Raw genomic sequence first — 70,841 nt, 5'->3', positions numbered from 1 at the left:
TGGTGAAACCCTGTCTCTACTAAAAATACAAAAATTAGCTGGGCATTGTGGTGCACGTGCCTGTAGTCCCAACTACTCGGGAGGCTGAGGCAGAAGAATTTCTTGAACCTGGGAGGTGGAGGTTGCAGTGAGCCAAGATTGCGCCACTGGACTTCAGCCTGGGTGTGACAGAGCAAGGCTCTGTCTCAAAAATTAATAAAAAAAAAGATTCTGATTTTTCAGAGACCATTTTCCAGTCACATCAGAAAGTTGAGTGCCGATCTGATTATTTCACTTAATTGCATAAAATTCAACTCAGTGACATCCCTGGACAGTGAGCAATCCACAGCTCCTCAGTTGAAAAGTCTTCCCCCACAAAAGGCATATACATTGTTTAACTTAAAAGCTGCATGTTGGCTGGGCGCGGTGCCTCACTCCTGTAATCCCAGCACTTTGGGAGGCTGAGGTGGGTGGATCACGAGGTCAGGAGTTTGAGACCAGCTGGGCCAACATGGTGAAACCCTGTCTCTACTAAAAATACAAAAATTAGCTGGGCATGGTGGCAGGCGCCTGTAATCCCAGCTACTCGGGAAGCTGAGGCAGGAGAATCGCTTGAACCCAGGAGGCGGAGGTTGCAGTGAGCTGAGATTGTGCCATTGCACTCCAGCCTGGGGGACAAGAGCAAGACTTCGTCTCAAAAAAAAAAACAAAAAAAAAACTGCATGTTTTTCTTCATACTTATGTCTAATCATCATAATTAGACAATGTCGTAAGAGGAATGGTTAAAGGACTATTCTGGCCAAGGGTCTTTTGGCCAGAAAAAAGGCTGGCGGTAGAGGGCTGGGGGAGAGGACACAAGACAGCTGTCTTGTTCTTACGAAGGGTGGACCTTACATTCCTGTGTGCAGATCTGGAAGTCCGACAAGGACTCATGGTTTGAAATCAGGACTCCAGGCGGTATGTCCATATAGCCTCTCTTCTCTCTTTCAGCCACTTCTCCCGGGACCTTGGGTCCTCCTGCTGGCTCCCCTCCCTCCTATGGAGATGTGCTCTGGGAGAAAGGCCATGAGGAAGAAGCTGGTGTTAAGGACAGAGTGGCCGACCCAAAGTGGAGCTGGTCAGGATGCTGGCCAGGGCACTGCCCACCGGTGTGGCTTGAGGACCCATCGCCACACCTGCCTGAGTCTCAGTCTCCCCAGCTGTAAAATGGGGACAATGATAGTTGCTCTTAGTTGGCAGGCACTAAATGAGATGGTAAATGGGAAAGTATTTGTGGTACAAGGTCACAAGGATCAAAAACTCACTCACACTCAGGTATAGGTGACTATAATCCTTCAAGTATAGCTTTTCGGAGTAGGCTAAGCCATGTAAATATAAATAACTATTTCTTTTTTTCTTTTTCTTTTCTTTTTTTTTGAGACAGAGTCTTGCTCTGTTGCCAGGCTGGAGTGCAGTGGTGAGATCTCAGCTCACTGCAACCTCCACCTCCCAGTTTCAAGCAATTCCCCTGCCTCAGCCTCCCCAGTAGCTGGGACTACAGGTGTGCGCCACCATGCCTGGCTTCACCATGTTGGCCAGGATGGTCTCAATCTCCTGACCTCGTGATCCGCCCGCCTTGGCCTCCCAAAATGTTGGGATTACAGGCAAGAGCCATCACACCCAGCCAGAAATAACTATTTCTATGTAAATTGGGGATCAAGTCTAGGTCAAATGACCGACTTTCTTTTCCAGTGGTGAACTCCCCCTTCCCTTCACGTGGATGGGAGAAATAGCACAGGTTCAGAATCAAACACTGCTGGGATTAAATCCTGGCTCCCCCATGCCCTACACCTGGCCTTAAGCAAGATGGTTCCACTTATTTGAGACTCACTTTATCATCTGTTAAGTGGGGATAATAATAGGACGCACCCCCAGTGCTGTTGTGAAGATTAGATAAAATCCTCTGTGAAGAGCACTCAGCACAGAGGTATGGGAACAAACACCTCAAAAATGTTTATTAGGCCACGTGTGGTGGTTCACACCTGTAATCCCAACAGTTTGAGAGGCCGAGGCGGGAGGATTGCTTGAGCCCAGGAGTTTGAAACTGGCCTAGGCAACTCCATCTCTACAAAAAGTAAAAAAATTAGCCAGGTGCGGTGGTGCATGCCTATAGTCCCAGCTACTCAGGAGGCTGAGGTAGGAGGATTGCTTGAGCCCAGGAGGTTGAGGCCACAGTGACCTGTGATTGCACCAACTACACCCCAGCCTGGGTGACAGAGCAAGACCCTGTCTCAAAACAGCAAAAAAGCTTATCTATATATATGATCATGATTATTCAGGATCCAAATCCTACTGAGTGAGTGAATGGGCCATGAGTAATTACGGTGGGCTGGGCTGCGCCAAGGGCTACTGTAGTAAGGGGGCTGCAGGTAGATGGAACCCCCTCCAAACCCTTCCCCCACCACAGGGCTTCCTCCTGAGAGGGAAGACACTGCCCCACAAGCCCTTTTGTGTCAGGCCTTAGAGTGTGTGTACTCGACCTCTATGATGGCCTCCTCTTCTGGAGCTGACCCCAGACCGCAGGGTCAGCTGGCAAGAGCCTTGGCAGGGATTTGTGACCTCTTTCAGTCCCTTGGGCCCAAGAAGTTCACCGACTGCCAGGCCTGATGCTCAGCTGCATGGAACTGGCCCCCTTGGCCAGGCCTGGAGGCCCAGGAGGGAGGGCCCCAGAGTACAGCTGCCTCCTCAGAGAACCCCAGAGTCTCCCTCCTGTCAAATGGCTCCTCAGACAATGAGCAAGGCTGAAACTGAGCCGGAGAGAGGAGAATAGGAGCCGGGACCTAAAACAAGGAGTGAAAACTGAGAGAGGAAGGGCACCCACACAGGTCAAGTGGGGGAGCTTCAAGACCTCCTCAGAGCTGACTCCAGGGGCTGCAGCTCACACTTCTGAGGCCTGCCTTTCCTCCTTCACACACACACACACACACATACACCACACACACCAGGGCCCAGAGCTGCAAGACCCCTAGAGCCAGTGGTCCCCAACCTTTTTGGCACCAGGGACCAGGTTTGTGGAAAACACTTTTCCATGGACCTGGGGATTGGGGGTGGGGGACAGTTTCATCAGGTATTCGATTCTCATAAGGAGTGCACAACCTAGATCCCTCACAAGCAGAGTTCACAATAGGGTTCTCTCTCCTATGAGAATCTAACGCGGTTGCTGATTTGAGAGGAGGCGGAGCTCAGGCGACAGTGATCGCTAGCTGGACACTCACCTCCTGCCCTGCAACCTAGGGTTTGGGAACCTCTGCCCTAGGGGGACCAGATAGAAGGGGTCACCTCAGGAATCACCTTGTGTTTGCAAACCAACGTGGCCAGAGGCCACTATTTACTGCCGCTGACCAAGGGTCTTCCAGTACTGTTTCTAAAGTTTCAGCTATTCATGCATCACTTTCCAGATTTTTGCTATTTAAACTATTATCCATTTAATATTTTCCTTTAAATCAAGTCCTTTTAAAACTTAGCCTAGTCGGCCGGGCGCGGTGGCTCAAGCCTGTAATCCCAGCACTTTGGGAGGCCGAGACGGGCGGATCACGAGGTCAGGAGATCGAGACCATCCTGACTAACACGGTGAAACCCCGTCTCTACTAAAAATACAAAAACTAGCCGGGTGAGATGGCGGGCGCCTGTAGTCCCAGCTACTGGGGAGGCTGAGGCAGGAGAATGGCGTAAACCCGGGAGGCGGAGCTTGCAGTGAGCTGAGATCTGGCCACTGCACTCCAGCCTGGGCGACAGAGCGAGACTCCGCCTCAAAAAAAAAAAAAAAAAAAAAAAAAAAAACTTAGCCTAGTGGCATCCAGACATGGTAGCTGACATCTGTAATCCCAGCACTTTGGGAGGCCGAGGTGGGTGGATTGCTTGAGTTCAGGAGTTTGAGACCAACCTGGGCAACATGGCAAAACCCGGTCTCTACCAAAAATACAAAAATTAACTGGGTGTGGTGGTGCATGCCTGTGGTCCTAGCTACTTGGGAGGCTGAAGTAGGAGGATCACTGGAGCCTGGGAAGTTGAGGCTGCCATGAGCTGTGACTGCACCATTACACTCCAGCTTAAGTAATAGAACAAGACCCTGTCTCAAAAAAAAAAAAAAAAAATTAAAAAATTAAAAAACAAACAGGGCCGGGTGCGGTGGCTCAAGCCTGTAATCCCGGCACTTTGGGAGGTGGAGACGGGCGAATCACGAGGTCAGGAGATTGAGACCATCCTGGCTAACACGGTGAAACCCCGTCTCTACTAAAAAATACAAAAAAACTAGCCGGGCGAGGTGGCGGGCGCCTGTAGTCCCAGCTACTCGGGAGGCTGAGGCAGGAGAATGGCGTAAACCTGGGAGGCGGAGCTTGCAGTGAGCTGAGATCCAACCACTGCACTCCAGCCTGGGCGACAGAGCGGGACTCCATCTCAAAAAAAAAAAAAAGAAAAAAAAAAAAATCAGGCCAGGTGTGGTGTCTCATGCCCATAATCTCAGTTCTTTGGGAGGCCAAGGCGGGTGGATCACTTGAGGTCAGGAGTTTGAGACCTGCCTGGCTAGCATGGCAAAACCCCGGCTCTACTAAAAATACAAAAATTAGCCAGGCATGGTGGCAGGCGCCTGTAATTCCAGCTAGTTAGGAGGTTGAGGCAGGAGAATTGCTTGAACCCAGAGGTTGCAGTGAGCCAAGATCATGCCACTGCACTTCAGCCTGGGTGACAAAGCAAGTCTCTGTCTCAAAAAATAAAAATAATATAAATAAAAAACAAAAAACTTAGCCTAGTCACAGGGCATAATTTCTGTGAAATCATGAATTTGATGAGTTATTTTGTCCTGACTTATATTTGGATCAATATATTGTCAAAGTAATGATAATAATTTTATTTTTTAAATTTTATGTATTTATTTATTTTAGAGACAGGATCTCTCTGTTGCCTGGGCTGGTGTGCAGTGGCGCAATCATAGCTCACTACAGCCTTGAACTCCTGGGCTCAAGCAATCCTCTCACCTCAGCCTCTCAAGTAGCTGGAACTACAGGCATGCCCCACCACACCTGGCTAATTTTTAAGATACTTTTGTAGCCGGGCGCGGTGGCTCACGCCTGTAATTCCAGCACTTTGGGAGGCTGAGGTGGGTGGATCACGAGGTCAGGAGTTCAAGACCAGCCTGGCCAAGATGGTGAAACCCCGTCTCTACTTAAAAATACAAAAAAATTAGCCAGGCATGGTGGCACGCACCTGTAATCCCAGCTACTCCGGAGGCTGAGGCAGAGAATTGCTTAAAAACCTGCAGGGGCGGAAGTTGCAGTGAGCCGAGATCGCGTCACTGCACTTCAGCCTGGGCGACAGAGCAAGATTCCATCTCAAAAAAAAAAAAAAAAAAAGACCTTTAGAAGTTCATTTGACAGCACAGTGGGACATGAACTTGGAGTCTCGGATGTGCAGTCCTGACCTTGCTCTCAACACTGCTCAGGAAAGACATTATTCCTGCTCTGCCTTCCCACCTCTCCTCCCAGGCTCCTGTGATCCTCACAGGGAGAGCTAGAGCTTCTATAAAAAATGCTCTAATTGATTCTTAACAGGAAGTGAGGGCTTTTTCACTCTGAATTGACAACCACAGTGGCTACACACACACACACACACACACACACACACACATACAGTTAAGGTTTAAATATCTGTCCCCTCTGAAACTCATGTTGAAACTTAATCCCCAATATGGCAGTAGAAAATCGGGACCTTCAAGAGGTGATTGGGCCAGAGGACTCTGCCCTCATGAACAGATTCATTCATTCATGGATTAATGGATTAATGGGTTCATGGATTAATGGGTTATCACGGGAATGGGACTGTTGGCTTTATAATAAGAGGAAGAGAGATCTGAGCTAAGATGCTCAACCCCCTCATCATGTGATGCCCTGCAGGGCCTCAGGACTCTGCAGAGTCCCCATCACCAAGAAGGACCTCACAGGGTGCGGCCCTTCAGCCTTGGACTTCTCAGCCTCCACCACTGTAAGAAAGAATTCCTTTTCTTTATAAATTACCCAGTTTCAGGTATTCTGTTACAAATAACAGAAAGCAGACTAAGATACACACACCCCAAATTTGTACACAACCATGTGCACACACACAGTCACCTGCCCGTACTCCTACGCATTCAGGCACCCAGCTGGGAACACAGTGTGCCTTTCTTCCTAGTGCCATGAGATACCCATTTGGAGGCTTCCAGCTTGTGCCCTCTGACCTGCCTTACATTTTGATAACAGAGAGTGGGTTTGAGGGGGAAGAGCAGAGACCACAAGACCAGGCAGGTGTCTCCTCAGTGACTTCACTGCAGGGATTCAGTGGGAAGCAAGGGCCCCCACACCCTAGGCTGGGCTTCATGGCTGAGACTCATCAGTCTCAGGCCTGGAGAGGCTGCTCTCGGTCTAGCAGGCCTGACTGACAGGGAAACCATTTGTCATTGGGCTCCAATCCCGAGTAGCTGGGATTACAGGCGTGCACCACCACGCCCGGCTAATTTGTTTTGTATTTTTAGTAGAGATGGGGTTTCACCATGTTGGCCAGACTGGTCTCGAATTCCTGACTTCAGGTGATCTGCCCGCCTTGGTCTCCCAAAGTGCTGGGATTACAGCCCTGAGCCACCTCACCCGGCCAGACAAATGTTGGTTGCATGAACGTCTTGCCCCTCACATCTGTGCTCCGTTCAACCTTCCTCGCCTCTCCTTTTTCTTGCTGCCCTGGCTGTGGCCACAGTACTTTCCTAGGAGGAGGCCGATGCTGGCGCGGAAGGAACTCGGTGCTGGCGCGGAAGGAACTCGGTGAAGGAGTCAGGAACCCTCAACTCGGCTCTCGCGAGTTTGCTGTGTGACCTCAGACCTGTCACCTCCCCTCTCCTGGCCTGGGTTTCCACACCTGTACAATGGGTACAGCAACCTCAGCTGCCTGGCATCTCTGAGGCGAGGGCCAAATGAGAAAAGGTGAGAAGCTGGTCGCAAAGCAGTAAAAAAAGCCTTCAGCGCTGAAGCCGGGGAGGAAGCCGCTGATGAAGCTATTGCTGAGAAGTGTGAAGACCCCACCCCAGAGGATCCGCTTTTTAAGAGGGTCCCGGGGGATGCGTAGGGGGAAACTGCCTTCCTCTTCCTTCAGTGGAAAAGCCTGTGCTCATGTCGCTGTGAAACGAAGCTATTTTTATGTAGTACAACTGCGATTATGACAGGGCCTCTTCCTGAAGGGGAAGAGTGGGGAGGAGACCTGAGTCATCAGTGGGGCGGTCGGCCCCACAGGCTGACACAGGGAGCGTGTGGAAACCAGGGCCCCGGCCCTGCTTTCCGCAGGTAGAGGCCCCAGAGAGGGGAAGGGGCCGACCACCTGCTCCCGAGCCTTTCTCGGGCTCGGCCAGCCACTGGGCTGGGAACCTGTCAATCCTGGTTGATCTTCCAATGAGCTGTGAGCTGCTCCTCCGGGAGGAACTAGAGGAGGCTGGAAAAGGGGCCTGGCGCGTGCTTCCCTCTCAGTGGGGCTGAGTGGCTGGTGGACTCGCCCGGCTCTACTGTGCGCCCCACGCTGTGTTTAGATGCCCGACGTGTCCCATTGAACTCGTCCTGCCCCCTAAGTAGGGACGATTTACCTCCATTTTCTAGATAAGGCACCGGGGGCTCCGCGAGGGGATGTGGCGAACTGGAGTCTCGCTGCACTCCTGACGGGACTGAGTGCGGGACTGAAGGAGGGAACAGGAAGAATGAGTATTTTCTTTACTGGAAGGGCAGGAAAAGGTTTCCCTCAGAAGGTGACATCTGAGCTGGGCCCTAAACAATGAGCAGGATTTAGCTGTCTTGAGGAGCGGGAGAGGGAAGGGCATGTGACCCGGAAAGGACACAGCCTGGGCAAAGGCAGGGAAGTCTGCATGGCTTGTTTGGGGGTGTCTAGCAGGTCGGGGGGCTGGGTGGGGAGTGGCCGGGGGGCGTAGGTAGGGGAGGGCCTGGCATGACAGGCTAAGGGGTGTGGGCTCCTTGGGGGTTCCCTCAGCGCTTTGCAGGCCCTGGGCATCCTCCCAGAGGTGTGGCCCTGCAGAGAGAGGGGAGGAAGCCCACTGCGGGAGGCAAGCGGAAGGAGTGGCCTGCCAGGTGGGTTTCCTGCCCTGGAGCTGAGCTCAGGCAGTGGCTGCTGTGCCCCGCCGCCACTCTCCTCTGCCGCCTCCTCCACGCCAGCACTTTTGCATACAGTACTCCCTTCAGTCGTCACAACCACCTGCAAGGTGAATATTACCACCTCCATTTCATGGGGGAGGTAACAGGTTTAGAGAGGTTAGACGAGCCGCCCCAGGTCACACAGCCCCTCTTGATATTCTTCAACAAAAGAATCCTCTCTGAGCCCTGCTGTCAGTCAAGGGAACAACCAACAACCTCCTTCATTCAGAAGGACCCTGAGACTGCAACCCAAATGTAATCATCTGCCTCCAAGCACCGTCTGCACAGACTCAGCTGTTAAATATAGATGGCCCCTTAGAGATCCTTTTGTTCTCTTTACATATTACAGATGGGGAAACTGAGGCCTAGAAAGGAGGAGACTTGCTTGGGGCCCCACAAATGGACCTAGAGGTGACTGGTGAGCCTCTTTTGAGCTGGGGTTCTAGCCCAGCTGGGAAGTTGAGCAAAGAGGAATAAGTGGGTTACAGCTCAAGTACTGGGGGTGCTTTGGGGCTTCTAGGAGATCAGAGCGGAAAGGCATTCAGCCCTTTAATCCCACTCCAGAGCTTCAGACTGCTCCTTCTGAAGACACTTTACTGCCATCTGTCTGAAAAGTGTGCTAATAAATATGCAAATTTTGGTGACTTGAGGGTCCTCTAGAGTTGCACAGGGCACAATTTGCAGATTTGTGAGTGATCACCCAGCCCCGAAGATGGAGTGTGGTCTCTGGCAACTCCCTTTCTCCCTCCCTTCTCTATCCCTCTCTTCTTCTTTGTCCCTTTCAGACTGGGACTGGGGGTGGGGACTGGGGGTAGGGACGAGGGGGGTGGATTTCCTACCAGGGTGGGAGAAAGAAGGGTGAAGGAAGTAGGGTAGGAGGAGGGGGAGGGTAGAACTTATTTCTGCTCTCAGAAACCGAAACCAAAAGTCCTGGCAGGAGTTAATGTGAGAGGGAGGTCTGTAGCAAGAGGCTGAGAAGCAAAGCCTTCACATCTGAGGACAGCAGCCCAGTCAGAGACGTCCTGGCTGCAACCTCGGCGTCACTTAGACCAGGCCTTGCCTCTCATGCTGACAAGAAGCATGCAAAAACAGTCTCTTTTCTCCGGGGATACCAGAGGCCCCTCCAGACCTTACAGTGCCCAGCACTGATGTTAGGATCATTGCTGTAAAGGGGAGGGGGGCACTAACTCAAGTCACCAAGTAATCTAGTAGCCCAAGAGTGGGTAACCCTTTGTCTTGGCTGACATTAGTCTGTGTGGACGTGCCATGTCCATGAGGCTGAGGCTGGGGGCAGCTGGCATCTGTGTGTCTAGCATAATGGGGATCCTCTTTCCCCAAGTCAAGCTTAGGATGTTTGGTATAACATAGATTTTTGTGATCCACCTGGCTGTGAGAGGTCATTTAGGTGCCACAATAATGGATTCTTTGGGGGCACTTCATACTCTTATAACAATGGGACAAAATATTTGCAACCTGGACTTGTCTTTTAAAATTCATATTGTGTGGTCACTATTTCTTGTGAACTTTTTGATTCAACGAGCCAATTGTGTACTGGGAATCCAGATGCTGCCCCTCCCTTGAGGCTTGCTGGGTCCTCTGTGTAGGGATAGACTCTGTTCCCAGCGCCGTGGCTCCCAGTTCCAGACTGGCAGCCCTTTGAGCGGCTGAAACTGTTTAATTCATCTTTGTATCTCCCATGATGATAGGAGCCTCCTGTCTCCTCAGGGGTTCTCAGAGTGTAAGTTTCTGGCTTCTCCCTTCATCCCTCTGAGGCTGACATACCTGTGCTGGCCTCACAGAGGCAGAGAAGAATGGGGAGTATGCAGGGGGAGGTGGACTGATGGATCAGGGCACAGGGGAACCTGGCTCCACCATTTCCCAGCCCCGAGGCCTTGGACAAGTTACATTTCTGAGTCTCGGTTTCTTCATCTGTAAATGGGAATAATTTAAATAGTTGACTTTTACTGAGCACGTTCTCTGGGTCAGGCACTGCGTTAAGCATATTGCATGCAGACTTATTCAGAAAGCATTTATGAGGGCCTCCAATGTGTAAGGAACACCGCAGTGTCAGAAGGAGAGGCTTGAAGAAGATAGGTGACTGGCCAAGGTCAGATGCAAGTGAAGGAGTGGCAGAACTTGTACCCCAGAGCCCACTCTTATAACGAGCCCTCTGTATTGGATGGCCCTAGCAGACCTGAGAGGACAGGCCAGTGGAGAGCTCAGCACGGAGTCAGCTGGGGGAGACTGCTGTGTGGTGTGGTCCTGTTTTCTCAGTGGAGGCCAGGCCCAGCTGTCCTGGAAGGAGCTAGAAGCCTGAATTCAGGTTGTGGAGCAGTGAGAGTCCAGCCCCACACAGGATGCCATGGGAGGCGGCCCTTCAAACTGGGATTCTGAAATAACACATCCAATAGGAGGGGCAAGGGCTGCCGAGGGCCTTGAGGAAGGGGCGTGGGCTACACCCGAGCAGGCCCTTCACTTGTGGCCTTAGCTGCCCCTACAGAAGGCTGGAGCCTGAGAGGAAGCCAGCCAAGTGAGCAGTGGAGGAGGAAGCTGGTCACATTCAGGTCTGTCTGACTCACGGGATCTAGGCTGAAGGACATAGGTCTGGGAGTGCCCCAGAAAATATCTCTCTGATATGGGAACAGTCCTAATTTACTGCACTGCCTCTGGGGAGTAGGTGTAGCCTCCTTTCCCTGCACCCCAGGGGGTGAATCCACTTCCCCACCCCTACCAGTGACCTCAGGCAGATGAGCCCAAGTAGAGAAAACTGTGATTTGGTCAAAGACTCCTCTTGGCAGAAGCTGGCAGACTTCTAGGCCAGCCAGAGGAGATGGGCCTGCAGTGCACAGCCCCAGGGACTGGACACGTGTACACATAGCATCCAGAGGGACAGGATGTGAGGGCCAGGCTGGGCAGATGCAGGGAAGACTTGAAGCCACCCTTGCTCTTCTCCCCTACACCTAAAGTCCTCAGTCAACCCTGTTGGCTCCAGCTCCACAGCACTAGCCTCTTCTGGTTCCTTTCCCACTGTCTTTTGAGCCTCCCCCTTACCAGCCTTCCTGCTTCTACCCTTGATCCATAGTCTGTTCTCAACACTGCAGCCAGAGTGATAGTGTTAAAGATCTTCTGGGTTCAAAGCCTTCCAGTGCACCCTCATCCATCCCAACTTCACCAAGAGCAAATGCCAAGCCCCCACCTCCCCAAACATACCTCTTAGATACTATTTCCTACTCCTCTCCCCATTCCTCACTCTGCATCAGCCACTCTGGCTTTCTTGCTTTTCTTCAAATAGCTCAGGCACACCCTCCCACCTCCAGGCCTTTGCACTGGCAGTTCCCTCTGCCCTGAACACTCTTCTCTTAGACATTTGCATGGCATACCACCTTACTGCCTTCCAGCCTGCTCAAATATCACTGTATTTCTCAGCACTCAAATTAGCATTATTTCAGGACTATTTTCAAAGGTGTGGACTGGCTGTAAGGAATCTCTAAGGGAGAGTGCAGTGCCCAGGTCTAGTAGCATGGGGTATCTTTGCTACTCCCAGGCCTGGCAGAAGGGCGAGGGGGAGGGAAAGACATGGTTGGTGGAAGGAAGGACAGAACTGTGGGAGAGGGCCACCTGACCAGAGCTGTGACCCACAAGGAGGGAGCCAGTGGGATAAACACCTCCCCTGCCTGTCTCAGCTCTCCTGCGAGGCTCATTGGCTGAATCCAGCCAGAGCCAGGATGCAGTCCTTCAGGTCAGCTTTTCCTGGGGATGTGGAGGGCAAATGGAAGTTCCCTAGCACAGTTGCTTTCTTGGGAAATGTGACTGCTCCCAACACCCAACTCCCAAGTCCTCTTACCTTGCCCTATTTTTCTTCCCCATGGCACTTTTCTTCTAACATTTACATATTATTATGATTATTTTTATTGTCTGTTAGCTCCAGGAGGGTAAGAATTTCAGTCTCTTTTATTTTTTGTTGTACCCCAAGTTTCTAGAACACTGACTGGCACATTGTTAACAATCAATAATTATTGAATAAACAAATGCCTACTCAATCTCTCTGGGCACTTTGGGGAAAGCCTTTGGTGCCCAACTGGGCCCCTGCCTGGGGAAGGAGTGGGTTGATGCTGTAGACTGGGGTTCCAGGATTGGAGAGAAGCCAGCAGAGCCCCAGCTGGGAAGGAAGGAGAGCCTGCAGAGCTGTGCCCACAGCAGCCTGCCATTCCTGTGGCTCCCACAGCAGATCCCTGCTCCAAGGCTGTGACTTTGAGACCAGTAGGATTTTCCTTGGCAAATGCATCACTCTGCCCGGTCTCTCCAACAAGGCACCACTATGTGAAATCTCCTACCACATGAATTAGCTCTTTGAAGGCACATCTGGTGCCTTTCCTGGGCCTCTAAGGAATGTTTTCTTCAAGGAGTCCTGGACTCACCCTGCAATGGAAAGTCCAGGAGTTGTAGTGTTGGGGGCTGTGTTCTGAGTCTCCCTGACAAGGCCTTGGGTTCCCAGGTACAGAGCATTGTGGGGCTTGTCTGGCCCCAGGGCTGCCCTTGGTTTACTCTTGGGCTCCTTCCCTCAAAGGTGCCCAGGAATGCTGAGGACTTCCTGAGATGGCACCATCATCCCCTCACTAAGACTTGATGTCCTATGGGAGTGAAGACTCAAAACAATGCAAGGCCCAGCCTTGTACTCCAATTGTAAGGTTGTGCATTTTCTTTAATGGATCTATAAACTGAAAGTGATTTAAATAAAAACAATAGAATTTGAGGAGGGTGCCTTGGAAAATAATATTAATTTTAATCTGGAAAAATAAACATTCAAGACTAGCAGGAAAATTCTGAAAAACAACAGGAACACACTACATAAAATCTGGAGTCTCACTCTGTCACCAGGTTGGAGTACAGTGGTGTGATCTCCACTCACTGCAACATCCACCTCCTGGGTCTAAGCGATTCTCGTGCCTCAGCCTCCTGAGTAGCTGGGATTACAGGCATGCGCCACCACACCCAGCTAAACTTTGTATTTTTAGTAGAGACGGGGTTTCACCATGTTGGCCAGAATGGTCTTGATCTCCTTACCTTGTTATCCACCCGCCTTGGCCTCCCAAAGTGCTTTGATTACAGGCGTGAGCCACTGTGCCCAGACAAAATCCAGAAATCTTAAAGTAAAAGGTTGATAATTTGAACCTGTAAAAATTTAAAACCTGGCCGGGCGCGGTGGCTCAAGCCTGTAATCCCAGCACTTTGGGAGGCCGAGACGGGTGGATCACGAGGTCAGGAGATCGAGACCATCCTGGCTAACACGGTGAAACCCCGTCTCTACTAAAAAAATACAAAAAATTAGCCGGGCGAGATGGCGGGCGCCTGTAGTCCCAGCTACTCGGGAGGCTGAGGCGAGAGAATGGCATAAACCCGGGAGGCGGAGCTTGCAGTGAGCTGAGATTCGGCCACTGCACTCCAGCCTGGGCGACAGAGCGAGACTCCGTCTCAACAACAACAACAACAACAACAACAAAAAATTTAAAACCTAAACTGAGAAAACTATCAAAAAACAAAGTCAAAAGGCCACACACTGTGGAAAACTATTTGTAACATAATATCAGATAAAAGCTACTCAGGAGGCTGAGGCAGGGGAATTGCTTGAACCCGGGAGGCAGAGGTTATGGTGAGCCGAGATCGCGCCACTACACTCCAGCCTGGCAACAGAGCAAGACCCTGTTGCCAAAAAAAAAAAAAAAACAAAAAAAAAACAGGCTACTCTTTTTAATATGTACATTTTATAAATCAATATAAAAAAGTCCAACCAAATTTCAAAATGGGTAAAATATATAGACAGATAATTCACAAGAAAAAATAAAATTTAATGAACAGTGAATACATGAAAAGATACTTACCTTCACTCATAATTAAAGAAATGCATGAAAAAATAGCAATGAAATACAGTACCATTTTCAGCTGCTAGATCAGCATGAATTGAAGTGTTTTACAATGTATGGTGTTGGTGAGGGTGTGGGGAAAGACAATCTAGTGCATCATTGGTGGGAATGTAAATTGACCAATATTTTGGAGGGCAATTTGGAAATAACTATTATGGTAGAGTGAAAGTGGTCACAAGTTCTCTGATGTGCCTTCCATGGAGAGTTGGGGTCTGTGTCCCCTTTTCTTGAATTTCGGTTGGACTGTGAATTCCCTGGTCAATAAAATACAGCAAGTGATACTGTCCCAGTTGCAAGTGTATCCCTTAGATTGTCCAGCAGGTTCCATATCCTCCCTCTTGGAAGCCAACTACCTGGTTACCTGACCTGCATTATCTGATGTTCACATGCTGTGAAAAGCCCAAACCATGTGAGGAATCCCTAGAGGATATGACACTACATGTTTAAAGAGCAGTCAAGGAGCACTGAGGCCCCAGTGATGTGAGCAATGAAGCCACCTTGGAAGAGAATCACAGATGAGCCATCGGCTGAGCCTTTCCCAAATCCCTGACCCACAAAATCATGAACAATATAAAATGTTTTTTTTTTTGAGACCGAGTCTCACTCTGTTGCCCAAGCTGGAGTGCAGTGGTGCAGTCTCTGCTCACTGCAACCTACGGCTCCCTGGTTCAAGCAATTCTCCTGCCTCAGCCTTCTGAGTAGCTGGGATTACAGGTGTACACCACCACACCCAGCCAATTTTTGTATTTTTAGTAGATATGGGGTTTCACCATGTTGGCCAGGATGGTCTTGATCTCCTGACCTCGTGTTCTGCCCGCCTTGGCCTCCTGAAGTGCTGGGATTACAGGCTTGAGCCACCATACATGGCCAAAATGGTTGTTTTTGAGCACTACATTTTGAGATAGTTAGTTATATAGCAATAGATATCTGGAACACCTATTCAAATTTAAATTTACCCATTGATCCAGCAATTGCACTCTTATGAATCTAAATTACTGAAATAGTTGTACAGGTGCACAAAAACACACACACAAAGTTCATTGCAGCACTGTTTATAATAGCACAAGACTGGAAATAATCTCTATGTCTATCATTAGGGTGATGGCTAAATGAATTCTCGTATATTTAGCTAATGATACACAGTATGCCAGCTGAAATTCTGAGATAAGGAAAAGTTTCGTTTGAGGTCCTGTGAGCCTAGGGTGATATAACACAGTGGTTACAGGGAGAGAACCTGGCTTTGCCATTTACTATCTGTGTGACTTTGGGAAAATCACCTGTCTATACCACAATTTCCTCATCTGTAAGATGTGGAGGATAATCATAGTACCTACTTCAGAGGGCTGTGGTGAAAAATATGACAATATGATATATATCTGTGCTGTATGTATTTTGAAGTTTTTTGTTTTTTTTTTTTTGAGATGGAGTCTTGCTTTGTCAGGCTGGAGAGCAGTGGTGCAATCTCAGCTCACTGCAACCTCCTCTTCCTGGGTTCAAGCCATTCTCCTGCATCAGCCTCCCCAGTAGCTGAGATTACAGGCACACACCACCACGCCCAGCTAATTTTTGTGTTTTTAGTAGAGATGGGGTTTCACCATGTTGGCCAGGCTGGTCTCGAACTCCTGACCTCGTGATCCACCCACCTTGGCCTCCCAAAGTGCTGGGATTACAGGTGTGAGCCACCGCGTCTGGCCGCATTTTGCAGATTTGAATTTGTAGATTGGAATTTTAAATTGAGCTGGACCAGACTTTTAATATCCTAAAATGATCGTAAAGCACAGTATCTGCCAGATTGTCATCTGGGGACAGGAAGGGAAATTTGACTGATAAAGATGTGAAGAAAGGCCATGTGCGGTGGCTCACGCATGTAATTCCAGCACTTTGGGAGGCCAAGGCAGGCGGATCACTTGAGGTCGGGAGTTTGAGACTAGCCTAACCAAAGTGGAGAAACCCCATCTCTACTAAAAATACAAAATTATCTGGGTGTGCTGGCACATGTCTATAATCCCAGGTACTTAGGAGACTGAGGCAGGAGAATAGCTTGAACCTGGGAGGTGGAGGTTGCGGTGAGCCAAGATCATGCCATTGCACTCCAGCCTGGGCAACAAGAGCGAAAATCCAGCTCAAAAAAAAAAAAAAAAAGGTGACAATAGTGGCAGGAGAATGTTTTTAAAGAAATGGACTCATACTATACTTCCTGTTCTGACTGTTGCTGTCTCTTAGAGATTCTTCCTACCTCAGCAAATACAGACCCACTCATTTCTTTTTAACAGCTGCTCAACATTGCATTGTATGATTTTATAATCATGCATCAAAATTTATTTTGTCATCCCCTATTGATGCGCCCTTGGGTTGTTTCCACTTGTTTGCTATAGTTATGAGAGATTGCAGTAGACATCCTTGCATCTTTATAATTACTGCAATTATTTCTATGGTGTAGATTCTTAGAAATTGAGTTGTTGGTATGAAAGGTATGTACATTTAAAAAATTCTGATAGCCATTGTCAAATTGTTTCAATATCTGGTCCCATCTTTCCCTCCACTGCTCTTTGTTTTCATAACATTGCTGTCTATTTTTACTGTTGTTGTTGTTTTAAGATAAACTTTAGTATCATTTTGCCAAGTCTTATCAGGTTGTAGTTTTGAATGAGTACAAGGATTAATTAGCTACCACATCTGCCTTGGAAAGTTCACAGTTGGCCAGGTGCTGTGACTCACGCCTGTAACCCCAACATTTTGGGAGGCTGAGGTGAGAGGATTGTTTGAGCCCAGGAGTTCAAGACCAGCCTGGGCAACATAGGGAAACCTCATTTCTGGAAAAAAAAAAAAAATTAGCTGTGTGTGTTGGCACATGCCTGTGGTTCCAGCTACCTGGGAGCCTGAGGTGAGAGGATCGCTTGAGCCCTGGAGACAAGGCTGTGATAAGCCATGATCTTGCCACTGTACTGCATTCCAGCCTGGGTGACACAGTGAGACCTTGTCTCAAAAATAAATAAATAAATAAATAAATAAATAAGTTCCCAGTCTGGGAGGGATTGGGGTCGGGAGGGTGCTTTAGTGGGAGCTGGAGGAGGGGGTGACAGCTGCAAAACAGTTACTTGCATCCAGGCCAGGGATACCATGGAAGACTTGACCATGGGTTCTGGGAACCCTCAAGAAAGGGGCATTTTGAGTTTGGAGCAATCTGGGAGCCCTCTACAGAGGAGGTGTCATGCCTAGCCTTTGTAATGGTTACAGAGCACTTTCTGGAACAACAACTGATCGAATTCTCACAATAACCCTTTGCATTTAGGTAGTGTTATTATCTTCACCTTCCAGATGAAGAAACAAGTCTGGAGGATGAAGGTCTCGCCCGACTCCAGCCTCCCAGCTCTTACGTGCCTTTTCCTTTTCTCTCTTCCTTGCTTCCCAAGCATCTCTCCCTGACCCCCAACCTCCTGTCCCCCAACCTGAGCTTCACTGGCTGGGCTGGCAGAGCCCTGGGCAGAGGGCATGCTCAAGGACACTGCACATGGCTGTGCTGCCTTCTTACAGAGGGCACACATCCAGTGCATTGGGCTTTCACAACAGGCTGGACCCTGTCCCTGCTCTGGGACCCAGATCACAGAAGCTGCCTCACCCCTCAACCCAACAACGCCAGGTCATCTCATCCTTTCTCCAGGCAAACACCTCTCTCCCTTCTGCCTGTTAACCTAAAAAAATCATGGGACCAGAAAACCAAATACTGCATGTTCTCACTTATAAGTGGAAGCTAAATGATGATAACTTATGGACACAAAGAAGGGAACAATAGACACTGGGGCCTACTAGAGGGTGGAGGATGGGAGGAGGGAGAGAATCAGGAAATATCAGTACTGGGTATTTGGCTTAGTACCTGGGTGAGGAAATAATCTGTACAACAAACCCCCATGACACAAGTTTACCTGTGTAACAAACCTGCACATATAGCCCTGAACTTAAAACAAAAGTTAAAAAAATAAGTGCTGGGAGGCCAAGGTGGGCGGATCACGAGGTCAGGAGATTGAGACCATCCTGGCTAACATGGTGAAACCCCATCTCTACTAAAAATACAAAAAGAAATTAGCCGGGCGTGGTGGCGGGCGCCTGTAGACATCCGGTAGTAGTCCCAGCTACTCGGGAGGCTGGGGCAGGAGAATGGCGTGAACCCGGGAGGCGGAGCTTGCAGTGAGCCAAGATCGCGCCATTGCACTCCAGCCTGGGCGACAGAGCAAGACTCCGTCTAAAAAAAAAAAAAAAAAAGACCTTTTCAAGTTCATTTGGGTTAAATATTGCCCCCTTCCTGCAGCTTTTTTTTTTTTTTTTTTTTTTTTTTTGAGGCGGAGTCTCGCTCTGTCGCCCAGACTGGAGTGCAGTGGCCAGATCTCGGCTCACTGCAAGCTCCGCCTCCCGGTTTACGCCATTCTCCTGCCTCAGCCTCCCGAGTAGCTGGGACTACAGGCGCCCGCCACCTCGCCCGGCTAGTTTTTGTATTTTTAGTAGAGACGGGGTTTCACTGTGTTAGCCAGGATGGTCTCGATGTCCTGACCTCGTGATCCGCCCGTCTCGGCCTCCCAAAGTGCTGGGATTACAGGCTTGAGCCACCGCGCCCGGCCTCCAGCAGCTTTTTAAAATGCGCATTCCTCTAACGGGAATCCATAGTAATTCCCTACTTTCTTTGCGAAGGTTGTTGCATCTTTTCCCTCTTTAGAAAGGCCCGAGGCTATCTGGGAATTAAACTGCCACTTAACCCCACATTTACTTACATCTTTACCACCGCGTCTCTTCCTCTCTCACCCCGTCCCCATGGCCCAAGTCTTTAGCCTGGCATTCACGTACCCTTACTGGCAATCTTCGGGGAAGCCTCAGAAAATAGTATAGCAGAAAGCACAGCGTGGAGGAGCCAGTTGGGAAACTCAGCATGTGGGTACTCTGCTTGTCTGCGCGGAGCCTCCCCTGTCATCGGCGGATCCAGCCCATCTCAGGTTAGACTACAGTCTGTAACCCCTAGCCTCTAACTCCTCGCGCCCCTCTGGCCTCCATCACTGTCGTGCCCGTCGTGGGGACAGATGGGAGGGAATTACGGTACTTACGGCTGCTCTTCGCCGGCTCTTGCTCCCCCGCGTGTCGATAAGCGAAACTGCAGCGAGGCCCAGAGTCCTCTGCCCACTCCCCTCGGAGTTCGGGAGAACGCTAAGGGCGACAAGCCAGGCTCAGGGAAACCGGGCGCCCATACGCTCCTAGTCCCTCTCACCTGGATCTTCTGCGTCAGGTTACATGCTTGCGCTAGTTTTTCTTTTGTTTCTTTAATTTTTTTTTGTAGAGACAGTGGGGGTGTTTGGGGGGGGGAGGAGTGGAGGGTGGGGCTCACCATTTTGCCCAGGCTGGTCTGGAACTCCTGGGCTCAAGCGATCCACCTGCCTTGGCCTTCCCAAGTGCTGGGACTACAGGAGTGAGCCACCACGCCCAGCCTGTTTGCGCTGTTTTCTGAGGCTTTCCGCCAAATTGCTTTCTTTCCTGGCGAGAAAGTCACCCTCTAGAATTGGGTGTCCCAGCGGACTGGCCGGGTGGTTGGACTGAAGGATGTCCTCCAACCTCACCTTCAGCCGTCGCCTGGCTGGGGACCCAGCACGTGGTTCAATGCCATGGGAATCACCCGTTTCTCCTTTGGAGACAGTCACACTTGGAGAGGCCATTCTCAACTCTCCACAGCTTGCTGTGTGTCACTGAGTGAAGTATTAACCTCTCTGAACCTCACGTGCCTCCTCTGTAAAGTGGAGCTTCCATATTCTAGCATTTGCCTCATAGAGTTGTCAGTATGATTACATGTCAGTATGATTACATGGGCTAGTACAGGCTAGTACAGGTGGAGAGCTGGAGGATAATCACCACCACCACACTAGGGCACTCACTGTGTGCCTAGGCCTAGGCATTTTGAAATAACCCTATTAAAAAAGGATCGGCCGGGCGCGGTGGCTCAAGCCTGTAATCCCAGCACTTTGGGAGGCCGAGACGGGTGGATCACGAGGTCAGGAGATCGAGACCATCCTGGCTAACATGGTGAAACCCCGTCTCTACTAAAAATACAAAAACTAGCCGGGCGAGGTGGCGGGCGCCTGTAGTCCCAGCTACTAGGGAGGCTGAGGCAGGAGAATGGCGTAAACCCAGGAGGCGGAGCTTGCAGTGAGCTGAGATCTGGCCACTGCACTCCAGTCCGGGCGACAGAGCGAGACTCCGCCTCAAAAAAAAAAAAAAAAAGGATCATTCGGCCGGGTGCGTTGGCTCGTGCCTGTAATCCCAGCACTTTGGGAGGCCGAGGCGGGTGGATCACGAGGTCAGGAGATTGAGACCACCCTGGCTAACACGGTAAAACCCCGTCTCTACTAAAAATACAAAAAAATTGGCCAGGTGTGGTGGCGGGCACCTGTAGTCCCAGCTTCTTGGGAGGCTGAGGCAGGAGAATGGCATGAACCCGGGAGGCAGCGGAGCTTGCAGTGAGCCAAGATTGCACCACTGCACTCCAGCCTGGGCCACAGAGCGAGACTCTGTCTCAAAATAAATAAATAAAGGATCATCCACAGATAAATAAATTGAAGGTCAGAGAGATTTAGTGATTGCATGGGGTCACACAGCAGAGCTAGGACTGGACTCAGAAAGACATGGATACACAAGTGCTGGGAGATGTGGGTGGAGTCTAAGGTCTGTGAGTTTACAGCAGGGGTCCCCAACCCAGTTGTGGGACCAGTGCGGGTTTGTGGCCTGTTAGGAACGGGGCTGCACAGCAGGAGGTGAGCAGCAGGCATTACCATCTGAGCTCTGCCTCTTGTCAGATCAGCAGAGGCATTAGATTCTCATAGGAGCGTGAACCCTATTGTCCCCACATGCAATAGATTGCTGCACTCCTTATGAGAATCTAATGCCTGATGAACTGAGGTGGAACAGTCTCATCCTGAAACCATTCCAGTGGCCCCACTCCAACCCATGGAAGAATTGTCTTCCAGGAAACCGGTCCATGGTGCTAAAAAGATTGGAAACTGCTGGTTTAGAGGGTACCCAGGGGCCTGAAAAATAACCTGGCCCTGCCTCCCTTTGGTTAATGCTTTCTTCCTCTAATGGATTATTCATCACCTCTCAATCCAATGCTTGAGGGGCCAGGGACCTAAAAGAACATCCAGGCCTATTTCCTTATGGAGAGAGGGAAGGGACTTGTCCACTTCCACAGCTGGGCAGCACAGATCTGGATTGGAGCTCAGGTCTCCTAGTCCTGTGCTCCTGCTGCTCCTTCCCCCACTGGGTAAGCAGTTCTGCAGGGGGCTGCCACTCCTATCCACAATCAAACTGCCCACTCAGTTGGAGCACCTCTCCAAGAGCTGCCCACTGGCTACCCCTGACCCCACTTGGCTGGGGACTTCTGCTACCCCCTCCCTCCTCTCAAGCAGCTGATTGGTCTAAGCAGAGAGGAAACCAGTGCCATTCTGGCTCCCAAGTGCTGATGCAAGACCAGCAAATATTTACCACTCTTGTGTGTGTGTGGTGTGTGTGTGTATATTTTTTTCTTTTGTTAGAAAAGGGCTAGCGCAGTATATAACAAGTGATTCATGGTGGCGTCTTCCAGTAGATTGATTGAATTTTGTTCCTTCTTTGTATTTATTTATTTATTTATTTTTGAGATGGAGTCTCACTCTGTCACCCAGGCTGGAATGCAATGGCCCCATCTTGGCTCACTGCAAGCTCCGCCTCCCGGATTCACGCTATTCTCCTGTCTCAGCCTACTGAGTAGCTGGGACTACATGCTCCCTCCACCACACCCGGCTAATTTTATATATATATATTTTTTAGTAGAGACGGGGTTTCTTTTTTTTTTTTTTTTTTTTTTTGAGGCGGAGTCTCGCTCTGTCGCCCGGACTGGAGTGCAGTGGCCGGATCTCAGCTCACTGCAAGCTCCGCCTCCCGGTTTACACCATTCTCCTGCCTCAGCCTCCTGAGTAGCTGGGACTACAGGCGCCCGCCACCTCACCCGGCTAGTTTTTGTATTTTTAGTAGAGACGGAGTTTCACCGTGTTAGCCAGGATGGTCTCGATCTCCTGACCTCGTGATCCACCCGGAGACGGGGTTTCACCATGTTAGCCAGGATGGTCTCGATCTCCTGACCTCGTGATCCACCCGCCTTGGCCTCCCAAAGTGCTGGGATTACAGGCGTGAACCACTGGGCCTGGCCCCTTCTTTATATTTTAAAATTTCTTTAGTAATGAACAAACATTAATAAGACAAGAAATAAAAAGCTGTTTTAAAATTTCTCTTAAGCAAAAGGCCAACAATCATTTTAAAAATGAGCGGGATAAGAACAGATTGTTCTCAGGAAAAAAATAAATAAATAAAATGACTCTTAAACCTAGAAACAGATAACTAACTTTGCTTGTAATGATAGAAATGCAAACTAAGATTATATGAATTACTATTTCTTATCAGATTGGGAAAAATCCAAGTTTTACAGCATGTTCTCCTTGGAAACAGGCACCCTCATACATTGGTAATGGAAATGCAAAATATTTCTGGACCTTATGGAGGAGAATTTGGCAACAGCTAGCAAAGTTACATGTGCATTTACCCTTTGACCAAGCAATCCCATTTATAAGAATAGATCCCATAAATGCACTGGTCAAAATACCAATTGATGCATGCATAAGGTTGGTCATTGTAATTCTATTGTAATAATAAAAGTCTGGAAACAGGGCCAATGTCCATCAACAGGGAGTGGTTGAATAAGCCACCCAATGGAGGACTCTGAGGCTGTACAAAGGACGCAGGAAGATCTTGACAGTCTACTGCGGAGAGATCTCTGTAGCAGATTGTTCCCAGAATGAAAGCCAGAAGAATGTTCAGAACAGGCAAATCTATGGAGAAAGAAAGTAGATTTGTGGTTGCCTAGGGCTGTGTGTGGAGGGTTGGGGAGGGGAAACTGCATGGGGGGTGATAGCTAAAGGGTTGGGCTTTCTTTTCTGGGGTGATGAAAATATTAAAATTTAGTGGTGATAGTTATACAACTCTGAACAATACTGTACTAAAACCTATTATACACTTAAATAGGTGAATTTTAAGGGAGAGGGCAAAGTGAGAAGATGGTATATAGTATGCTACTGCAGTAAAGAGAGAACATATGATTAAATTAAACAATATAAGGGTAAGCATCAACAACACAAATGTTATTTTGTTAGTCAGGATGCAGTGAGGGAAGCAGAATCGTGTTGAAGTTGTGGTTTAGGGCATTGGTCCCCAACATTTTGGCACTAGGGTCCAGTTTTGTGGCAGACAATTTTTCTACAGGACTGGGAGGTGAGGGGATGGTTTGGGATAAAACTGTTCCCCCTCAGATGATCAGGCATTAGTTAGATTCTCATAAGAAGCATGCAACCTAGGTCAGGCATGGTGGCTCATGCCTGTAATCCCAGGACTTTGGGAGGCTGAGGCGGGAGGATCACTTGAGGTCAGGAGTTTGAGACCAGCCTGACTAACATGGTGAAACCCCATCTTTATTAAAAAAATACAAAATTAGCCAGGTATGGTAGCACATACCTATAATCCTAGCTACATGGGAGGCTGAGGCAGGAGAATTGCTTGAACCTGGGAGGCAGAAATTGCAGTGTGCCATTGCACTCCAGCCTGGGCAACAAGAGCGAAACTCCATCTCAAAAAAAAAAAAAAAAAAGAAGTGTGCAACCTAGATCCTTCACATGCACAGTTCACAATAGGGTTTGACCTTCTGTGAGAGTCTAATGTCACCACTGATCTTTCAGGATGCGGAGCTCAGGTGGTAATGCTCGCTCTCCTGCTGTGTGGTCCAGTTCCTAACAGGCCACGGACCAGTACTGGTCGGAAGCCTGGGAGTTGGGGACCCCTGGGATAGGGGATCTGTGATAGTAATTTGCCTTACACAGTTGTGGAAGGACCAGAAGGGGAGTTGGGGATCACAGGAGTCCTTAGCCAGTCATCTGAGAAACCAAGTGTGTCCAGCTGCTGAAAAGGAACCACAAGGATATGCTCCTGGGGAGGTCTATGGGTGATACTAACGCCCTGGGTCTGCAGCCAAGTCTGTGATGGCCTGGGGCCACTGTTGGTCAGCAGGCTCAGCAGCTGGGAAGAAAAACTGGATATGGAGTGAAGGAGAGTGACAGCAGACTGGAAGCCAGTGGTCCCCTCTTCATCCATCACCACAGCTGACTATGACAACCTTCAGAGACTTAACTTTGAAACATACAAATATTTTACATAATTGTAAAGCAAAATTAACATTTAAAAATACCTAAAAAACAAAAGCAAAACAAAATAAACCATTCATGTTGAGTTGGTGGCATAACCACATAGAGAACTATTCCAAGTGACTAAAACTGTAACGTGACACTGTGCCCCTAGAGGGATGTACACATGACAAAAGCTTTACAAAAAACATTTAAACTGTTTTCAGGAATATTATCTTTGGCTAGGCGTGGTGGCTCACGGCTGTAATCCAGCACTTTGGGAGACCTAGGTGGATGGATCACTTGAGGTCAGGAGTTCAAGTACAGCCTGGCCAACACGGTGAAACCCCGTCTCTACTAAAAATACAAAACTTAGCCGCATGTGCACACCTGTAGTCCCAGCTACTTGGAAGGCTGAGGCATAAAAATCGCTTGAACCTGGGAGGCAGCGTTTGCAGTGAGCCGAGATTACGCTACTGCACTCTAGCTTGGGCAACACAGTAAGACTATGTCTTAAAAAAAAAAAAAAAGGGCCGGGCGCGGTGGCTCAAGCCTGAAATCCCAGCACTTTGGGAGGCCGAGACGGGCGGATCACGAGGTCAGGAGATCGAGACCATCCTGGCTAACACAGTGAAACCCCGTCTCTACTAAAAATACAAAAAACTAGCCGGGCGTGGTGGCGGGCGCCTGTAGTCCAGCTACTCGGGAGGCTGAGGCGAGAGAATGGCGTAAACCCGGAGGCGGAGCTTGCAGTGAGCTGAGATCCGGCCACTGCACTCCAGCCTGGGCAACAGAGCGAGACTCCGTCTCAAAAAAAAAAAAAAAAAAAAAAGAAAGAAAGAAAAAAAAGGGGGAGGGGGGTGGCGCAGTGGCTCACACCTGTAACCCCAACACTTTGGGAGGCTGAGGTGGGTGGATGACCCAAGGTCAGGAGTTCAATACCAGCCTGACCAACATGGTGAAACCCCATCTCTACTAAAAATACAAAATTAGCCAGATGTGGGGGTGAGCACCTGTAATCGCAGCTACTGGGGAGGCTGAGGCAGAAGAACTGCTTGAACCCGGGAGGCGGAGGTTGCAGTGAGCCGAGATCATGCCACTGCACTCTAGCCTGGAAGAAAGAGTGAGACTGTCTCAGGAAAAAAAAAAAAAAAGGAATCATATCTTTGATTATTATATTGGAATTGTTATTTTGAGACCGTTTTAAGGGGTTGGCTCAGGGCTCATTAATTGCTAGCTGTTATCATCATGTTATTTTTCAAAGGCCATTCCAAATACTTCCTTCTTTAGGAAGGCTTCCTGAACGATATCTTAAGGACTAATGACTGAAAGATGCTCTTCCTCCTTTGATCCCCAAAGTAGTAACTACACCTATCATGGCTTTTCTGGCTTCTTGCCTTGGGATAGAGATGCCTGAGACCCCATTATCCCTAAATTCAAAGAAGCTGTAAATGCCTTTAAGGCAAAAAGGACATGGACATCCCCCAAGGGTCTGAAGTGCAACCCATTCTGGTGTATTTAATGGGTATCTTTTTGTTTCTATGTGTCTTTGCAAGTCTGTGTTGTTTGATGTAAATGCATTTGTAATATTTTTATTGATATTGTCTTCTAGTTCTTATTTGGTTTGGTTTACTTTTTCTGCCTAGCACTAGGTGTTTAAATCCATGTTGCCACGAATACACCGGGTCCCTTGTTTTGAGTGCGTCACATTTTATCCACCCGCTCTCATAAGAAAGGGCGCTTAGATTGTCTCCAACTCTTAGCAACCACAGCAACACAGCAACCAACATCCTCCTACATGTCCCTTTATGGGCCTGCAAGAGAATTTCAGAGATCTATATCAAGGAGCTGGATTTTAGGGTTCTCCCATAATTTCCCTCATTACTGCCAGACTGTTTTCCAGATTGACAGCCACAGGCTACTCACGCCAGGTCGACAGCTCCATATTCTCCGCTGACATTTGGCATTATTCAGCTTTCTAATTTTTGCCAGTCTTAATGGATGTAAGTGATATCTCATTGTCATCTTTCTGAACACTGAAAAATCCGACCATCTCTTCATATGCTTGCAGAGCTGCTGAGGTTGTGGTTCCTTAAACGCCAGCTCACATCCTTGGGGTTTGACTTTCTGCGCCTGAGGCGGCGGGCCCAAGGCTCATCCCTCCGCCATGAGAGGCGCGAGGAAGGTGAGCCTGCTAGATGCCTTGTGCGCATCTATCTCCAGGGCCGGGGAGGCTGGGCGAACTCCTGGGGAGGAGACTGGGTCAGGGGCACCTGCGGAACTCGGCGTGGCCCCGACCCGCCGGCTTCGGGCGCGGAGCGGTGGGCAGGTTAAGAGAGCAGGAGGAGGGACCTGCATCCTGGTCCGGGACTGGGGTGGCCGCTGCATCTGCGCTCCTAGAAGGCGGGGCGTGGGATCTGGAGGAGCGACCGCCCCTTCCTCTCGGCTCTCCGGGCCCCGCCCCAGCGGACGCACACCTCGCACCCGGGCGCCGGCGCGCGCAGGGGCTGCGTAACGGCGGGATGCAGGAGGAGCTGGCGTGGGAGACCGACGGCCGTGAGTTTGCCTGGCTGGGGGACTGCGGGGGGGGGGGGGGCCGAGGCCGAGAGGACCCCCGCATCCGTTTGGGGAGTGTCAGGGGTGACGTTGTTGCCCTCCGAACGGCCACCTCTGACTTGGGTGTCTGTGTGGCTCCGAGCGGAATGGTTACCGGTCAGCGCACCGGGCCAAGGGAACCTTGCCCGTGCGTCTGGGACTCGGGGGCGCCACCCGCCAGGTGAGCGGGGAGCAGCGGCTGAGAGGTTAGCTACAAATAATAAAGGTCATAGCGATACTTGACTGCGTGCTGTACTTTGTGTGCCAGGCCTTGACCCAGGAGAGGCACGGCCTTTGATCTTCGCTTCGGCCATTTGGGTAGGACATTACGTTATCTTCATTTGGCAGATGAGAAACTGAGGCACAGGGTGTTCAGATGAGTTGTTCAAGGTCACGCAGCCATTGGGTGGTAGAAGTGCTGAAAGCCCCAGCTCACCCGGAATGCTGGGGCTGGATAGCGAGTGGAGACCCCATTGGATGGGGCACGCACTCAGAGGGGAGGAGCCTGACTGGCCACAGGTGGGATAAGGGCAACTCTAAGCCTCCCTCAGGGAGTGCACCCAGTGCCAGGGCCTCTAGGCCGGGCAGCAGCGTCTGTGTGGGCATCAGCTGGCCTGGGGCAGCTTTGGCTGCACTGTCTGGGAGAGGGGAGAGAAGGATTGTGTCGGTGTCTGCACTGTGAGTCCTTGATCCTGCAGCCCTGGCGGAACCCCGACAGCTGAATCCCGGGGCTCTCCCTCAAATGCTCATAGTGCAGCTCACTGGATTCCTTTGAGACCTATAGTGTCCAAAATGCTGGCACACTGCATCTATTCAGCTGAGGGATGTGTTGGGGGTGGGAATGCTCAATCAAGATGCTAATTATTTCAGAGTAGGTACATGATTCTGTCTGGGGTGGAGGATCACTTGAGGGGGCCTGCGAAGAATGTGTAGCAATGGAGTATTGGTGTGTGTGGCAGAGAATTCTGGACAGAGGACCCAGCATGGGCAAAGGCTCAGACAGCTCAGTGGGTATTGGATGTGGGAGGTGGATGGAAGAGATGAGACTGAACTTGATTTCATTCTAACTTAACGTTCTCTGGCCTGGCTCTAGGTAGTGTCTGCTGGCTTCCCACTGGGACTCCTGGCTGTTTGCAAATACAAACCAGGCCAATCCCCCTAAGCTGCAGATAAGACACAGGGTGCCAGACAGGAAGGGAACTATACAGATCTCTTTCTTCACCCTCCCCCAATTTTACAATGGAAGAAACAGACCTACAAGGGGGATATGGCTAGCCCAGGATCCTGCTGCTAGAAAGTGGCAGGGCAGGTACTAGAACCCAGGCCGCTGTAAGCTCACACTGAAGAGGCAGCTCTCTTTGGCTACCAGAATTTGACCCTTCACCTTGGAGGAATAATAGTGATGATAGTGATGGTGGCGGTGGTATGGTCATTATATGCCAGATACTGTGCCAGGGGCTTTCATATCTCGATTCTAATCATTATATTAATCTTGTAAGGAAGCTCACACTACCATTTTGCAGATGAGGAAACTGCCTAACACAGCTAGGAAGTGGTTCACCCAGAGTTGAACCCAGGACTGTGTGATTGCCCCCTGGGGTAGCGACTCTGAGGTCCACAGGTTGTATTCATGAGGCCCCAGAAAGCTCAAGATCCTCTCACATCTGGAGAAGTCTTTGTGGAATTTATCTAGAAAAGCAAACTGCATGGCAGGCCTGTCTCTCACCTCAGTGAATCTTAGCCTTCCCTACCAAGACACTCATCACCTGTCCCTGGATACACAAAGGGGCTGGGTTCAGACATTCATACTGGACCAAACATGAAGGCTGTGGGGTCACTTGCCCTGCAGTAACTATGCAAAGGGCCAGCAAATATTTGTCTGTGTTAGTATGTGTGAGCACTTTGGGAGAGGGGACAGGCATCTATTCGTATGGGGATTGTTGGTATCACTCATACAAGCAGATTTTTTTTTTGTTTCTGTTTTCTTTTTTCTTTTTTGTTTTTTTTTGAGACAGAGTCTCGCTCTGTGGCCCAGGCTGGAGTGCAGTGGTACGATCTCTGCTTACTGCAAGCTCTGCCTCCCGGGTTCACGCCATTCTCCTGCCTCAGCCTCCCGAGTAGCTGGGACTACAGGCACCCGCCACCACTCCTGGCTAATTTTTTTGTGTTTTTAGTAGAGACGGGGTTTCACTGTATTAGCCAGGATGGTCTCCATCTCCTGACCTCGTGATCCGCCCCCCTCAGCCTCCCAAAGTGCTGGGATTACAGGCGTGAGCCACTGCACCCGGCCTCTGTTTTCTTTTTTTTTTTTCTGAGACGGAGTCTCGCTCTGTCACCAGGCCGGAGTGCAGTGGCATGATCTCAGCTCACTGCAACCTCTACCTCCCAGGTTGAAGCAATTCTCCTGCCTCAGCCTCCCGAGTAGCTGGGACTACAGGTGTGTGCCACCATGCCCAACTAATTTTTGTATTTTTAGTAGAGACTGGGTTTCACCATGTTGGCCAGGATGGTCTTGATCTGCTGACCTCATGACCCATCCACCTCAGCCTCCCAAAGAGCTGGGATTACAGGTGTGAGCCACCACGCCCGGCCTGTTTTTGTTTTCTTTTTAGAGACAGGGTCTCACTCTGTTGCCCAGGCTGGAGTGCAGAGGTGCAATTATAGTTCATTGGCAGCCTCAAATTCCCGGGCTCAAGCAATCCTCTTGCCTTAGCCTCCTGAATAGCTGGGACTACAGGCATGTGCCGCCACACCTGGCTAATTTTTTAAAAAACTTTTTTGTAGAGATGGGGGTTTTGCTTTGTAGCCCAGGCTGGTCTCGAACTCCTGGCTTCAAGCCATCCTCCTGCCTTGACCTCCCAAACTGCTGGGATTGCATGCATGAGCCACCATGCCTGGCTCAGAAGCAGAGTTTTCTGGGTTCCTCCTGTGCCCACCTTTGGGCCTGCTGTGAGCTGTGGGTGGATCAGGAAGGGTCAAGTGTGTCCAGAGCCTCCGAAATGCTTGGAGTCTAGCCATGGAGACTAGACATCCTCACAATCAAGAGCCGTCAGGTTGACGGCAGCATGGGGCTCCGGCAGGGATCATCTGGCCCTGGGTCCTCCTGGCTCAGACACTAACCTGCAGTCTGACCCTGAGCTCACAGCTGTGTGTGACAGGGGTGGGCAGGGGGAGCTCTGAGGTTCCCTTTAATCTGAGACTCTGTGCTAAAGGTGCAGCGATGAGGGTGAGAGGAGCAGAGAGAAGAGAGAGACCACAGAGAAGGAAAATTGAGGTGGCCTCAGCATGGGCAGGTGAAAGCTGGTTAGGATATGGGCAAGAGGGGTTGGAAGAGGCTGGGTGCTGTGGCTCACACCCGTAATCCCAGCACTTTGGGAGGCCGAGGCAGGCGGATCACTTGAGGTCAGGAGTTGGGGACCAGCCTGGCCAACCTGGTGAAACCCTGTCTCTACCAAATATACAAAAATTAACCAGGTGTGGTAGCACACACTTGTAATCTCAGCTACTGAGGAGGCTGAGGTGGGAGAATCGCTTGAACCTGGGAGGCGGAGGTTGCAGTGAGACAAGATCATGCCACTGCACTTCAGTCTGGGCAACAGAGGGATTGGAATAAGGGGTGGAGGAGCAAGGAGATGGAAGGTACAGAAGTAGGGTAAACGTGCTTCTGGCCTCACCCGGCACTGGCACGAAATAGGTGGCTCAGTAAATCCTGGCTGTTTTCTACACTAGACTGAAAAGGTGGTTACTGACTCCAGAGGGAGTTAATTTCATTTCCTTCCCCAAGAGCAGCTCTTGGGAGGGTATGTGAAACTTGGATAATGGGGCACACATTTAGGCTGCTGCAAATGGCTTTGCCCTGCTCTTCCGTCTTCGGGGTTTCACCACGTCCTGGTTGCGTGGCTGTGGGATGAGTTAATGAAGAAGAGCAGCCTGTCTGGGGAGGACCCTGACCTTGAGAGGGAGGAGGGCTGTGCTACTCTGCCCCCATTCCTAGCTGAAAGACCCCTGCCCCAGCAATGTCCAGGAGTGGGAACAGGCTGTTTACCTCTGCTGTCTGCAGTGTGGGGGATCCTCCCCCTCATCCTGCACCCCATTTTGTCCCCATAGTGCTTCCTCTGGAGAGGCAGCTCCATGAGGCCGCCCGCCAGAACAACGTCAGCAGGATGCAGGAGCTGATTGGGAGGAGGGTTAACACCAGGGCCAGAAACCACGTGCGTAATGGGCTTCTCTGAATCGGGGCACCTGGGATAGTATCATGATAATGCCAGTACACAGGGGGAACAGTTCATCTGAGCTAGAGGCAGGTGCATTTGCATGTGTTAACTTGGAGGGAGGCTCAGGCTCTGTCCTCATGGCCTGCGTTGTCTCGAGGAATCTAAGGAATCTAAGGCTTAGAGTGGTTGGACCCCCACCCAAGGTCAGGGTCAGGATTCCAAGCCAGGCTTGGCAATTCCAGAAGTCAAACTCTTAACTTCTGGGACCCATCTGAGAAGTTAGAGCCAGGAGGGCTAGGCTCAAAGGTCAGCAGCCAGAAGCTGGGAGATGGGCAAAAGAGGACAGAGATTACACAAAGCATCCCACAAACAATTCATTCTCTCTGTGATAAGTTGTCATAACAGCGTGTGCAGGAGGGTCGGGAAAAGCCTCCCAAGGAGGTGGCTTTTTAAATATTTTCTTTGAGACAGGACCTCACATCACCCAGGCTGGAGGGCAGTGGAACAATCACAGCTCCCTGCAGCCTTGACCTTCCTGGGCTCAGTTGATCCTCCCACCTCAGCCTCCTGAGTAGCTGAGACTACAGGCACGCACCACCATGCCAGGCTAATTTTGTATTTTTTCTAGAGATGGGGTCTTGCTATGTTGCCCAGGCTGGTCTCAAACTCCTGGACTCAAGCTATCCTCCCACCACAGCCTCCCAAAGTGCTGGGATTACAGGCGTGGGCCGCCTCACCCTCCCGGCCGTGGCATTTTTGAGGAGCTAGGTGAAGGACAGTATTCTAGGCAGAGAGAACAGTATGGGCAGAAACTCTGAGGAAGGAAGGAGCAGCTGGGCTCCAGAGAGGGGATGTGGCTTGCCTGAGACCACGCAGAAAACCAGTGCTTCCTTTCATTGTCCCCTCATAAGCTGAAAACTACAGAGGGGAGAAGTGGGCACAGGGGCCACAGGCCAACTTCCCCCAGGCCTGCTTGGATGGCATTTTGAACTGCCAGGGTGGTCTGAGAATGAGGTGGTACATCAGGCCCCTTCAGCCCCATTCTGAGAGAAGGAAGGGGACAGAACCCAGGGACTCCAGTGCCTCTCAGGGACTTGGAGGGTAATCCTTGGCCACATGGGCTTTCCAGCAGGGGCAACAGCAGGAAAAGGCCTAGAGGTGGGAAGTTGCTTGGCATTTCTGAGAAGCAGGGGTGGGCAACGCCAGACCATGCAGCGCCTCATCATCTCCAGGGTTAGGAGTTTATTCTGAGAGCCATGGGAAACTGAAGAATTTTAGATGGGGACAGATGGGGACAGATGGGTCCAGTCATTTTACTATGTTGGCTTTGGTTGCCATGCAGGAGAGGAGCATGCGGCAGAATGGGGCTGGGTGCCCAGCCAGCTGGGGACCAGAGCCAGCAAAGACCCTTCCAGCCTGCAGACCAGCTGTCCTGGGGGAGGGTGTGGGAGGTGGTCCAGGCAGCCAGGTGGCAGCAGCACCTGACAAGTGTCATCTCCCTCCGGGCAGGTGGGCAGGGTGGCCCTGCACTGGGCTGCAGGTGCAGGGCATGAGCAGGCTGTGCGTCTGCTTCTGGAGCACGAGGCTGCTGTGGACGAGGAGGATGCGGTAGGGGCCCTCACAGAGGCACGTCTGTGTGTGCGTGTCTGTCTGTCTGTCTGTCTCAGGGTGGTGGGGGGCACTGGAGATCTCTCTGGGTCTATGAGCCGGTTGCTGAGATTGCTGCTAATATGCAGACATTCAGGTGCAGAGTGGCAGGGAGTCAAAGGCTTCAGGTGCCAGGGGCACTGCACTGGTTCCATGTTCCTCCTATACAGTAATGAAGAGCTCTCCACTTTCAAGGGTCTTTCAGTTCTCAGAGAGCCTTTTCAGTCCCTCATGAAAGCATGTGAACAGGGAGAGGGCTGTAGAACAGATAATTGGGTGGATTGATAGAGGCCTGATTAGCAAAAGCACCAGGAGGAAGGTCTCTCATGATATGCCACAGGGCTCTGCCCTGGCTAACACTTCAAAGTCTTGGATAAAGACTAACAGTCTTAGTTAAACAATTGGCAGGCAGTGTGTTGCTGAGAGAGAGCACTGATGAGTAACGGGGTCTGTAAAATTATCTCTACAGGTTTGGGGAAAAGGCTGAATCTAATAATGACATTTGAAAGGGATACACTTATGGCTTTGTCTACATTTAAATTTTAAAAAGTGCCTGGGCACAATGGCTCACGCCTGTAATCTCGGTACTTTGGGAGGCCAAGTGGGTAGATCACTTGAGCCCAGGAGTTTGAGACGAGCCTGGGCAACATGGCGAAACTCCGTCTCTACCAAAAAATACAAAAATTAGCCAGTCTTATAAACTGGTGTCTAAATAAATAAATAGGTAAAAATTTTAAAATAAAAAATAAAACCATAAACTTCCCTGCAGCGACTTAGTTGTCCATGAAAACAATTTTCTTTGTTCCGGCTTCTCTCTGCTCCCAGGCCGCGCTGTGTGGGGGTTGGTTACTAGTTGGGGTTGAAGTGAGGCAGCAACCCTTACCTCCCCATTCCCCAATCCTGTCTCTTCCCTGTACCTGCTTAGGCCTCATTTAGGGATGCCTTTAGGAGCAGAACGTCTAGGATCCTTCGTCTGAGCTCCCTGGTGAAACACTAGAGCCTCTTGCATCAACTCTCTCTACTCACAAAGACCCCCACTATCACCACTATGCTGTTACTTCTTCCTTCGGAGGTTTAGTGAAAAAAGAAGCTATGAGGGAGAACAGTAAGAGGGGGCCCTTTTAGAAATCCTCCCTGTTGGCTGGGCGCGGTGGCTCACACCAGTAATCCCAGCACTTTGGGAGGCCGAGGCGGGAGCATCACCTGAGATCAGAAGTTCGAGACCAGCCTGGCCAACATGGTGAAACCCTGTCTCTACTAAAAGTACAAAAATTAGCCAGGTATGGTAGTTCACGCCTGTGATGCCAGCTACTGGTGAGGCTGAGGCAGGAGAATCGCTTGAACCTGGGAGACGGAGGTTGCCGTAAACCTAGATTACAGCACTGCACTCCAACCTGGGTGACAGAGTAAGACTCCGTCACAAACAAACAAACAAACAAAAACCTCTCTGTTTCTTTTGCAAATGGCAATACGTAACATTTTGAAAAATAAGACAGCATGGTGGACTTGCCTGCTGTAGTAATGTGGTTCAGGAGATACTGGAGAAAGGAAATCCTGTTGCTGGAGGAAGATCTCTAGTGATATGCCACAGGACTCTGGCCTGGATAGTTCCTAGGAACTATGTATGTGGGGAAAGCTGGTTTAGGACTGTGACATATCCAGGGGGTCCCCACTGTCAGGAGGCTCTGGCTCCCATGGCTCTCGCTCCCCCAGTCCTGAGCCTTTACCCTTTTTATTCCTGAGCGCCTGTGGACTTCTTCCTCTGGACTCTGCTGGTGCTTGTTCTTTTTCCTCCCTCCTGCAGCCAGCCCACAGTTGCTGATATTCTACCAGGCGCTGAGCTCTGAGCCAGTGCTGGGTCTCCTGGCCTCTTCAGCTCTAGTTAAGGCCAGATGTAAACCCTCATTTTTTTTTTTTTTTTAATTTTAAAAAATGTGCCCCAATCTTGGATGATAGACCCTCATTTGAGGCTCTTTGCTGGGTCCAACACCTTCCCTAGGATTTCAGGAGGAAGAATTTAAATGCTTGTGGTCCCTACTGTCTCTTACTTTTGGTCAACTTTTGGCATCCTCTTGAAATTTTGCAAATAGTCCTTTGATTCCACCCTGGCGTCATCCCAAACATGGTGCCTCTCCCTGGGACTCCATTCACAGAAGGCTTGTAGTGTGGGATGGCTTTCCAAACTGGGATATAGAGGGGACCTATATCACACACAAAAGCAATGTAAAAATCCTAAAACCCCCTCTTTGACATTCTGTTCTTTAAAGGCCCTTGGTTCTTTCCTTGCCTTAGGCCCAGCCTCTGCTCCCCTCCCTCTCTCCAGTGCTGTCCTTGTCTGCACCGCCCCCTTCCTGCCTCCAAATTCCCGCCTGTTTCTAAAGCAGAGCAGAGCAACTCTCTTTGGATGTTCGGGAGCCTGCTGATTAGTGAGTTCCCTCTGAGTTTCATCTTTTGCCTCAACCCTTTGTCAAGGCTTTTACCCAAACACAGTTCCCTCCCTAAGAGGAATTCTGGTGCCAGCCGCTAAGACCCCTTTTCTTGGTACCCCTCACAAAGGCTCCTGGTGGAGCCACACCCAAGAAGGCACTGCAAAAAACTATTCCCAGGATCTGGCTGGCTCTTGATGTATCCCCAGAGCTGAGTTTGGAGGCCTGGGGTTGCTCTTCACAGAGAAGAAAAGACTCCAGGGAGGTGGGGGAAGTGCAGAACCCTACTGCAGTGGAGATCACTGAAGGGGCTCTGGGGACCCTGGAGCACGGTGCAGATGTGGAGGAAGAGCACCCTGCAAACAGGCCCGGGGCTGCCCTGAGTGGAGCCACAGACATATTTTCAGTTGCTCCAGAGAGTTGATGAGATGGAAATTGCAGGAATGCAGATTTCAACAGAGCTCGAGGAGGCATTTCTTCCTTTTCTTTTTTCATTTTTTTTTTTTTTTTTTTTTTGAGACGGAGTCTTGCTCTGTCGCCCTCCAAGCTCTGCCTGGAGGAGGCATTTCTAAGAGAAGCCAGTGTTTGACTGTGCAAGGATGTCTCGTGAGGTGTGTGGTGCTGCAGACTTAAGCTATCTGCTTTGAAGATATTCTGTGGGATTTTTTTTTTTTTTTTTTGAGACAGGCTCTCACTCCGTCACCCAGGCTGGAGTGCAGCGGTGCAATTTTGGCTCACCGTAACCTTTGCCTCCTGGGTTCAAATGATCCTCTTACCTCAGTCTCTCAGGTAGCTGGGACTACAGGCATGCACCACCATGCCCAGCTAATTAATTTTTTTGTAGAGACAGGTCTCACTATGTTGCCCAGGCTGGTCTTGAACTCCTGGCTCAAGCGATCCTCCCACCTTGGTCCCTCCCAAAATGTTAAGGTTACAGGCATGAGCCACCATGCCCAGCCTCTATGGGAGATTTAAACAGTCCATTCTTAAACACCGGTCCAGGATAAGGTCTTCACCAGTCATAGCAAATCAGAAAACAGGGACAATATATTTTTCATGAAGCTACATTTGTTTTTTGTCTTTGTTTGTTGGTTTTTGAGACAGGGTTTCGCTCTGTCACCAAGGCTGGAGTGCAGTGGTGTGATCACAGCTCATTGCAGCCTCTATCTGCTGGGCTCAAGTGATCCTCCCACCTCAGCCTCCCAAGTAGCTGGGACCACAGGAGTGTGCCTCCACGCCTGGCTTATTTTTAAAAAATGTCTGTAGAGATGGGGGTCCCCCTATTTTGCCCAGTCTGGTTTCAAACTCCTGGGCTCAAGTGATCCTCATCTCACAGTGTTGGGATTACAGGCGTGAACCACCATGCCCAGTTATGAAACTTTATTTGCCAAGAATATATTCTAAGATTGGTTCCTTACAAATTTTTTCTTCTAAAATGGTCTTTCTTTATGAAATGATGATGAGAGTAAATGGCAGCCTTTTTGTTTGTTTGTTTGTTTTGAGACGAAGTCTCACTCTGACGCTCAGGCTAGAATGCAGTGGCGGATCTCAGCTCACTGCAACCTCCACCTCCTGGGTTCAAGTGATTCTCCTGCCTCAACCTCCCAAGTAGCTGAGATTACAAGTGCCCACCACCATGCCCGGCTAATTTTTGTATTTTTGCTAGAGACGGGGTTCCACCATGTTGGCCAGGCTGGTCTTGAACTCCTGACCTCATGTGATCCTCCTGTCTTAGCCTCCCAAAGTGCCGGGATAACAGGCATGAGCCACCGAGCCTGGCCAGCAGCTGTTTTATTTTTAAGTTTCATTTAGCAAAAAATAAATTTAAAAAGTTTGCAACAGTACATCAGCCTCTATTTAAAAACCAAAAAATCTTGGTATTTAAATTTCTAAAGCTTGGAGCTCCCTGCACTGAGTGGCACTTATAGTTCCTTCTGGTTGTTTGGTTTAATCATAAGGCACAGGGCCTGGCTGGCACGGCCACGCCTTCCCACATTCTTCTCACCTCCTCTATGTCCTCTCCCCCAGTTTGGGATGAACGCGCTTCTCCTGTCTGCCTGGTTCGGCCACTTACGAATCCTCCAGATCCTGGTAAACTCGGGGGCCAAGATCCACTGTAAGAGCAAGGTAAGGCCTCAGCTGGTAGCCCTCTGTCCCCTCAGCTCCCCTGGCCCTGGATGCAAAGGTCTCCCCCAACCTCTGCCCCCCACCTCCGCTTGCCCCTCCAGTCCCCCACCTGCCTTTGCCTGTCCCTCTTTCTTCTGATCTCCCCCACCTCTCTGTCCTATTCGGTGAGCTGGGACAGTCCCCAGCCCTCTGGCTGGCCTCCGTGTTTGTAGGAGAGAAATCAAAGTAACTCCCTCAGACGGTAGTTAGGAAAATTAAATGAGAAGGAGGTGAGGTCTCCTCCACCCTCCTGCCAGGCCCCGTACCCCTTGTGCTCAGTGTGGTGGGGTGAAAGGAGCAAAGCATCATTTACCAAGTGTGGTATGGTGGGTGAGTTACTCTATCAGCCTGCACCGTGGTTTGAGGGAGCAGGGCCTCAGCAAGTGAGAGTGCCTGGAATCCCTCCGCTGGTGGCTCACCTTTTAGGGTGTCAAGTCGCCCATAGGAAAATGCAAACATTTCTGGGCCAAATCCCTCAACCAGGAGTTCTCACATGGGTTCTTGGAGAAAATTCAGAGGACCTATGAACTTGGATTGGAAAAAAGTGCGTATTTATTTTGGCTAACTTCTTGAAAATTTAGCATTTTTTTCTTTCTTTCTTTTTTTTTTTTTGAGATGGAGTCTTGCTCGGTCACCCAAGCTGGAGTGCAGTGGTGCGATCTCAGCTCATTGCAACCTCCGTCTCCTGGGTTCAAGCAATTCTCCTGCCTCAGCCTCTAGAGTAGCTGGGACTATAGGCACGTGCCACCACGCCCGACTAATTAGCATTTTTTTCAACGATGAATGTAGGTAATATTAGTACTTGTGACTTTGTCACTAATAGCAAATGTAGCTGTTTTCGTATCACATGAAAGTTTTTGCAGTTATCTTAAAATACTCCTTACATTTATCATTACATTGAAATTATGGCAGTGGTTAGACCCTCCAGTAGATCTTGTTGTTTAACAGGTCAGTAAGGAAGCACATATGTTACTAGATTGAAAACTTGGTTTGTAATATTTTGATAACTTAATTTCAATATAATTGGTTTCCTTTTATGGTAGGCAGAATAATGTCACTTCAAAGATGTCCATATCCTAATTCCTAGAACCTCTGAACCCCCGGAAACTAACACGCCAATAGGAATTTGTTGGGTGTGATGTGATGTGTGTGAGGTGTGATGAAGGAGGCAGGGGTGGAGCGATGCGAGCCACTAGCCAAGGAATTTGGTCAGCTTCTAGAAGCTGGAAAAGGACAGGAAATGGGTTTTCCCTTAGAGCTTCCAGAAGAAACACAGCATTGCCAACCCAATTTAGACTTCTGACCTTCAGTATTGTAAAATAATAAATTTGTGCTGTTTTACGCCTTGAAGCTATGGTAATTTGTTATAGCAGCAATAGAAAATGAATACGCCATTGTAAGCCTGTTTATTTGATTAAATTTTTTTCCTGTATAATTTTTTTTTTGCATTTAAGTAAATGTTATTCTGAGAAGGGGTCTATAGGCTTCACCAGATGTAAAAGGGTCGTGGCACGTAAGAGGTGTGTCTCATGCCATTGTTAGGATCCTGTTGGCAGTGGTGGGAGTGCCTGAAAGCATTTGGGTTGGAAAATCCATCCCAGAGAACCATGTCCCTATGTGGTGGGTCACAAGATCTGAGCCGGAGTGTGGGAGGGAGGGGCCAGCAGGAGGGTACCCTGTGAATACACCCAAGTTCAAGCTCAGGGTTCTGCTGTCTGGTCTTGCTGGCCTGGCCTGGCTTGGCCTTGGAAGGGCTCAGTGGCCCTGGGGAATCCAGTGTTGTCTTGATGTAGTATACTGTAAACAGAGTTGTGAATGAGCCTCCATGTTCTAGAATGAGGAAGGCAGGGTCTTGGGTGTATATGGAGGGTGAGGTTCTGAGTCATGGACTCTTCTAGTTAAGCAGATCCCCTCTATATTCATTTTCTGTTTTTGGCAACAAATCACTCTAAAATTTAAAAGTAATGAATCTGAAAGTAACGATATATTATTTTCCACAATTCTGTGGTTGGCAGGCAGTTCCTGTGGCTTTGCCTGGGATCACCTACAAGGCTGCAGTCAGCAGGTGGGTGGGCTGGGGGCTGGCTGGCCCTGGAGGGTCTCACTCACATGTCTGGAGCCTCTGCAGGAAGGGTTGGAACGTCTGGGATGGTGCGGCTAGTTTCTCCAGGTGGCCACTGATCCTTAGGGAGTCCAGCATAGACTTCCTTACGTGTCTGCCTCAGGGCAGCAAAAGATCCAGAGCAGAACTGGCAAGGGCTCTAGAGGCTAAGGCTGGAAAGCCACGTGGTATCACCTCCATTGCATTCAAAAGCCCGTCACAGGACCAGTGTAGATTCTCAGTGAGAAGAGTGGCACGATCCTGGGGTGTGCTTCCAAGGGCAGGGGGAATAGATGCAGCCAGCTTTGCAAATGATAGACCCCACTATTCCTTTCAATCTCTCGTTCAAAGTCTTCCCCAAAGGGATTCATCCCACCTGTAGATGCCATAGGCCCAGTCCTGCTTCTGCCCTGAAGCTTTCTCCTTTCCCTGCTGTTTACGTAGCTCTGCTGGTGATAGTTACAGTTTTACTAAGCTATAGACTATAATACGATTTCAGCAGTTTTTCCATTAATATTCTACAATGCTTTAGTCATTTTGTCTTCTTAGTCTCTTCGAATCTTGTGATGATTTCTTAGTTTTTCCTTGTTTTCCATGACCTTAACCCTTTTGGAGAGTAGTAGTCAAGTATTTTGTGGAATGCCCTTCAATTTGGGTTTGTCTCATGTTTTTCTTATGAAAATCATCAGTCCAGGGCTATGGAATTTGGGAAGAACACAAGAGGGAAGTGCCCTTCTCATCCCTTCATATCCAGGGGTCCGTGATACCAACATGAAATACACACACTGGGCCGGGCATGGTGGCTCACGCCTGTAATCCCAACACTTTGGGAGGCCGAAGTGGGCGGATTGCCTGAGTTCAGGAGTTCGAAACCAGCCTAGGCAACATGGCGAAACCCCATATCTACTAAAAATACAAAAAATTAGCCGGGCGTGCTGGAGGGTGCCTGTAATCCCAGCTCCTCAGGAGGCTGAGGCAGGAGAATTGCTTGAACCCAGGAGGCAGTGAACCAAGATTGTGCCACTGCACTCTAACCTGGGAGAGAGGGCGAGACTCTGACTCAAAAAAAAAAAAAAAAAAAAAGAAATACACACATTGCAAGTTTATACTCACTGAGATTTGACCACTGTCAAGATGTAAAACACTGTTCCACTGATTTTTATGACTCACTGATGGTTGCAAACAGGACTTCAAATAATCTGACCTTAATGCAAGGCAGAAGTAGAAGCCCTGGGGCATAAACATAGTATTTGCAAGCCTCCCTCCTTTTGCTTCTAGGCCCCAGAGACCTTCTTCCTGTCCACCCTCAACCCAGGCCACTTCCCTCTACTCCCTGCAGACCACATCTGCTCTTAATCTGCCCTAGAAGGTGAGGAGGTCACTTCCTAGTGACATACACTGGTCACTTGGTCACCTGCATCTTCAATAGCAGCTGTATCAAGGAAGGCAGATGCTTAGAACCTTCTTAATTATTCTGGAGGCTACTAGTGCTATACAACCTCATCATACATGTTTGAATTAATTTTTAGTTGATAAAATACTTTTCCTGTAGGTCCAGTCCTCTCAACCACCCACTGAGGTGGTCAGGGATTATGATGCTAGTTTGTCCTATGTGAAAATGGAGGCTCAAAGAGGTGGAGGTAACTGGCCCAAGACTCTGGAGCTGAGGGGTGCTGAGCTGGGATTTGAACTTTGGCATCCTGACTCCTGCCAACCCCTCTGAGGCTGAGTGGGCAGCAGAGTGGGTTATCCCTGGGGTCCATTCATCATTTACAGTGTTGTGTCCATGGGGAGGCTGTGTTCTGGGTCCCAAACACTTGCTGTTTGGGAGACTGGCAGCATGTGAAAAGGGCCTCCTTTCGCAGACTGCAGGGACCTTCCTGCACTTGTTTCCAGGATGGCCTGACCTTACTGCACTGCGCAGCCCAAAAAGGCCACGTGCCTGTGCTGGCGTTCATAATGGAGGACCTGGAGGATATGGCCCTGGACCACGTAGACAAGGTGAGAGTGCCTCAGGGCTACTCATCATTCCCATTGGACGGGGGGCTCCTGGGGCCACTCTTGCCCACTGAGCTTACCACATTCCTTGGGTGCATCCTTTGATCTGTGGGCGTATTACACCTGGCCTGGGGAGCCGCTGGTTGGGAAGAGGTGTTGGGGCACAAACGAGCAAAATACAAGCAGAACACAGTCAGTTGCCACAGAGAGGCCCTGATCAAGGACTAGGTGGGTTAGAAAAGCAAGCCATTGCTTCTGCTTCCTGGAGGAGGTGGCATTTGGTAAATAAACTGGATTTGTGGGTAAGATTGGAAATCAGGGGTTGGAAGGGGCACCAAATGGAAGAGCGAGGCTTGTGGGAGCTTTAGGGACAGGAAAGGGCTCTAGTGTGAGTTCTGAGGGACTGGAATCTTAGGAGGGAAGTTCCGATGGGTGGTTGGAAGTCCCTCTGGAGATCTTAACTCCCATCCTCAAGAATCTATTTATTCATTAGGCAGCAAGGAGCCACCTAAGGACTTCAGCCAGGGAGGGACCCCAGCAAGTGGCTCTTGTTGGGAAGTTGGGTCTGGGCTTTCCAGGCAGGGTCGGGGGAGGCAAGGGGAGAGGACAGTGTCTGGGGCAGGAGAGGCCACTGCAAAGCCAGAGTGGTTGGGGAACAGAGGCCAGGTGGGCAGAGGCAGGTATGCCCACTGACAGAGTGAGGAGGGCTCACACCACTTCTCCTCCTGGCCAGCTGGGGAGGACGGCGTTTCACAGGGCAGCTGAGCACGGGCAGCTGGATGCTCTGGATTTCCTCGTGGGCTCTGGCTGTGACCACAGTGTCAAAGACAAGGTACTGTGTCCGTGAGGCTCTGGGATCCTGACCAGGGTGCAAAACTTGCCAGCTTCCAGGCTCTGGCTCCTCACCTGTGTCCACGTCTGACTCCCATTGTGCTGGAGGGCCATGTGGCCCAAAGACGAGAGCGTATTTAGTGTCCATCCAGCAGGCCCTTCACTAGCATGCGTTATGGGCCAGCCCTATGCTACAGGTTGGTGGCAAAAAGATGCCCAAGACACCGTTTCTTACTCAAGGAACTCAGTGCCACAGTCATAGTAAGGATTTCTGATCTGACGTGGCTGGCCAGGGTGGCAGATCTGGGTGGTTGGTAGTGCTGCCTGGAGTGCATTCAGTAGGGTTGTAATCTACTGGGGTTGTCTGCTGTTGGCAGACGTGGGGAAGTGTTAGGGGGTGGTAGCCACACAACTGCTCTGCTATGGTTATGGCAGGAATAGGATGGGAGCATAGAGGAGGGAGCATATCATTCAGGGCTTATGAGCAGGATTTCACCAATCTGAGAAGGGGCAAGTGATGGGGACTGGAGGGTCTACCCTATAAATGACTCTTATCATTGGACCCTTGCGAATCATTAGGGAAAACATGTTACAGCAAATTCTTTTTTTTTTTTTTTTTTTGAGATGGAGTCTCACTCTGTCGCCCAGGCTAGAGTGCAGTGGTGAATCTCGGCTCACTGCAACTTCCGCCTCCCGGGTTCACGCCATTCTCCTACCTCAGCCTCCCTAGTAGCTGGGACTATAGGCGTCCGCCACCATGTCCGGCTAATTTTTTTGTATTTTCAGTAGAGATGGGGTTTCACCGTGTTGGCCAGGATGGTCTTGATCTCCTGACCTCATGACCCGCCCACCTTGGCCTCCCAAAGTGCTGGGATTACAGGCGTGAGCCACCATGCCCGGCCTGTTACAGCAAACTCTAAATGATGCCTCCAACAAATAGATGAACTCCATTATTAATCTTCTGGTTAATGTGCTTGGCCAGGATAGAGGGAGTTCTGTGTATACCGAAGTGATAGCGAGCTCACACACAAATCCACTGCCGGGTCTTGTAACTGGAAGGCATCTGAATTCAGCCTTCTCGTTTTACAGCTGTGGAAACTGACGCCCAGAGAGGGAGATGCCTTAGCCAAGGTCACACAGCGAGACACAGGTAGAGCTGGATTTGGAAGCAGCATCCTAATGCATAAAGCTGTGCTCCTCCCCTTACCAGGCTGCCTCCAGGGTTGGACCCCCTTGGGTTCTGCACTGAGTCCATCCACACTCATCCTTTTGGGCTGAGCAGGTGGTTGAGCAAGACACTGGGCCAGGAACTGGGCATACAGAGAATGGGGAGGGCAGCACCTGCCAGGACTGGCTAACCCAAGAGGCAAAATGATCACACCTCAGGGCCCCAGGAGAGCATGAGCATCAAGAACAGAGAAAGAGAAAATACAGCTTTGATGAACTTCTCCAGAATCTTGCAATCATAAATTCTGCAAAGAAGCTTTTAAAATTGCATACCCCTGTTAAGTTTTGTGTTTTCAGAATAGGAGTGTTTTCATTTTCAGTTTCATCTGGGGAGAGGGCATAGTAAGTTTTTCTTTTTTTTCTTTTTTTTTTTTGAGAGGGAGTCTCGCTCTGTCGCCCAGGCTGGAGTGCAGTGGCGCGATCTCGGCTCACTGCAAGCTCCGCCTCCCGGGTTCAGGCCATTCTCCTGCCTCCACCTCCCGAGTAGCTGGGACTACAGGCACCCGCCACCGCGCCCGGCTAATTTTTTGTATTTTTAGTAGAGACGGGGTTTCACCGTGGTCTCGATCTCCTGACCTTGTGATCCGCCCGCCTCAGCCTCCCAAAGTGCTGGGATTACAGGCGTGAGCCACCGCGCCCGGCCATGGTAAGTTTTTCAATGCCTGCTAAGGGGATAGACCTCAGAGTCAATGACAACACAGGTCGCTCCACATGTGCTCTAGAATGCTAGGGAGGCTTTGAGAGCCCAGAGAGAGCGACTGACTCCACTTGGAAGGGTGAGGTGTTGCTGTCAAGGCCTCACAGAGGCGGAGATGCTGGACGTCCCCACGTGGAGGGGAGAGGACCCCGGGCCCACGCCAAGGCTGCCTTCTGCCCAGCTCTCCTGCCTCTGAGCCCCCTGCCCTGCCCAGGAAAGTGTGAGCACCTGTCAGCCATCCATGTGTGCCACCTGCAGCTTCAAATGCCAGAACATGGATATTTATAACCCAGAAGGAAGAAGAAAGCCCCACCATTGCCTCTACACCCTGTTAACTGGGGGCATATGTTGGCCTTTCATGGTTCACCTACTTCCTGCGTGTCTCTGAACACAGAGATTTCACACTGTGACTGCATTTCTCACTGCTTGTCCTGGCTTGCAGCAGCCAGCCGATAGGCTACAGGCTGTAGAGAAGCTGGCAAGGAGAGAAAAACAAAGCTGTTGAGGGCTTTTTAAAATTACTTAAAAAATTTATTATTTTTAGCTGAATTCTTTTTTTTTTTTTTTTTTTTTTGAGACAATATCTTACTCTGTTGCCCAGGCTGGAGTGTAGTGGCATAGTCATAGCTCATTGCAGCCTCAACTTCCCATGCTCAAGCAATCCTCCTGCCTCAGTCTCTCCAGTATCTGGCACTACAGGCATGCACCACCACATCTGGCTAATTTTTGTATTTTTTATAGAGATGGAGTCTCACTATATTGCCCAGACTGGAATTCCTGGGCTCAAGCTCTCTGCCCACCTCAGCCTCCCAAAGTGCTGGGATTACAGGTGTGAGGCACCATGCCCGGCAGGGAGATCCCTTTAAAGGACAACCCCAAGCAGGCAGACCTCAGCAGGGGCCACTTCTAATACAAAGTACGTTGCACCCTCTGCCCTGCCCAGTGCAGCTGCTTCTCTTGGCTATGTCACTGTCACCTTTAGACTTTCCAAGTGCAAAGCAACTACCAGTCCTCTGGCCTTCAAGTTCCAGGGACACATGTCAGGCTCTCCACATGATCCCCTGAAGACCCTCTTATATCATTGACTCATTGAACAAACATCTACTGAGTGTTGGCCATGTGCCCCAGGCCCTATTCTAAGCACTTAAGGAAACTTCAGAAGACAAAATAGATGCCCCTGTGGTGCTTATGTTCCAGCAACAAGGGTCAGACACATGGAACCAATCCAAATGCCCATCAGTGATAGACTGGATAAAGAAAATGTGGCACATGTACACCATGGAATACTATGGAGCCATAAAAAGGAATGAGATCATGTCCTTTGCAGGGACATGGATGAAGCTGGAAACCATCATTCTCAGCAAACTATCACAGGAGCAGAAAACCAAACACTGCATGTTCTCACTCATAAGTAGGGGCTGAACAATGAGAACCACATGGACACAGGGAGGGGGACAACACACACCGGGGCCTGGTTTGTGGGGGCGAGGGGAGGAAGAGCAGCAGGATACATAGCTAATGCATGTGGGGCTTAATATCGAGGTGACGGGTTGACAGGTGCAGCAAACCACCATGGCACACATTTACCCATGTAACAAATCTGCACATTCTGCACATTATCCCAGAACTTAAAGTAAAATAATAAAGAAAAAAAGAGTCAGACGATACACTAAGCACACAGCCACTGACAGAGTGTGTTGGCAAGGCGATCTGTGCAGTGGGGAGAGGAAAAGCAGGGCAGGAAAATAGGCTGAGGACGACAGAGGTGGGGTTTGCAGTTTCAGAGTGTGGCCCACGCAGGCCATGCTACTCAATGAGAAACTAACATCTCACGCAGAGACTTGAGGGAGGCAGGTGACGGAACCAAGCAGCTGCCTGGAACAGCCTGAGCTCAGGGGAGAGTTGCTGGGGCCTTGAGCAGTGAGAGGAGATGGATTTGGGGGACCCGAGGAGGGACTGGCTTCAGATGGGCACGTGGAAAGTAGAATTGGTTTTAATTTTTAAGCAGTGTGCCTGCCTTGAAGTATAAGGAAAGAAAGACCAGGGTTTGGCCCTGCAATCTGCCCCTGGTTGTAGTTTTTGGCACAGTTGTCAGGAGCAGGGTGGCACTGACCCAGTGTGCATGGCCGCAGCTCATCACAGGTCTGTGGTTCTGGGGCTCTGGTCTGCTGGCATCTCAGGAGCCCTTTTTCCTGCAGGAGGGGAACACAGCCCTTCATCTGGCTGCTGGTCAGGGCCATATGGCTGTGGTGCAGCGACTTGTGGACATTGGGCTGGACCTGGAGGAGCAGAATGCGGTGAGTCACCACCTGGAGGATGGTGAGATGCATGACACTTGCTTGCTGTCTGCCTTTGAGGAACCCCCACCAATCCATGGTGCAGTCTAAAGCCAGGAGGCTGAGGGCATGATCTCAAACTGAGAGCCCACCAGGGAAAGACAAGCAGCAGCACTGAACTCCAGGCTTAATGGTAGCACTTGGCATGATGGATCACCAAATAAGTGAGACACAGAGTGTGTGTTCAAAGAAGGGAGACGTCGCCATGGACAGGATGGTGAGGGAGGGCTTGCTGGAGTAGGAGGAAACAGACAGAGGGGGAGGGGCAGAACGTGAGCAGAGATACGGAGCCAGGAGTGACTATGCCATGTGTGTGCTCCACAAAGTGAGGACTTCAGGGGTGGGGCTCATGGGATCACAAACAAGAAAGCTCATTTTTCCCAGGGGCAGGGCAGTGCAGAGCCCAAGGGTCCCTGGGGCCAAGGCACATGGGGCGTCCTCTCACGGTGGGATTGGGGGTCACTTGGGTGGGCCTCCCCACCATCCTCATTGCTCTCCTTGTGTGTTGCAGGAAGGTCTGACTGCCCTGCATGCGGCTGCTGGAGGGACCCACCCTGACTGTGTGCGGCTCCTCCTCAGGGCTGGGAGCACCGTGAATGCCCTCACCCAGGTAGCCAGGTCCTCCCAAGACTGCGGTCTGCTCTTGTCTGCTGAGCCATAGCCGTGTCGGCAGTGATGGCCACAATGATTCCTGAACCCTGAGTGAATAGAGGCTTCGAGGCAGCAGGCCAGGTTCTGATCTTGGGTTCTCCACTGCTGAGCCCTGTGACCCGGAGCAAGTTACTTAACCTCTCTGAGCCTTGTTTCCCAATTATAAAGTGGGATGACATTTACTTTTTTACATTATTGTGAGGATTAAATATCTAACACAGTGCCCAGGACATAATAGCGCCCAACACCTCAACACCTGTTAGTGTTTTTTGGTTTTTCTTTTGAGATGGGTCTTACTCTGTCGCCCAGGCTGGAGTGCAATGATGCGATCGTGGCTCACTACAACCTCCGCCTCCTGGGTTCAAGCAGTTTTCCTGCCTCAGCCTCCCAAGTAGCTGGGACTACAGGTGTGTACCACCACGCCTGGCTAATTTTTGTATTTTTTTGGTAGAGACGGGGTTTCACCATGTTGGCCAGGCTGGTCTTGAACTCCTGACCTCAAGTGATCCACCCACCTCAGCCTTCCAAAGTGCTGGGATTATAGGCGGGAGCCATTGCACCTGGCCCTGTTAGTGTCTTCTGTTTGTTGAGCTCTTGATAGTTCACAAAGCCCCTTCATAACTGTTACCTCAGAAAAATTCCACCCATTTTGCAGATGAGAAAACTGGAGCTTTGAGGGCACTTTCGCAGGGTCACAAGCTAGTACGAGGCAAAGTTGAGTCTCAAAAGCCTGTTCCCCTGACTCCAGAGCTCCCACCCACTGACGAAGCTTTCCCCTGACAGAGCTGGGGCTTGGGGTGTGGCCCTGGATGAACCTCTTCTCTTTCTCCCCATTGTACTCATCAATTCTGCCAGTAGAAATTCTCCTCTATGACCTGGAAAGCGGGGTTGTGACCTTTCTTTAGGTAGTGAGTTGGTGTTTTTGCTTTGCTTTTTATTTTTGTATCAGTGACAAATAACCTTTTTGTCTGGTTGAATGGCTTCAGGTTCTGGAATTCTTGCTTTGTTCTAAATGTCAATAGTATAGCAAAAATATTAATAATAAATAATACAACATAAATAATAGCAAAAATACACAGGCAGTTCAAAAACAGAGAATTAAAATGTTATGCTAAAAAATATTTATTTCCCCACTGCTTAATTTGAGTGGCTTTGAAAAAAAAAAGGCTGGGCAAGGTGACTGATGCTTGTAACGCAGCACTCTGGGAGGCCAAAGCTGGAAGATTGCTTGAGCCTGGGAGTTTGAGGCTGCAGTGAGCTATGATTGCACCACTGTACTCCAACCTGGGCGACAGAGTGAGACCCTGTCTCAAGAAAAAAAAAAAAAAGAGAGAGAGACTGGGAAGGTTGCACCCAGCTGGGTAGCCATTGGGTGGGGGGCTGGAGCTGCTCATCATGCCAGGACTCGGGCTTCAGCCTCAGCTTGTGGTTTCTGGCAGAGGCCACATTCCATTTCAACACTCCCACCCCTCCCAGAATGTCATGCTGTAGGATCTCGGAGGAGGTGCCAAGCCCATGGTGACTGCATTTCCCACTGGGAGATGGACTGAATCCCACACACCCCAGGTACTCACTCAGTTGGGACTTTAGCAGGGTGGCTAGCTAGTCCTGGTTTGCCCCATACTGTCCTAATTTTAAAGTGGAAAGTCCCACATCTCAAGAACTCCTCAATCCTGGGCAAACTGAGACAGTGGGTCACCCTAGTGGGGCCTGTCTGGTGTGTGCCTTGTGCAAGGTAATCATTGGGCTGGGCTGGGCTCTGACTGAAAGAGAGCACTTTGAGGCCCACGAGACCAAGCCTCCATTCTGGCCCTGCCAGGATCCTGTTTGGATGCGCCAAGACCAGCTTGTGTTGGGCAGTGCATGCTGGGTGGAATTTGCTCTGTGTTGGCAAATCTTACTTGTCTTCCTCTTTAAAAACCACCTCCTGGCCAGGCATGGTGGCTCACGCCTGTAATCCCAGCACTCTGGGAGGCCGAGACCGGTGAATCACAAGATCAGGAGTTCAAGACCAGCCTGGCTAACATGGTGAAACCCCGTCTTCACTAAAAATACAAAAATTAGCTGGGCATGGTGGCGGATGCCTGTAATCCCAGCTACTCAGGAGGCTGAGGCAGAAGAATCACTTGAACCCGGGAAGCAGAGGTTGCAGTGAGCCGAGATTGTGCCACTGTATTCCAGCCTGGGTGACAGAGTGAGACTCTGTCTCAGGAAAAAAAAAGAAAACCACCTCCTTAGAGTCAATCGACTGCAGCCATAGACTTGGGCAGGCTTTGGTCTACATTCTTGCATTTGTGATAGAAGGTGAGGAAAAGACTGAGACCATAGTGAGTTCCTTTTACTGGTCACCAGGCCTGGGAAAGTCATTGATTTTTCCAGCCTCAGTTTAATGGGGATAATACTCCCAGTGGTGTTGTGACACTCAGATGGAAAAATGAATCTAAGAGCTTTGCAAACCTCAGTAGGAGGAGTCCTTGTGATATTGCACTGATGCCTGTTTCCTTCCAGAAAAACCTGAGCTGCCTTCACTATGCAGCTCTCAGTGGCTCGGAGGATGTGTCTCGGGTCCTCATCCACGCAGGAGGCTGCACCAACGTGGCTGATCATGTAAGCGTGGGTGTGAGGGTTGAAGGGGGTCTCCATTGCAAAGCCTTCCATGAGCACACTAATGAAGCACAAGGAGAAATGGGAACATCGGACCCTTGGGGTTGGGGTGCAGACCAGGAGTAGGGGAGCCGGCAGCACTTAGGAGAGTGAAATACTGTTGTAGCTGTAACAGGATTAGAAACCAAGCTTGCAATTCCTCTGAACTGAACTATCAGCTCCTGTTCTCTGCTCATTTATGCATTGGGGCTTTTTTTTTTTTTTTAACGGAGTCTTGCTCTGTTGCCCTGGCTGGAGTGCAGTGGTGCAATCTCGGCTCGCTGCAGCCTCTGCCTCCCAGGTTCAAGCAATTCTCCTGCCTCAGCCTCCTGAATAGCAGCTGGAACTAGAGGCACACACCACCATGCCTGGCTAATTTTTTTTGTATTTTTGGTAGAAAAATACATGGGGTTTCACCATGTTGGCCAGGCTGGTCATGAACTCCTGACTCAAGTGATTCTCCTGCCTCAGCCTCCCAAAGTGCTGGGATTACAGGCATGAGTCACTGTGCCAAACCTAGGCATTGGGTTTTACTATTAATCTTTTATGTTGCCTATCTGTTCACTTACTTGTTAATCTTTTTCCTGTTATACATTTGGTCCACACACAGGAACCATATAATCTGTTGGTTAAAACACAGACTTTGGGAGTGCAGTGCTTCACACCTGTAATCCCAGCACTATGGGAGGCTGAGGCTAGAGTATTGCTTGAGCTCAGGACTTCAAGACCAGCCTGGGTAATCTAGGGAGATCCCATCTCTACAAAATTTTTTTTGAAAAACAGGCTGGTCGTGGTGGTGTACACATGTAGTCCTAGCTACTCGGGAGGCTGAGGCAAGAGGACTGCTTGAGCCCAGGAGGTTGAGGCCACAGTGGGCCATGATCACACCACTGCACTCCAGCCTGGGCAACAGAGTGAGATTCTGTCTTAAAAAAAAAAAAAAGGCCAGGCGCGGTGGCTCAAGCCTGTAATCCCAGCACTTTGGGAGGCCGAGACGGGCGGATCACGAGGTCAGGAGATCGAGACCATCCTGGCTAACGTTGTGAAACCCCGTCTCTACTAAAAAATACAAAAAACTAGCCGGGCGAGGTGGCGGGCGCCTGTAGTCCCAGCTACTCGGGAGGCTGAGGCAGGAGAATGGCATGAACCCGGGAGGCGAAGCTTGCAGTGAGCTGAGATCTGGCCACCGCACTCCAGCCCCGGCGACAGAGTGAGACTCTGTCTCAAAAAAAAAAAAAAAATTGTATTTTTAAGTAGAGACAGGGTTTCACCGTATTAGCCAGGATGGTCTTGATCTCCTGACCTCGTGATCCGCCCGTCTCGGCCTCCAGCTACTCGGGAGGCTGAGGCAGGAGAATGGCGTAAACCTGGGAGGCGGAGCTTGCAGTGAGCTGAGATCCGGCCACTGCACTCCAGCCTGGGTGGCAGAGCAAGACTCCGTCTCAAAAAAAAAAAAAAATTGGCTGGGCATGGTGGCGTGAGCCTGTAATCCCAGCACTTTGGGAGGCCAAGGTGAGCAGATTGCTTGAGGCTGGGAGTTCGAGACCAGCCTGGACAACATGGCGAAACCCCATCTCTACAAAAAATATAGAAAATTAGCCAGGTGTGGCTGGGTGTGGTGGCTCACACCTGTAATCCCAGCACTTTTGGAGGCCAAGGCTGGCGGATCATGAGGTAAGTAGATCAAGACCATCCTGGCTAACACAGTGAAACCCTGTTTCTACTAAAAATACAAAAAAATTAGCCAGGCGTGGTGGCAGGCACCTGTAGTCCCAGCTACTCGGGAGGCTGAGGCAGGAGAATCACTTGAACCCAGGAGGCAGAGCTTGCAGTGAGCCGAGATCACACCACTGCACTCCAGCCTGGGCGACAGAGTGAGACTCCGTCTTAAAAAAAAAAAAAAAAAACACAAACAACAAACAAAAGGCCAGGTGTGATGGCTCATGCCTGTAATCCCAGCAGTTTGGGAGGCCGAGGCGGGTGGTCACGAAGTCAGGAGATCAAGACCATCCTGGCTAACACGGTGAAACCCCGTCTCTACTAAAAATATAAAAAATTAGCCGGGTGTGGTGGTGGGCGCCAGTAGTCCCAGCTACTTGGGAGGCTAAGGCAGGAGAATGGCATAAACCCAGGAAGCAGAGCTTGCAGTGAGCCGAGATTGCGCTACTGCACTCCAGCCTGGGCAACAGAGCACGACTCTGCCTCAAAAAAAAAAAAAAGAAAGAAAGAAAGAGAGAGAGAGAGAAAGAGAAAGAGAGAAGAAAAGAAAGAAAGAAAGAAAGAAAGAAAGAAAGAAAGAAAGAAAGAAAGAAAGAAAGAAAGAAAGAAAGAAAAGAAAGGAAAGAAAGGAAAAGGAAAGAAAGGAAAGAAAAGAAAGAAAGAAAAGAAAGAAAATTAGTCAGGCATAGTGATATATCCCTGTAATCCCAGCTACTTGGGAGGCTGAGGCGCGAGAATCACTTGAACCTGGGAGGCAGAAGTTGCAGTGAGCTGAGATCGCTCCACTGTACTCCAGCCTGGGCAACAGAGTGAGACTGTCTCAAAAAAAAAAGAAAAAGTAGTGGGAGTTTCAAATGGTAACTACCTTTCTAGAAGGCAAGTTGACAATAACTATCAAGCTGAATTAAATAATTAAAATTTAAAAACAACAGGCTGGCCGGGTGCCGTGGCTCAAGCCTGTAATCCCAGCACTTTGGGAGGCCGAGACGGGCGGATCACGAGGTCAGGAGATCGAGACCATCCTGGCTAACACGGTGAAACCCCGTCTCTACTAAAAAAAAAAAATACAAAAAAAAGCTAGCCGGGCGAGGTGGCGGGCGCCTGTAGTCCCAGCTACTCGGGAGGCTGAGGCAGGAGAATGGCGTAAACCTGGGAGGCGGAGCTTGCAGTGAGCTGAGATCCGGCCACTGCACTCCAGCCTGGGCGACAGAGCGAGACTCCGTCTCAAAAAAAAAAAAAAAAAAAACAGGCTTTGGTGTTAGACCTGGCTTTGTATGCTGGCACTACAAACTGAATAACCTTGGGCAAGCTACTTTGACCTTTTTGGGCCCGTTTCCTTACCTATAAGTACTATTATTATTCCTATTATATAACAAGGAAACATCTATGGTTTATATCAGAAAGGGGTCATTTCTTATAACTAAAACAAGTACTATATTTAAACTTATTATAGAAACAGTATTATGCAATTCATTGGAATATAGAGAAGAAAGGCATCCTTGACTCCAAAGCCCTAGTAAAGCAAGCACTTTTTTTTAATGCCCTCCCAGTGTTTCCCATGTAAAGAGTATCACCTCCAGCTAGAAAGAATTCAGGCTAAATGCTTACTTGTTTCTGCCCATCAAGACACCAGAATCCTGATGCCAGCCCAGTGGTCAAACTATGAAGTTTTCCTGTCACCCGCATTGAGTATGTTGTTTTCCTTTTCATTTCAGCTGTTTTCGCTGCCTATTTATTTATTTAATTGTGTCACTTTTATTTGTTGTATTTGCGTTGTTTTTAATACCAAAAGTAACTTGCTGGTAGTAACACTGTCAAAAGACACATTCATAACAAGTGAAGGTGTTGCCAGGTGTAGGGGCTCACACCTGTAATCCCAACACTTTGGAAGGCTGAGGTGGGAGGATTGCTTGAGTCCAGGAGTTCGAGACCAGCCTGGGCAGCATAGTAAGACCCCATATCTACAAAACATTTAAAAATCAGCCGGGTGTGGTGGTGGATACCTTCTTATAGTCCCAGATCCTCTGGGGGCTGAAGTTTAAGGATCACTTGAGCCGAGGAGGTTGAGGCTGCAGTGAGTTGTGATCACACCACTGCACTCCACCCTGGGTAACAGAGTGAGACCTTATCTCTAAAAAAAATTAAAATTAAAAAAAAAAGTCCCACAAATCATTACAAAGTTAAAAAACAAACAACACAAGAGAAAAATGGCCAAAGGTTATGAAGAGAAATTTGGTAGAAAAGGAAACACAGAGGATTCCTAAGAGAAATGCAGGCCGGGCGCGGTGGCTCATGCCTGTAATCCCAGCACTTTGGGAGGGGCCGAGGCGGGCGGATTACGAGGTCAGGAGATCGAGACCATCCTGGCTAACATGGTGAAACCCCGTCTCTACTAAAAAATACAAAAAAACTCGCCGGGCGAGGTGGCGGGCGCCTGTAGTCCCAGCTACTCGGGCGGCTGAGGCAGGAGAATGGCGTAAACCCGGGAGGCAGAGCTTGCAGTGAGCCGAGATCCGGCCACTGCACTCCAGCCTGGGCGACACAGCGAGACTTCGTCTCAAAAAAAAAAAAAAAAAGAGAAATGCAAATTAATACTACATGGAGATACAATTCTTCACTCATTAGGTTGGCAAAAATCCAAAAGTTTTGCCAAGTGGGTTGACAAAGCTGTAGGGAAATAGGCACCTTCATGTATTACTGGAAGGGGTAGAAATTGGTACAATCTGTTCAGAGGGCAATTTATCAATATGTATAAAACATACAAACACATGTGCCCTTTGACTCAACAAATCTAGGAATTTATTCTACAGACATACTTCCACATGTATGGAATGATAATATGTACAAGGTTTTTGCTGCAGTATCATTTGTAATAGCAAAAGATTGAAACCCATGTTTAGGAGACAATGTAATAAATTATGGCCCATCCCTGCAATGGAATACTGTGTAACTATAAAAAAAATATGAGGACTGCCGGGCAGCGAGGTGGCTCACGCCTGTAATCCCAGCACTTGGGAGGGGCCGAGGCGGGCGGATTACGAGGTCAGGAGATCGAGACCATCCTGGCTAACATGGTGAAACCCCGTCTCTACTAAAAAATACAAAAAAACTCGCCGGGCGAGGTGGCGGGCGCCTGTAGTCCCAGCTACTCGGGCGGCTGAGGCAGGAGAATGGCGTAAACCCGGAGGCAGAGCTTGCAGTGAGCCGAGATCCGGCCACTGCACTCCAGCCTGGGCGACACAGCGAGACTTCGTCTCAAAAAAAAAAAAAAAAGAGAAATGCAAATTAATACTACATGGAGATACAATTCTTCACTCATTAGGTTGGCAAAAATCCAAAAGTTTTGCCAAGTGGGTTGACAAAGCTGTAGGGAAATAGGCACCTTCATGTATTACTGGAAGGGGTAGAAATTGGTACAATCTGTTCAGAGGGCAATTTATCAATATGTATAAAACATACAAACACATGTGCCCTTTGACTCAACAAATCTAGGATTTATTCTACAGACATACTTCCACATGTATGGAATGATAATATGTACAAGTTTTTGCTGCAGTATCATTTGTAATAGCAAAAGATTGAAACCCATGTTTAGGAGACAATGTAATAAATTATGGCCCATCCCTGCAATGGAATACTGTGTAACTATAAAAAAAATACGAGGACTGCCGGGCAGCGAGGTGGCTCACGCCTGTAATCCCAGCACTTTGGGAGGCCGAGGCAGGAGGATCATGAGGTCATGAGTTCGAGACCAGCCTGGCCAACATAGTGAAACCCCATCTCTACTAAATGCAAAAAATTAGCCGGGCGTGGTGGCGCACACCTGTAGTCCCAGCTACTCAGGAGGCTGAGGCAGAAGAATTACTTGAACCCGGGAAGCAGAGGTTGCAGTGAGCCGAGATTGTGCCACTGTACTCCAGCCTGGGTGACAGAGTAAGACTCCGTCTCAAAAAATAAATAAATAAAAATAAATAAATAAAAATAAAAATAAATAGAATGAGGAGTTTTCAAAAAATGTACTTGTATGGAAAGACCTTAAAGATATAGTAATGTGAACAAAGCAGGGTGCAAATTCTCTACTACAAGGAACCAGGATTCTTTGGGAAAATGGCTAAGTCTAGGACTAGGGCAGGGAATACTAACATAGGGTGAGTCTGGAGCATCTTGTAGTGCCAGAAAGTAAAGGCATGGTGGCGGGTGCCTGTAGTCCCAGCTACTCGGGAGGCTGAGGCAGGAGAATGGCATGAACCCGGGAGGCAGAGCTTCAGTGAGCCGAGATCACGTCACTGCACTCCAGCCTAGGTGACAGAGCAAGACTCCATCTCAAAAAAAAAAAAAAAAAAGAAAATATGTCCAACTGATTTTTATTGAAGATGCAAAAGCAATTCAGTGGAGGAAAGATTGATAGCCTTTTCAAAAAATGGTACTGAAGCAACTGTACATCCACAGGCAAAAAAATGAGCCTCAACTAAAACCTCACATCTTATACAAAATTAACTCCAAATGGATCACAGACTTAAATGTAAAACCATAAAGCTTTTAGAAAAAATATAAGGAGGAAAATTTTTGGATCTAGGGTTAGGCCAAAGAGTTCTTAGACTTGACACCAAAAACATGATCCATAGGAGCAAAAATTTGATTAATTGGACCTCATCAAAATTTAAAAATTTTGCTCCGCAAAGGATCTGTTAAGAGGATGAAGAAACAAGCTACGGACCAAGATAGAAGATTTGCAAATCACATGTCTTATAAAGGCTAATGTGTAGAGTATATAAAGAGCTCTCAAAACTCAAGGTAAAAAAAAAAAAATGGGCAAAAGACATGAATAGATATTTCACTGAAGAGGATATACAGATGGCAAATAAGCACATGAAAAGATGTTAACAGCATTAGCTATTAGGGAAGTGTAATATGATATACTATGATATACTACTTTTTGAGATATACTGCATTTTGAGAAATACATTATGATATACTACTTTTCAGAATGGTTAAAATTAACAAATTATGACAAAAATATTTGACAGATGGGAGAGAGCTTTAGGTAAGAGGATTGTCTCCACAGTGCACGGTGGGGATAGAATGATAGATTGATAGATAGATAGATAGATAGATAGATAGATAGATAGATAGATTTTTTTTTTTTTTAGACATAATCTCGCTCTGTCGCCCAGGCTGGAGTGCAGTGGCGTGATCTCAGATTACTGCAAGCTCCGCCTCCCGTGTTCATGCCATTTTCCTGCCTCAGCCTCCTGACTAGCTGGGACTATAGGCGCCCGCCACCAATCCCGGCTAATTTTTTGTAATTTTTTTTTTAGTAGAGATGGGGTTTCACCGTGTTAGCCAGGATGGTCTCGATCTCCTGACCTCGTGATCCGCCCGCCTCCGCCTCCCAAAGTGCTGGGATTACAGGCGTAAGCCACTGCACCCAGCCTAGATAGATAGATTTTTTAGAGACAAGGTCTCATGCTGTTGCCCAGGTTGGAGTGCAGTGGTAGGATCATGGCTCGCTGCAGCCTCGTCCTCTTGGGCTCAAGCAATCCTCCTGCCTCAGCCTCCTAGGTAGCTGGGACTACAGGTGTGCAGCAGTATGCTCAGCTAATTTTGTTTTAAATTTCTTGTAGAGACGGGGTCCCACTATGTTATCCAGGCTGATCTCGAACTCCTGGGCTCAAGTGGTCCTCCCACCTTAGTCTCCCAAAGTACTGGGATTACGGGTGTGAGCTACCACACCTGGCCTTGCCATTTCTTTATGTCTTCTTTTATATCCCTAAGTGATGTTATATAGCTTTGGTTTACCTTTGTCTTATTCATTTCTAATTATATCCTTCATAATTAGTTTATATTTTTTGGCTGTCATTGTGACTAGAATATCTTTTTTAAAATTATATGTCATTTCTCATAAGCATTCAATACAAGAATGCTACTGAAGAGTATTTTTGTCTTCTATATGACTTCATTCTACTAGGATTTTTGGCAGGGAAAGGTGTCCTAGTCCATTTTGTGTTGCTATAACTGAATACCGTAGACTGGGTGACTTATAAAGAATAGAGATTTATTTAGCTCATGGTTCTAGAGGCTGGAAAGTCCTAGAACATGGTACTAGCCTCTTGTAAGGGGCTTCCTGCTGTGTTGTGACATGATGGGAGGCATCACATGGTAAGACAGAGCAACTGTGCGAGCTCTTTGTAAATATACAATTACATGTCTCAAATAATTTTTTGTTCAGATCTTCTTTTCTAATATTGATAACACTGCATACCCACTGGCCTAAATTAGTAATGGCAATAATGGTCATTTTTGTTTTATGTGTGTGTGTATTCTGTTCTGTAACCCTTTTATAGCTCAATACATGAGGATGTTTTCCATAATAAGTATTCGTTTCTAACATCAATTTTATTGGCCTTGTACTATTCCACAGTATGTGTGTCACTATATCACCTAGAGAGGAGGGAGTATCCCCTCTTTGTCATTTACTCAGGGGGCCACAGGAGACTATTGAGGATGGTGTCTTCCACTGTTGAAGGAGAATTGAACTTGGAGTGATTATCTTTTCTGGTCCCAGCTGGCGCTCTCATTCATTCATTTTCTACACAAACAGTTATCAGGTACTAGGTACCTAGGTATTGGGGGTGCGGACGCAGTGGGAGTAGAAAGCCCAATAAGACAGTTCCTATTAGCTATGTATCCTTGGTCACTTAAGTTTTCTGAACTTCAGTGTTTCTGTTTGTAAGATGAAGATACTAATAAGAACACCATCCCTATATACTTCCTAGGTTGATGTGTGGATTAAATGAGATGTCAGAGAATCTTCAGGTATTGTTGCTAGGAGGGACCATGGTAAACCTCACTTGCCAGATGAAGAGTAGCAGAGAAGGGAAATGACTTGCCCGAGGTCACATGGTGAGTTCCTGACACAGCAGGGTCTCCCCCTTGGCTCTTCAGACTCTCACCCATCTAGAGGATCAGTTTGGAGCTCCAGGAATTCAAGCTTTGGGACCTTAATTGCCTAAGGCCATCCATGTCAGCCAAGAAGCTAAAAGGGCCAAACCCAGAAGCACTATACCCTTCCCTCCTCCTGTCCCCAGCACCAGCCTGGAGCTGGGCAGTCCTGGGAGGGACTCATCGATTGATCCGTGTATCTCCTCCCACAGCAGGGTGCCTCTCCTCTGCACCTCGCTGTGAGGCACAACTTCCCTGCCTTGGTCCAGCTCCTCATCAACTCTCACAGTGACTTGAATGCCATGGACAATGTAAGTGGCTACAGAGACCTTCCGGGCCCCAGGGAGCTTCTGGAAACCCTCCCAGGCTGGCGGGCTTGGCTGTGGTCTCCTAGCATGGCCCAGAGTTGAGGAATTGCTTTTTTTTTTTTTTTTAGCTTTTAAAAGGTAATTTAAATAGTTGTTGAAGGGAATATCGTTTTGTTCATCATTCTTCTCTTTTGAACATTTTGGGTGTTCCCAAGTTTTGGCCATGATCTATAACATTGCAGTGAATATCTTTTTACATTCAACCTTTTCCTTTCATTGCTTTTTTTCCTTAGGGAAAATTCCCAGGGCAGGGGCGACTGAGGCAGTCTTGTGTAAAAAGAGGCCTCTGGGCCAGGTGCGGTGGCTCATGCCAGCACTTTGGGAGGCCGAGATGGGTGGATCATGAGGTCAGGAAATTGAGACCATCCTGGCTAACATGGTGAAACCCTGTCTCCACTAAAAAAATACAAAAAATTAGCCGGGCACAGTGGCGGGCGCTTGTAGTCCCAGCTACTCGGGAGGCTGAGGCAGGAGAATGGCGTGAACCCGGAAGGCGGAGCTTGCAGTGAGCTGAGATCTGGCCACTGCACTCCAGCCTGGGTGACAGGGCAAGACTCTGTCTCAGAAAAAAAAAAAGAGGCCTCTGATTCCTGAAGCTGTGATCAGGTAAAGAGCCCTTTTAAATCCTGTCCCCATAATCTACCCACCAACCACATAATTCTCAGTACCAGCAAGGGCATGGCTTACAGAGCCACTGGGAGTCGAAAGCAGTTTGGCAGAATATATCATATACCTTTAAATGATACATATGAGCACTGCTGGAAACTGAGCCTTGAGAAACATATTAAAAGCTCATGCACAGAGATATTCACTGCAGTATTATTTATCAGTCTTCACTTTGAAAATGGCCTCAATATTTAATAATAGGGAAGTGGTTAGGTAAATTATGGCACAGACACAAATAGGCTATTATGGAGTTATCAAAAATGGTCTTTATCAGAGTTTATAGTACACAAAAAGTGTCATGTTGGGGTAAAAAAAGATGTAAAATGTACATATAGGATGATGTCATGTATGTAAAACCAACAAACTAAAAACATTCTGCATTAAAGAAAAGACTAGAAGAAATATACTAGGATGATTGTGGAGGTTGACTTAGGGTGGCGGGCCACCCCATGTGCTTTTCACTTACCTGTTCCCTTGGCTTCTCCCCTAGAGGCAGCAGACGCCCCTTCACCTGGCTGCAGAGCACGCCTGGCAGGACATAGCGGAGATGCTCCTCATTGCTGGGGTTGACTTAAACCTGAGAGATAAGGTACCTCTGCTTACAACCTACCTCGCTTCAGGCTTTCATGGCTCCCCCTTTGCCAGAGACCCTGCTTTGAATGCCCCTCCCTCCTCCCTCTCAGGGTGTTCAAGGGCTGCCATCCTTTCTATACCAGCTCAAATGCAATCTCCTCCAGGAAGCCTTCCTGACCACCTTCCCCTCTCTCTACTAAGGTCCCTCAGCCTTGGCCCACCGCTCTCTGGTATAGGCCTGTGAAATGATTGCTTTCTCCTTTATGGCCCCCATCAGACTGTGACCTCCTGAGTCACCTGGTAGGGTTGGGGAGTAGAAGTACTGCCCACAGTACTGCCCAGCAACCCCTACATGTGGGACCGGGTGTGGGGAAGCTTCCCAGCTCACTGTGACAGCTATTTCCACGGGTGCTAGTGTTCTCAGAAGAGCCAAAGACTTGGTATGAGGCTGGGAGGTCACAGGTGTATGGGGAGAGGGGCACCTGCACATGTGACTCAGCGAGGCCAGCCTGGGATGGTGTGGGGTAGAGCTGGGGGCCAGGATCAGATCCTGAAGCTGGACCTAGGAGGGGGCTCCCTGCTTTCAGCTAGGCACCAGGGCAGCTGGCCAGATGTGAAGGGGAGCTTCCCATCTCACTGCAGGTCTGTGGAGGTAACTGTCTGGGAGGCCTGGAGAAAAGGAGGCGCGATGGGAGGTGGGCAAAAGTGACATGATAAACCCAAGCCTTCAGGCCGGGCGCGGTGGCTCATGCCTGTAATCCCAGCACTTTGGGAGGCGGAGGCGGGTGGATCACGACTTCAGGAGATCGAGACCATTCTGGCTAACACGGTGAAACCCCATCTCTACTAAAAATACAAAAAAATTAGCTGGGTGTGGTGGGGCGCCTGTAGTCCCAGCTACTCGGGAGGCTGAGGCAGGAGAATGGCGTGAACCGAGAGGCGGAGCTTGCCGTGAGCCAAGATCGCACCACTGCACTCCAGCCCAGGCGACAGAGCAAGACTCTGTATCAAAAAAACAAAACAAAAAACAAACAAACAAACAAAAAACCCACCAAGCCACCATCTCTGGGCTCTGGTTTCTTCATCTGAAAAGTGGGTAGGAACCCCAATTTCACAGGGGATGTTGAAGAGTTAATGAGGGCTGAGTTTCATAAGCTCTAAAGCTTCCTAATTTCTAAAGAAACATAAGAGATGGTCATTGGAATTATGTATTGCTATTGCTTTATTCTATTTGTGACTTTTCCATATCCCCATCATGCCCAGAAAACCAGAAGATCATTCTGCTCTCAGTGTAGACTGCTGGAAAGCACTTTTGGTTTTTTTTTTTTTTTTTTGAGACGGAGTCTCGCTCTGTCGCCCAAGCTGGAGTGCAGTGGCCGGATCTCAGCTCACTGCAGCTCCGTCTCCCGGGTTTACGCCATTATCCTGCCTCAGCCTCCTGAGTAGCTGGGATAATGGGCGCCCGCCACCTTGCCCGGCTAGTTTTGTTTTGTATTTTTAGTAGAGACGGGGTTTCACCGTGTTAGCCAGGATGGTCTTGATCTTGTGACCTCGTGATCTGCCTGTCTCGGCCTCCCAAAGTGCTGGGATTACAGGCTTGAGCCACCACACCCGGCCTGGAAAGCACTTCTTGTGGGCAGGAGGGTTTGTGTTCAGTGCTAGAGGCCCTTTTGTACCCCTTCTGTAGAAACTCGGGCTTCTCTTCTTGCCTCTTAATTGCAGCAGGGAAAAACTGCCCTGGCAGTGGCCGCCCGCAGCAACCATGTCAGCCTGGTGGACATGATCATAAAAGCAGATCGTTTCTACAGATGGGAGAAGGTATGGAGGCCTCACCCTTGATCTTTCCTCATTGGAAAGGGAGTGATTTCGGCTCCAGATGGAGCTGGCTTTGAATTCCAGTCCTGACCAATTCTGGGTCCCTCAGGCTCCAAGTGGGTGGTAATCACTCCCTTGTATGCTACCACAGTTGTTTGTGAGGATCTGGTGATGGGCAAGTGTCCAAACATGCTGAAACAAGGCAGACTGAGGTCCATGCCAGCGTGGAGATACTGCTGGACACTGCTGTAGCTTCCAGCTGACGAATGCATGCATGCATGAATGCATATGGACATGTGTGAAAAAGAGATGGCAGGTGGTTCCATCTCATGCCATCTCTAGGTGATTGAACTGCTGCTTGGGATATCATGCTCAGGCAACTTTCTGAGCCAGAAGTAAGTGTGCTGGGATTGATTAGCAATGTCTCCTGTGGACTTGGGACAGAGGAGTGGCAGAATGTTTGCTATTCCAGTTAGCAAATGGAGGTAGGGAGTTTTCTGGTGTCCTTGGGGGTTGTTTTTATATACAGAAAATAATTTTGCATTTACTTCAGCTTTCAAAGTTAATACAATCGGTCCCCAATTACAACGGTTCAGCTTATGACTTTTCTACTTTATGACGGCGCAAAAGCGATACACATTAAGTAGAAACCGTACTTTCAGTACCCGTACAGCCATGCTGTTTTTCACTTCAATATAATATTCAATAAATGACATGAGATATTCAGCGCTTTATTACAAAACTGGCTTTGTGTTAGATGATTTGCTCCACTATAAGCTAATGTAAGTGTACTGAGCACATGTAAGGTAGGCTAAGCTAAACTATGATGGTCTGTAGGTTAGGTAGATTAAATGCATTTTCAACTTTTATGATATATATATATATTTTATTTATTTATTTATTTATCGAGACAGAGTCTCAGTCTGTCACCCAGGCTGGAGTGCAGTGGTGCGATCTCTGCTCGCTGTAACCTCCACCTCCCGGGTTCAAGTGACTCTCCTGCCTCAGCCTCCCAAGTAGCTGGGACTACAGGCACGTGCCACCATGCCCGGCTAATTTTTTTTGTATTTTTGGTAGAGACGGGGTTTCACTATGTTGGCCAGGATGGTCTCGATCTCCTGACCTTGTGATCCACCCACCTCAGCCTCCCAAAGTGCTGGGTTTACAGGCGTGAGCCACCGCGCCTGGCCAATTTATGATATTTTTATCAAGACATAATGCCATCATAAGTTGAGGGGCATCTGTATTGAATCTGCTAAATTATACATTTAAAAACCTAGTTTTTTCTTTTTTTTTTTTGAGACGGAGTCTCGCTCTGTCGCCCAGGCTGGAGTGCAGTGGCCGGATCTCAGCTCACTGCAAGCTCCGCCTCCCGGGTTTACGCCATTCTCCTGCCTCAGCCTCCCGAGTAGCTGGGACTACAGGCGCCTGCCACCTCGCCCGGCTAGTTTTTTTTATTTTTTAGTAGAGACGGGGTTTCACCGTGTTAGCCAGGATGGTCTCGATCTCCTGACCTCGTGATCCGCCCGTCTTGGCCTCCCAAAGTGTGCTGGGATTACAGGCTTGAGCCACCACGCCCGGCCCCTAGTTTTTTCTTAAACTTTAAAATTCATTTGATAAATCTTATTATTCTATCTATACAACTAGTAAATTTTTCCAGTCAGTTTCAGGGAAATCTTTTGAGTAATGTTGGGTCCTGTGTTTAAACTTAGTCAAACTACCTTAAACACTGAAACTGAATAAATAAACTTAATATAACAGATTTTCTTTTCTTTTCTTTTTTTTTTTTTTTTTGAGACAGAGTCTCGCTCTGTCGCTCAGGCTGGAGTGCAGTGGCTTTATCTCAGCTCACTGCAAGCTCCGCCTCCCAGGTTTATGCCATTTTCCTGCCTCAGCCTCCTGAGTAGCTGGGACTACAGGCGCCCGCCACCTCACCTAGCTAGTTTTTTGTATTTTTTAGTAGAGACGGGGTTTCACCGTATTAGCCAGGATGGTCTCAATCTCCTGACCTTGTGATCCGCCCGTCTCGGCCTCCCAAAGTGCTGGGATTACAGGCTTGAACTACCGTGCCCAGCCAGATTTTCTTTTTAAGCACTTCAAATGCTTCTTAAATTCTTAAATTATCCTAATAAGACTATTAACTAAAACTACAAAGAATCTCAAATATCTTAAACATTCCAGTGTGGTTTACAAACTTAGTAAACTCTTATCCCTTTTAAATAAAAATCAGTTTCAAAATCAATTGGTAGATAAATTTCAGTAGGAATCATAAGATATTCTCCCACTGATATGCTAGATTCCCTTAAACATGACCCCTTTACATAAAACAGATTATTCCTAAATATAATCCCAAAATGTGAATACTGTGGGTTGGACTAACTGATTCATCTCTGTGCTGAGTACTAAGCCACTTCAGGCTTTACAGGTCCTCACCACTAAGGCAGTGGCTGCATGTCAGAATCACAAATCCCCCCTGGACCCCCAGGCCAATTCAGGTAGAATTTCTGAGGTGGGGGCCACACATCAGTGGTTCTTAAAGTTCCCAGATGGTCTCAGTATGCAGATGGGGCTGAAAACACTGCCCCAGGGGACCAGTTTTTAATACCCCAGGTGAGAACCAAGCTTCACCTCACAGTGATTGCCAGAGACTGTTGACTATGATGTAAGCTTTGGAATTGCAGACACCAGGGTGATTTTTTTCACCCTGAACTTAACAACCAGAACTCTGCATCCATTCCCTTTAGAGGGCCTTAGGCTTCTGTGGGCTTCATGTATGCTATGATAGAATTCTTTCGTAACCGGCCGGGCACGGTGGCTCAAGCCTGTAATCCCAGCACTTTGGGAGGCCGAGACAGGCAGATCACGAGGTCACAAGATCAAGACCATCCTGGCTAACACGGTGAAACCCCGTCTCTACTAAAAAATGCAAAAAAAATTAGCAGGGCGAGGTGGCGGGCGCCTGTAGTCCCAGCTACTCGGGAGGCTGAGGCAGGAGAATGGCGTGAACCTGGGAGGCGGAGCTTGCAGTGAGCTGAGATCCGGCCACTGCACTCCAGCCTGGGCGACAGAGCGAGACTCCCGTCTCAAAAAAAAAAAAAAAAGAATTCTTTCGTAACCTCTAATTTCATTGCCTGCTTTGCTAGAAAGGATTTTGTAATCCTACCCTTTACTACCTGTTGTGATTCAGCAAATCTGATACCCGCCCTGCCTGGTTTTGGCCAAAGCTTCGGAGTACTTCTGCCGATACCCATGCTCTAAGAACACAGGAAAGAGGCAGGTGACCGGAAGAATTTGGAAAGGCTCCCTGGAAGTGGCACATGGGTGGTCTTTTGACTATGACAATGAGGTTGAGGGGCAGGAAGGTGAGCAGAGGAATTCCGGGTGGAAGCACAGTGGGAGCAACTTGGGTTCCAGAGGTCAAGGCAAGGCATGGAGTGAGAAACCAGAAGAGAGGACGTTAAGCCCCTGGCCCTTGCTGACTCCAGCTCCCAGGCTCCCCAGCAGTGGTGGTAGGAGGGTCATAGGGGCCTTTGCTCGGCATTGCCCCTGTCTGGGATCATGAGGGAGAGCTTCTGCACTTTTGGGATCTGCCCCACAGGACCACCTTTCATGCAGGGACCTCAGTGACCCCTCTGGGAAGAGCTTGTCCTTTAAGCAGGACCATCGGCAGGAAACACAGCAGCTCCGTTCTGTGCTGTGGCGGCTGGCCTCCAGGCATCTGCAGCCCCGTGAGTGGAAGAAGCTGGCATATTCCTGGGATTTCACAGAGGCGCATGTCTACGCCATCGAACAACAGTGGACAGGTAGCACCTTGCCTCTCCTCCCTCCAAGCAACCAGTGGGCGGAGGGGTGGGGCACCTGAAATGTGTTCAGTTTTCTGTGCTTCTAGGGAAAGGGCCTGTGCAACCCACAGCCTGGTCCCAACACACCTGGTGCTCTGTCCCTCCTCCAGGCGTCCGCACGGGGTGCACACTCTGCCTCTCCCTCTCCATTGATTGTGAATTTCACATTCTTCACCAATCAGCCCAAACTGATACCCACTGTTTACACCTAAACTAAACCATTCTTGGTAAAAAGAAGAGGGCCTGCTGTTGTCACTATTATTCAACATCTATATGGAAATTTTGGGCCCTGGCACTAAGATATGAAAAGGAAATAGAAATAAGGAGTGTAAATATTGTAAAGGAAGAGAGAGACTTATTAATTTCAGATGGCATATTTAATATAGATAGGACATCCAGAGGAATCAACTAAAAAAAAATCTTAGAATTAAATAATTCAAGGAAATGGCTAAATATAGAAAATATACTAACACCACAGAACTCCTATGAACCATTTTTAAATGGGCAAAAAGTATATATAGAGAATCTTTTAAAAGAGACTCCATTTACAATGGTGTGTGTGTTTCATCTGGAAAACCTAAAAGACAAATACAGATGACACATACGAATAAAACAATAATGGTTCAACTCTAAAAGATGATTTGTGTAAATGGAATGACATTCTATATTTGTGGCAAGAAAAAGGATCATACAGATATCAGTTTTTCCCCAATTCGATTAAAAATTTGATCTAATTTTAATCAAAATAGGAGATTTTTGAAACTTGATTGAAGTATTCTACAATTTGGAAGAATAAACAGGGATATAAAAGTGAACATTCTGGGGGAAAACAATAAAGGGGATCTAAGCCAAGCAGACTCAGCGTTTTATAAAGCCAAATTAAAATTACATAAAGAGATACCTGGATCAAGCATGGTGGCTCACGCCTGTAATCCCAGCACTTTGGGAGGCCTAGGTGGGGGATCACCTAAAGTTAGGAGTTCGAGACCAGCCTGGCCAAAATGGTGAAGTCCCGTCTCTACTAAAAATAGAGAAATTAGCCGGGCATGGTAGTGGGCTCCTGTAATCCCAGCTACTCGAGAGGCTGAGGCGTGAGAATCGCTTGAACCCGGGAGGCAGAGTTTGCAGTAAGCCGAAATCACACCACTACACTCCAGCCTGAGGGATAGAGTGAGACTCTGTCTCCCAAAGAAAAAAAAAAAGAGAGATTCCTGACACAAAAATATGCAAATTGATCAGTGGAATAGGGCAGAGTTCAAAAGTAAACGCTGCTGCAGATAAGAACTTTCATATATGATAAAGAAGCACTTGTACATTACAGTGGTGGGGGCAGAGATCGTTAACAAATGGTGTTGAGACCACTGGGTCAAGTGGAAGTGCCACCACACCGAGGGCAGCACCGTGAGGACATGCCTGCTGAGGGCCCCAGGAGGGATGCGGAAGGTCAGAGGGGCAAATGGAGCGACCTGGACCTGATGGACCTGGCCCAGCATCTATCTGTTTCCCCAACACAGGAGAGCCAGCTGAATCACAGCCAGCCGAATAGCATGTTAACGCCATGCCATGTGGGCAGTTATTTTCCAAACATGGTTGTATGTTGGAACCACCTAGGAAACTTTAAAACCATTAAATGCCTAGGCTGCACCCAGACCCAGGTACATGAGACTCTCTGGGGGTGACATGGGCCCTAGGTGTTTCCCAGGAGCAGCTGAGTCTGAGAACCACCAGTGCAGGGGAAAGAGCATGGCCAGCTCCGTCTCTGACTAAGCTGTATTCTCATCTGTAAATTAGGACCACTATCATGCAAGACACAGATTATTTTGAGCAGCCAGAGAGGTGAAGTGTACAGTTTGTGCATCATGGTACCACAACAATGAATGTCAATTCTTTCTCCATTCAGAGTGACACCAACAGAGTGTATAGTGGGTGTTCAGGAGAAGGCCTGGGGCTGGGGAGGTTCTAGAGACCAAGACACAAACCCTTTCCCCCCGATCTGAGAGGCTGCTCCTCCACTCCCCTTACCCATCTCCAGGCTGAGCTTGGCTGGAGCAGGGAGAAGGGCCTTGGAGGCTTTTGGCCTCCTTCCCACCTGGGCATGTTCAGGAGGCGGTGCAGGGTGGCATAGACAGGCGCTCTGGTCAAGTGGCCCCATTGGCTCCTTCTCCCTCTCTCCTCCCTCCCTGTCCTCAGGCACCAGAAGCTATCAGGAGCATGGCCACCGAATGCTGCTCATTTGGCTGCATGGTGTGTCCACGGCTGGTGAGAACCCCAGCAAAGCACTGTTCGAGGGCCTTGTGGCCATTGGCAGGAGGGACCTGGCTGGTAAGAGCGTACTCTGCTGGCCTTCTTCTCAGGAGCTGGGTGGCCCCCACTGGAATGCAGCAGGGCCCTCCAAGGGCTGCTCAGACAAGAATGCTGTGATGCTGGCTTTGGGCCTTCCAGATTCCTACCCCGAGCCCTGCCCCCTTTTCCCTTGGGCAAACTACAGTGCCTCCTGCCCCTGGTGTTGGCCCAAACTGAACCCTGTGACCTTCACAGCCCCGGAGCCAGTGATGCTGTCCAGAATCTCTTGCTTACCAGCCTTCTATACCTGATATTTTTTTTCCGTTTTGGAATAAGCCACCTTCAGACTTCTTTTTCACAAACATTAAGACATAGGAGCCAAAACTGACTTAATATGAGTTGAACCAGTTAAATCAGGTCAAATAAACCTTCTGAGGTCATCACAACTTATTTGAGTATGCCAATTTCAAAAGCCTGATTTGGGATTCAGAGTGTTCTGTGGAATCATCAGACAAGCAGGATAGAAGGTTCTAGTACTAACCCCTCGTTAAAAACAAAATCAGCTCATGATGAAAAGCGTTAAACGCTGTGATACCCACTGACGTGGTACATGATGGGGCAACCACAGAATGGGGCACTAGGCCGTCACTGACAGTTGTGAAGGCTCCATTAGTTATGAGGCAACAAAGAAAACCAATCCTGACATATTTCTAGCATATTGCTGAGGGAAATATTTCTAGCATATTATTGAGGGAAAAAAGGAAAGGATCTCCCCCCACAGCTGCTATAGGCCAGGTGGAAAAGCTAAGAGTCATTTCAGGGTAGAGGGATTAGGGACGTTACTTTTCTTTCCCCAAAATGTTCTTAGATATAGTTGTTGCATCTTCTTTTAACACAAACTCTGGCAGGCAATTAAAACATAAAACCAGTCCTGTGAGGCAGAGCTTAGGCAACAGAGGAAATAAGATTCTTGTTTTTAACAGAAAACATCAGGAAGAAAGCAAACGCAGCCCCAAGTCCCCCCAGGAGGTGCACAGCCATGTAACCAGGGAGGCCAGACCTTCAGGCACATGGGACCCCAGCGTGTGGAGCCACCTGAACAGAAGATGACCATCATTTAAGGGCTTTTTAAAAAATCACTGTTAATGGACCTCCAGCTGATTGTACTGAAACGCACAGTCATGCAGAGCCCAGCAGGCAAATGTTTGTACAGTGATCTTTTTCATGAGGATGGGTCCAAGGGCCTGTTTCAGGTTTTGTGGGTAATCCCGTCCCACAGGTATGGTCCTTTGGAGCTCTTGGAGTTCTTGGCACACTTTCTTCTTCTTCTTTTTTTTTTTTTTCTTTTGAGACAGAGTCTCACTCTGTCGCCAGGCTGGAGTGCAGTGGTGCGATCTTGGCTCACTGCAACGCCCGCCTCCCAGGTTCACGCCATTCTTCTGCCTCAGCCTCCTGAGTAGCTGGGACTGCAGGCGCCCGCCACCACGCCTGGCTAATTTTTTTGTATTTTTAGTAGAGACGGGGTTTCACTGTGTTAGCCAGGATGGTCTCGATCTCCTGACCTCGTGATCTTCCCCAGGGATGGGGCGTTCCATCTTCTGCCCTGTCCGGGAGAGGAGCCGCTTGCCACCTGAGGCTGTCATGCACCTGAAATGTTGGCTAGAGGGACTGAGAAGCTGAAATTTCTTATTTCTCATTATTTGAAATTGTAGGCACCCATGGCAGGTGGCATCCATGGTGCTTGGCTTTGAGGTGCCAGGCAAGCACAGCTTGTTGTGGGGCTTGGCTACACCAGCAGGGGGATGTGTTTCTGGGGAAATGTGGCTCTGGAAGCTTCACGGTTTCCTAGAATGTGGAAAATATATCTGCGCAGGATAGAAATCCTGCCCAGAGGCTGTTTCTGTCTCATTTGAGCTCTCTTTCATGTGGCAGAGCTGGCTGTGGCCAGTTTAGGAGCCCACATTTGAGAAAAGCTTACCTCAAAGTTCTGCATTGAGCCTGAGACTGGAAAGGAGATAGAATAAAACAGCTGACAGGGGCTTTGGTGGTCACACATGCCTGATGGAGTGCACAGGGCCACTGTCTCTGAAAGGTAATTTGGCATTATCCGTCCACAATATACTTTTATCCATTGGTCCAGCAATCTTAGTCCTAGGAATGTGTCCTACATATAAACCTGTGTACATACAAAATGACAGCATACAAGGTTATTACTTTGAAAAAGCAAAAGATTGGAAACAAACCAAGTGACTGGCTACAGGGGACTGGTGAAATAGAATATGTTCCATCCACACAATGGAATTCTGTTCAGCAGTAAAAGGATGTTGTTGTTATGGAAAGAGCTCCAGGATAAATTAAATGGAAAAAAAAAAAACCCAAGATACAGGTACATTAAACAGAAGGAAATTGGTTCAGAGGATATCTGCACTATTTGTCAAGAGATGCTTTTAGAGAAAAAGCTTCCTTTTCTCTCTTAATCTTTTGCAGGTGATGTAGTTTTTTCTTTGGATTCCTTTTTTTTTTTTTTTTTTTTTGAAACAGAGTTTCGCTCGGCTGGGTGCCGTGGCTCACGCCTGTAATCCCAGCATTTTGGGAAGGCGGGCGGATCATGAGGTCAGGAGATTGAGACCATCCTGGCTAACATGGTGAAACCCCGTCTCTACTAAAAATACAAAAAATTAGCTGGGCGTGGTGGCGGGCACCTGTAGTTCCAGCTATTTGGGAGGGTGAGGCAGGAGAATGGCGTGAACCTGGGAGGCAGAGCTTGCAGTGAG

The 70,841-nt window shown here is 49.0% G+C and overlaps 1 protein-coding gene across 3 annotated transcripts; it reads left to right on the top strand.

The window, feature by feature from the left end:
* Nucleotides 1–26,798: 26,798 nt before the first annotated feature.
* ANKDD1A (ankyrin repeat and death domain containing 1A) lies at nucleotides 26,799–69,392 on the top strand. Of its 3 annotated transcripts, XM_033189766.1 has the most exons (15): nucleotides 26,819–26,883; nucleotides 31,030–31,133; nucleotides 32,646–32,744; nucleotides 37,238–37,336; nucleotides 41,373–41,477; nucleotides 42,208–42,306; nucleotides 46,428–46,526; nucleotides 47,077–47,175; nucleotides 49,725–49,823; nucleotides 58,733–58,831; nucleotides 60,045–60,143; nucleotides 61,850–61,945; nucleotides 65,541–65,745; nucleotides 67,975–68,106; nucleotides 69,051–69,392. In XM_033189766.1, the coding sequence occupies exons 1-15, from the start codon at nucleotides 26,850–26,852 to the stop codon at nucleotides 69,110–69,112; spliced, it is 1,530 nt and encodes a 509-aa protein (XP_033045657.1). In that variant the 5' UTR covers nucleotides 26,819–26,849; the 3' UTR covers nucleotides 69,113–69,392. The 3 variants fall into 3 exon arrangements, with proteins under 3 accessions (XP_033045659.1, XP_033045657.1, XP_033045658.1); XM_033189767.1 differs by lacking the exon at nucleotides 58,733–58,831; XM_033189768.1 differs by lacking the exons at nucleotides 31,030–31,133; nucleotides 32,646–32,744 and having other exon boundaries at nucleotides 26,799–26,883.
* The last annotated feature ends 1,449 nt before the right edge of the window (nucleotides 69,393–70,841 follow it).

Source organism: Trachypithecus francoisi, unplaced genomic scaffold, assembly GCF_009764315.1.
Source record: "Trachypithecus francoisi isolate TF-2019V2 unplaced genomic scaffold, Tfra_2.0 Lachesis_group3, whole genome shotgun sequence".
NCBI lineage: Eukaryota > Metazoa > Chordata > Mammalia > Primates > Cercopithecidae > Trachypithecus > Trachypithecus francoisi.
The sequence above is the reverse complement of the archived record's forward strand: the minus strand, read 5'-3'. Positions and strand labels throughout refer to the sequence as shown.

Excerpts from the sequence above, each read along its gene's own strand:
- ANKDD1A (XM_033189766.1), top strand. The coding sequence starts at position 26,850 with ATGCAGGAGGAGCTGGCGTGGGAGACCGACGGCC. Across the intron at positions 31,134-32,645 it reads ACACCAGGGCCAGAAACCAC|GTGGGCAGGGTGGCCCTGCA; the intron begins GTGCGTAATGGG and ends CCCTCCGGGCAG. Across the intron at positions 49,824-58,732 it reads GCACCAACGTGGCTGATCAT|CAGGGTGCCTCTCCTCTGCA; the intron begins GTAAGCGTGGGT and ends CTCCTCCCACAG.